General features: G+C 38.3%; 1 protein-coding gene across 1 annotated transcript; it reads right to left on the minus strand.

Annotated features, from left to right (window-relative positions):
* Positions 1 to 2,534: 2,534 nt before the first annotated feature.
* On the minus strand, positions 2,535 to 47,983 carry LOC135361658 (potassium voltage-gated channel subfamily H member 5-like). The gene is made up of 2 exons (XM_064571754.1): positions 47,762 to 47,983; positions 2,535 to 8,596 (listed from the first exon to the last, which is right to left on the minus strand). Exons 1-2 carry the CDS (start codon positions 47,981 to 47,983, stop codon positions 7,649 to 7,651), a joined length of 1,170 nt encoding a protein of 389 aa, XP_064427824.1. The 3' UTR covers positions 2,535 to 7,648.
* Positions 47,984 to 72,089: the final 24,106 nt, after the last annotated feature.

Consider the following 72,089-nt stretch of genomic DNA (forward strand, 5'->3'; position numbering starts at 1 on the left):
TCTGTTACTTCATAGGGTTTTTGCAAAAATTAAATTTGATAATCTGAATAAAGTGTTTAGCACAGCATAAACAGAGAATGAGCACTCAATAAATACAAGTCAAATTCACTTATTTAACTTCTAAGCCTGAAGGTCAAGAAGCAGATAGACTTCATTCAGTCTTTCTCATCCTTTGCCTTCATAATGTTCCTGATTCCCAGTCCAAATCTCAATGGTCTTGACCATCATAAAGCATGCAAACGCACTGGTCTCATCATGAAACTCAAAAGATAGGATATCTCAAGTTAGAAGACAGACCAAAACTCTTACAACATCTGGCACAGTAGGTATTAAAAAATTCTAGCTCATATGTCCCTTTCCTACATAACATGACTCAGAATTTTAATTAGAATATAGGACCAACTACAGATTTTAGTACTACCTAAACAAGTATGTCAGCATAGATGTTGACCTGTTTTCTCTTTACTGAAAAAAATCTCTCTCTCAAACTTCACCATGCAGTTTAATAAATTTAAATATTCAACAAAGAATGAAAGTGTTAACTGCCTTTCTCTATGTAGAAGATGATTTGTTTGGTTATGTGTGTTTGTGCATACCCCCAAGTGTTTTGAGAGGTAGAGAAGGACAGGAAAGACTGGTAGTAGAACTCCATTGTGTTTCCCTGGCCTCTGGACTTGGGTAAGAGATATTTTGTGCCCTCAATGGATGGTTGAGAACCAATTATTTTACATAAAATGCTTTGAAGATTAAATATTAGTAATAATTCACATGGACACTGCTTAACAACTGGATTTGTTTGATATAATTGGCATCATAATTCTATTTTGTTAATAAAGAATGTTCATTTTTTTAGTGCTTCTCATCCTCACATCCTTTATGGCCCCAAACTGATTTTCAGTATAACTTTTGGAAATATTACCACATACGAGAATTATAAATTAAATTATGAGAATTCTGACTTAAATTCCATTATCATGAAAACAAAATAAAGATCAAATTTATAATTATATAAATGTTTATCTTCATTGTTTCCAATGCGGAAAAAGGCCTAGGGTCAAGGAAAAAAATTTATCTTTAAGTCTTTTTTTTTTTAAGTTTTTTGGGAGAAAAAGTATCAAGGATGGAAAATAAAACCAGTAAAATACAGAGTAAGCATTTTATCCTAATATAAGAAAAATCTATTGATTTGTAAATGTTAAACATACAGAATAACTCACATTTCCAGGAAGAGACTTACTAACAAAGTCATTATTTGTAGCATCTAAATCTCTAGTTCTGGAAAATATTCTAAATGAGAAAAGTTAGGTAAAATCCAGGAGATAAAAAACTTGTAAATTTGTGAAAAATTAATAGACACTTTTGTGGAAGGAAAAAAAAAGTGAGTGGCAAGTGCCAAAATGAAGTATTGCAAATATTAATAGTAAGCTTGTGAGTGATGATTCTGTGAAAATAAAGTTTAGGGAAAATAATTTTATCAAAGATCTAAGTTTCATAGGAAAGAGGCATGAAAAACCCGAATACGTGTCTCTTTTAATGAGACCATTCTGTAGCTTCATTGTTAAAACTGCATTTTTCATAATTCATCTATGGGTACTAGAAACATCTCACATAAGCACTCTTTTACTTAAGGATGAGAAAAACCGATACTAAAGAAAAATGTATGTACCATAGATATGTTTGAATTTATTACTTGCTCAAGTCCTAGAATTGCATTAGGTTTTATTATTTAAGAGTCTTTTTGACACTTGGAAATGCATCCACGTTTGTCCTTTTGTTTTGTCTGGTGATGTGCCAGTGAGAAAAATAAGCTATAACTATAGAAATGTGGGTGTTATGGTTTTGTTTCTGTTCAAATAAACTTATTTTTGTTGCCCCTCCACATTTTTTTTTTTTTTTTGATGACTAATGGCAGATCCAGACTTAGTCAATCCTTCTCATGGAGAAGGCTGCACATACTTATACAGAGCAGTTAATAAAAGTAATGTTTATAAAGCAATGTACACCAGTAAAGCTAAGACTATAGAAAAAATCTTATATAAACTCACCAGACTCGATCTGATGCACCCATAAGCATTACCAATGACATGCTTAGATCTAAACTGTGACCACCATCATGCTCCTCTTTGTAGATTTGTTCCAAAGATGGAAATGGAAATTCTGTCTTGGACTTTTGTGAGCTCATGTAGCCTGGCACTACTAACCTATTTAAAACCTGACTCTTGTTTTTGTTCTGTGTAGCTCCACACACATCACCTCTTGGTTTATTTTCCTGGACCAAGATAAGAACATTTCCTATAGTGTCAATTTGATCTATATCAACCCTCTAAAAAAATTATATGTGTCATTCCGTAGTTGTAAGAGTTTTTGTTATCTGAGTGGTAACAACATGTAGGCTGTAAGTACAAAGTTTACACCGAGAGCAAGTTGATTGAAAATATTTATTTACATATGTGTGAAATACACATGTAATGCAACTGTGATTTGGAATGCCATGGGCCTATCACAGTGGATACAAATATAAATGTTATCAACTATTTAGCAAATAAATAAAAAATGTTAGAATGGTTAGTAAAAAGTCATGGTCAGTGATGAACGATCCCCTTAAATCTCCCTTAATATTTCTTAAATATATCAGGCATTTATAACTAATCCTTCTTTAACTTGAGAAATTTTGTCTGCTTTCAAAATGATGCCTAATTCCTAATTTGTAGTAATAGTTTTAAAATTCTGATACAACGGAAAGATTAGTAAGAGATCGAAATGTCTCTTATAGTATGTAAGATTTGCCCCCCTTGTTTCTAGGTGCTCTTGTTATTTTCTTTATACAAAGGGTCACCACATATGTACTGACTGCAGGTTTGAGTGTATTCTTTAGGATACAAGACTGTCTTTGCAGACTGAACAAATGTTAACAAAATGAATCTCATTTTCAAAAATAAAATGTTTACATGTTATCAGGGGCTTCCTAGAGTTATCAATGTTACTAATCACATATTATAACTTTTTAAATTAGAATATTCTAATTTAGGACACAATAACATCAGTGGTTTTTTAAGGTAATTCAAATGGTTTTCCTTTTTTACCTTTTTTTTCTAGTTCAAGATATACATTGAAAAATCGATTGGTTATTGGAAAAGCTTCTTTCACAATTAAGAATTTTGTTATAAGAACATCTGTCCATGTGGAGCCATGTATCTTGAGTAAGTCATGATTATTTTTATACAAAAACTTGAAAGATGAACTGCTCTGTATCATGAATACTCAATTTTTTTTTACTTTTTCTCACAAGATTGAGAATTTCTGCTGAGCAGTATGATTAAATAGAATAAGCAAAAATCATAATATTTACATGTCTTTTTCTCTTCTTTCTCTGTTCTCTCCAAAGACCTTCACTCTTTCCATGTTTATTTAATTAGTAGTTCTAAATTCCCAGACAACTTTCTTTTGCTCACATGCCAATGACTAGTAATTTTTTAGCCATCAATGCCTTTCCCCACCAACCTCTGGCCAGAGAAATTTCTAAACCCTATGAAAATATTTAAAGAGTATATCTCAGCTGATCTTCTATGAAAGAAAGAAAAAATTAATAATTTATCTTCATGTGATTTTCATTTGAGAGGAAGATGATTTCCCACTGACCTAATATCATCTTGATGTAAGAATGGAGCAGTTCTTATCTTCATTTTATTATTTATTGGTGGGGAATTGAAGCCCAGACACACCAAAGAACAGTTAATTTGCCCAAAGTTACACTGTAATTGTGACAAAGCTAGATTCAGACTCCAAGACAGAGCTCAGATACTAATCCTCGGATGTTTTCCAAAAAAATTGTTCTTCTCTCCCTTTCCATCAAGACCACAAGAGAAATATTCTTATATGTAACAAAATATTAAAACACAACATTCACATAATTACAAAATATTCATATTTTAAAGTTTTCCATGTATGATATGTACATTCTAGATAAATTTTCTCATTACCTACATAAAATTTTGGAAAAGAGACAAAATAGCTTAAAAGATAAAAATTATACAAGATAGTAGAATTCATTAAGAATATGACACATAATTTCACTAGTACCAGCCACTGCACACTTTAAAAACAGTCACTGCTCTGAAGATTAATTTTTTTAAAGTTTTCTAAAAGAATTTAGTAATTTAAAATAGAACAGCAAATGGGCCAGATCTCAGGAGAACAAAATCTCCTTAAATTTAAAGGAAGCTGTGATTTGCATTTGGGTTCCAATAGGATTAATTTTCAAAATGGCATTTTTGTTAGTGGTCATAATTAATATTCTTGTTAACATGCTGGGAACTCCAGGAGTGTATGCCTGTTCTTAAAAGCAGTTTAAAATCCCAAATTTTCTAATTCTCTTGCTCTGATCTACATACATTTTTTTTTAACTGAGTACTTAGGACAATTTTACTTCTGTACTTAATGTGAGATGAAACTGGTGTCAAAACAAAAATTTTCCATTTTAACAATGATGTATATGTCTCTATTCAACATCTATGCCCAAACCATTCTAAGTACTATTTATGTCATTGTGGGACACTGGTAGCTTTGGTATTGTCATCTGCCATTTGTGTGCCTGTGTTCTCTTTATCATAAGCTCTTGCATCTACTAGATCATATTTAGTGCAATAATATCCTAATACAGACTGGCAAAACTTGTCGTTACGATGCACAGCTCACATTTCCGTTTTTGTTTGACTTTTGCTATTACATTACAACCACCTGTCCAGGGTACAGCATCTGATCTTCTATATTATCATAGAAAAATATTGAAGGTATGTAAGTTGCTTTGGAAAATGTTTGGATTGTAAATACATATCTATTTACTCCTACTAGTACATTGTTCAGAAATATAATAATAAAAATTTTATTCTGGATGCACTGAAAGCATCTATACAGTGTAAGAATAAAACATGCAGTCGTCTGGTCCCCCATGTGCTGGCTGAGGCAACACAGAACAGGACTCTATCATTATTGCACGTATTAAAGCAAGTGTTCACCCTTCATTCAAATCTGAGTAAGTTCAACTGGTAAGAATTGCAGAATCTGGGAACCTAAAAGACTATATACAATGTTTGCTGAACACATGCATTTCTGCTGAAAAAGCAGAGTGCATTCAGCACCTCGTCGTGCATGCACATAGGAACACAGGTGACTGGAAAAGAATACTGTGAGAACTGCACCATAAACAAGCAATTGATACTTTTCCCCCCTTGGTGACAACCTGGAGGAGTTCAAAACCATGTTTCTTGCCCATGTATATGAACAATAATATCATAGGTCAGTTGAGTCGATGGCAGAACACAGCAAATATTTGCACCACTAATAAGCAAAGGCGTGGATTGCAACATCAAATTGCCCTGCTGTCTTAGTCATTCTGATATAGCTTTACACCAATGGTTATTTTTTTGAAGCATGTGGCTGAAGTTTGACCATTTCTATATGCAGATTATCTTTACCATTCACTCACCTTTAAAAGCTTAACCAAGCTTGTCTCGTACATGGTTAAATAGAAAAATACCCTGAAATTCAATAAATGTCAGAGGTCAAGAAAAAAGTACCATCTTCACCATGAAAGCAACTTAAATCTCCATTTCAAGGCTGACTCCTTATCCTGTGAGTACCTCATGTTCTTGTGCCTATGGTAGGTAGATGTTGTAGCATAGCATGGAGACATGCTCCCCTGGAAACTTCCATGCTGAGTAATGGAAGTTGTGGGCACAAAAAAGGGGAAATGGAACCCATGGCACATAACATCTGCTCTGAGACTCCTGGATTAAAGAGGCACATTTTGTGGACGTGTGAAGAAGCTCTAATAGAAATTCTAAAATATCAATTGTTTTTAAAAATTACTTTGTTCTGCACTTCTCCAGTCTGATTGCGATAACTTGTCTTTCAGTTCTGGTGGTTTTATTTGGGGATGCTGGGAGATAGTTAGAAAAGCTCATAAAAATGGCAACAATAGGTCAAAATAGCTCCTTTGATTTTGCTATCATCTTGTGCATGTTGTTAACATATATGTACAGATGCTCCGATAATGTACAAATTACTGGAATATATTTTCAACTTGATGCAAACAATAACTTCCCTGTTTCCACAGTTAAACGTCATGCATGCACCAGTTTAAAAGTATGCCTCTTTGATCGGTTTCACAAAATATACTTTGGTCAAAAGAAATAAATTTTTCTGGGTTCTTACAAATGAACATGTATTTTATTCTCAATACATACCATTTGAGGGACTAGCTATACACAACTCTTTGTGACTTTTTTTTTAGTTGATAATAGGCACTTTCTAAGAAGAGGATTTATGACTCAAAGACCCTGAAATTCAGTCTTTAGTACGCCCCTTTCCTACATGGACCTGCCTGAGCCACAGTAGTCTATTATATCAATTCAGCAGAAGTCCTGCAGTAGAACTGTGTGCAAAAAAGCTTTAGAAAATTGTAACCAGGATAAAATTATAGAAAAGCAGTTATCTGAACTGAGCAACTTGACAACTTCTTAGATTTTTTTCTAACCATGTTTCCTGTGTTATCCCTATAAACATTGTTAAGAAACATGTGTGAACAATTCTGTACCTGTGTTTCACCCTAAGTTACAGATATGCTACAAAAACTTGTCTATCTGTTTACATTCTTTTTTATTTAGATCATTATAGTTAAAATTTTGATGTGATTACTTAAATGTGTTTTGTTTGTTTCTTTGCCAAGAGCCTTTCAACCTCACCTTTGAACAAGTTTTAGAAACACAAATTGAGAACATTCATCACATTTGGAAAACCAGCATCACTAATGTGATTTGCTAAAAGGCCCTTTTACCCTGTGGTGCAGTTTTTCTATAATAATATATACTATATTAATAGTTTCATATTTATGGGGTTGATAAAATCAGCTTATAAGATGGCAGCTATTCTCCAAGACGGAGGGAGTAGGGATTTCCTTACATAAGAGTTAATGATTACTATCTAAGTACAGTGTTAAAAAAGGAGAGGTATAGTTGAGCGAAAATGCAATTCATGCACAAAACTCATAGCAATACGTTCTCAATATCCCACACTGCTATCTGATTTAGGCAACAAAACAGTCATTTAGATGGAGCAAACACTGCCTATTGGGGAAAATAACCTAACACTAAGTTACAGAAAAATATCCTATGAAAAGAGATTATAAAATGGTACCAACAGTCTAAAAGGTTGAAGTCTCCCTTGGCATTAATCTATAATTTTAACTTAACAGAACAGTGAGAAAATGACAGTTCAATATACTCAGCCTGAGATCAAATTTGTCATGGCAACATTGGCAGGTTGGACCCTGATTCTTCAAATATTACATTGCCTTGGTTAACAAAAATCATACTTTTTTTGTATTAGAATAGAGACTATAAATAAATGTAAAGTGTGCATGCAGTCAACTGCATAATATACAAGCACTATCTATGTTTTAAATAATCATCTTCTTTGGCAGGCCAGAATCCAGCTGGACATGCAATATTTACATATCAAAATCCATACTGTGTTCATCATATTGAAAGCAAGTGAAAATATATATATATATGTATATACTGTATATACACACATATGTATATAGATGTATATACTGTTTTTAATATATTAACAAATATATATATATATATTAAAAGTGCATTTCATCTTTGTCAGATTCAGGTGACTCAGGCCTTGAAACACTAAAAATATCCTGACATGGTATTTGGGGAGGTACTTGGAGAGGCATTTGGGATTTGGGAGAAGAGGTCTGGGGCACGCTTTTTTCGGAGAGTATTTTTAAAATTTCTGCCACCTGCTTTTCCAGGGCAGTCATTCTGCAGCTTAGCAGCTGAATGTCCTCTTTGAGTTCATGCTTGACTTCCTGCAGTGTGGTTTGTAAGGCCTGCTCTGGGATGGGATAAAAGGGGTGCTTGGCATCAGCCTGAATCGGGCTGTGCTCCAGCGGACTTCGGGCCTCTCCGGCCTTATCCAGACGAAGGTCACTTTTTGTAATCCCACTGTCACAAGAATCTGTTTTCCGTAATGGGTTTTTAGTAACACTGTTCTCGGAATCGCTGCCCTTGGGGTCCTCTGACAATAGCCCCATCGACTCGGCTTTCGTGACGTTATTCCAGTCTTCCTTTTTCTCCTCGTGCGCCCCCGTGTTATTCTTGAGTCGCAGCCATCCCCTCCCATTTCCGTTCTTCATCCTGATCGGGCTGTTGACCTTGAGACATTTGGGGTCAGCACCGCCATTGGGCTTGAGTTCCATGGCATCACGGTTGTTTTGCTTGAGGGACTCGCTGGTTTTCACGTAGGCCAGAGATGTCTGGATGGGCGTGATCTGTGACACAGTGACCACGCTGGTGCCCGTGATGGAGGCTCCATTCTGTAAGGAGCGGCTCTCTACCTGGAGCTGGTTCCGCTCGGGGTCGCTCTGGGTGGACCCCTGATTCCGCAGCTCCTTCTGCTGCTTGAACTTCTGGAAGAGCTTTCGGACGGGGTGGTCCACGGGGATGCTGAGGGTGACCTCGTTCTTCTGCCTGAGGCGCTCCTCTTCCTCTTTCTTCACGTCACTGATTTTTCGGAAAATGATCTGTGGAGGGGGAGAGACGTTCAGAACATGATTATAAACATAGATGGACTTACAATTGTGTGATAGGGTGCTGGATAAACTTTGTTTTACCGAGGAAACCCTCGCAGGGTAAGATCACTTCGGAAGGGGAGAAAATATCCCAATGCCATTTAACAGATGCAGTATACTGAAAACTCACCATAGGAGCACTGACTTAGCTCATGTTGTCCCACTCACTTGCATAGGGAAGGGGGAATGTAATGGAAAGACAACTGAAGAGAGGTACTTGCTTTCTAGTTTATGTTCTCGTTTAATAGGAAATATGTAAACATATATGTTAGTATATTATATGTGTGTATGCATATTATGTGTAAGGAAATACAGTAAATTTCCTTGAAATACATCATTATTTTTTGTATGTTTTCCTTTTATATACATATATATTCAATACCATTTTTAATAACATCCTCTGCTTAGGGGTCAAATTATGCGTTCCAGGCTATAAAAGTACCAAAACGTTAAGACAGTTTACTAACATAGCACCAGTGTTGGGTCGGGGAGGGATTACATTTATTTAGGTGGCTGCAGAGGGCAGAACTAGGATCTGTAAGTAAAAATTCCCAAGAGGCAAATACCAGCTGAATATATACTTCATTTCAAACTGCTATCTATTCATTGAATAAACAGGCTTGAAAATTGACGAACTTCACACCACTAAAGTATCCAAACAGAAGTAAGAATGTTGTCCATGTAATACTATCACAGGGTGGGAGATTGGACTCTTCAAATTTCAGTATTCTTTAAAATTGTTTTTTTTACTGTTAGTATTCGTTTTTCTCTTATCATTATTCCAACCTACATACGGGCTCTTCTTACCTTTTGAGATATTATAAACAATTTCAGTGTAAAGTAAGTGTTTCTCCCATTCAGACTTTAACTTGTTGCCTCAGAACTAAGTATTGTTAATAGTTTTCTGTGCATATTTCCAGAAGTTTTTTTATTAAGTTTTTTAATTCCAGTATTGTTAACATACAATGTTCTGTTAGTTTCAAGAGTACAACACAGTGATTCAACACTTCTGTACGTCACCCAGCACCCATCACAAGTGCACTCCTTAATCCCCGTCACCTGTTTCACCCACCCCCCACCCATCTCTCCTCTGGCAAACATCAGTTTGTTCTCTGTAGTTAAGAGGCTGTTTCCTGGTTTCTCTCTCTCTCTTTTTTTCCCCTTTGCTCATTTGTTTTGTTTCTTAAATTCCACATGTGAGTGAAATCATATGGTATTTGTCTTTCTCCAACCAACTTATTTCATTTAGCATTATACTCTCTAGCTCCATCCATGTTGTTGCAAATGGCAGGATATTCTTTGTTATGGCTGAATAATATTTCATTGTATATGTATACCACAATGTCTTTATCCATTCATCTATCAGTAGACACTGGGGTTGCTTCCATAATTTAGCTATTGAAAATAATACTGCATGCAATAAAGAGGGATGCATGTATCCTTTGAATTAGTTTTTTTTCAATTTGGGGGGTAAATTTTAACTATAGAATTAAATACATAATGCATGTGCTGTTAGATAGGTAACCACAAATAAGTACGCATAAATTTCATTTATAATGTCTTTTGAAAATAATACCAGGAAGAACCTGTAACTCCATCAAGAGAAGTAAAAGTGTTCACCATGTAAGAAATCACCACTCATATTAACAGAGTTAGACGTGAATTTAATGAGTGTGAGATTTTTTGCTCAGTCTCCTTCTGAAGAACAAAATAACTGCAGGTGAGGGCTATAAGGAAAATTCAGAAGGGAGTTATATTAGATACAGTGCTCTCAGAATCAGACAATTTTATGAGGCTGGCAAAATTACTTACCTCACCACCCTCTCTCATTAACTTACTGGTTAGATATATGTGAAGCCCACGGCATATAAAAGATACTCAAAATATGTTGGTTCTCTCCATTGAAGTCTCATAAAATACTTTCTATTTGAAACCAATTCCATCATCTCTTGAAGATTCAACAGCTTCCAGAGTAACATACAAACATCGATTTATACTAGAAACCAATACTAGTGATGGTCACTTAACAGAAAAGTTAGGGAGATAGCAATTCTCTAAGAGCACACTTTCTAAATTGAGATTGATGCACTAAATACAGCTTATCAAATGGTAATGATTTGTATTTTAAAATAAATATTCTCTAAATTCAATAACTGTCTATGAAGACCAGCATATTTTTCCCTCTCTAGTGGCACATGAAATTGGATCTTTTTTTTTTTAAGATTTTATGTATTTATTTGACAGAGAGAGAGAGAGCAAGCACAAGCACGGGGAGCAGCTGTGGCAGAGGGAGAAGCAGGCTCCCCACTAAGCAGGGAGCCCGGTGCGGGGTTTGATCCCAAGATCCTGGGATCATGACTTGAGCTGAAGGCAGATGCTTAACTGACTGAGCCACCCAGGCACCCCGAAATTGGATCTTTTTGAATGATGTAATACTAATCTGAAAGTCTGACATCAAAGCTCCAGCAGTTTAATTAGAAGTTTTTCAAAGGGTTAACATGTTTCTCATGCTTCCTAAGTAAACAGCATAACTGAGCCTTCAAGATATTAACACTCTTTGGGATGAGACAGATCCAAACATGGAAACACAGATACCATGTTCCTATTCCATCCCTTCTCATTGAAAAGGTACTCAATTTGGTTTTAGGAACTGACATGAGGGGACAAATGACTGGCCACATCCTCCTTCCCACTCAACTCTGACCTTTTTGTTTGTTTTTTTAAAGGTAGTTCCTTAGCCTTGGAATAGATATAACCTTGGTGCAATGTAGTAACTGAGAGTCGCCTTTACATTTACAATAAAAGGATCTATTTCAAACTCTCAGCAAAGGAAGGCGGGTGAGAGGCATGTAAGAATGTTAGATAAAATGCAGGACATCCATGCAATATTTGGGACATACTTATATGGAAAAATCAGACATTATTTATCTGAATGGGACATATTTATATTTTATTTTATTTTTTTAAAAGATTTTATTTATTTATTTGACAGAGAGAGAGAGAGTGAGAGCAGGAACACAAGCAGGGGGAGTAGGAGAGGGAGAAGCCTGCTTCCTGTAGAGCGGGGAGCCCGATGTGGGGCTCGGTCCCAGGACCCTGGGATCATGACCTGAGCCGAAGGCAGACACTTAACGACTGAGCCACTCAGGCTCCCCAAGGGACATATTTATATTTTAAAACATATTCGTTGTTTACCTGAAATTTAAATTTAACTGCATGTCCTGTATTTTTGTTTGCCAAATTTGGCAACGCTACTGGTATATAATAGACAAAAATATTACTATCTCTGTAGTGCCCATGTGTACTGCTGTGTGAAGCTCACAGTTTTCAGAAATTATAATAAAATATTTGGTGTCCCTGGAACTGAGAATTTGTTGGTATCTTAGGCTAGAGTTTTATGTTTTAAAATTTCAATATAATGGGTAATGATTGTTTACAGTTATTGTGTGCTTAGCAAGTTTAGAATGTTTAATGATTTAAGCCCATGTAAAACATCAATGAATAAGCCTTTTGCAGTTTCCCTGACCACCATCTGGCCCCTCCCCACAAACCAAGAGCAAACAAAGGTGCCTGGACTGCTACTGTTAAGCTGAGAACAGAGACTCCAAATGCCAAACTACCTAGTACAAAGGGAGTCCTGTCACAGAACCAGGCAGCCAGTCTGCATCAGGGGACAAATGAGATAGAACCTGGGTTGGCATATTTGGCCACCATGAAGATATAAAAGGAACTGAGAAAGAGAAAGAAGAGAGATTTGGGATATCAAAATCCTCAGTGCTGCACGTGATTCCTTTCCCCCCATCTCTGCACTCCAGAGGGATAGGAGGTGAGGTGGTACTAGATGTAACCCCTGGAGCTTGACAGGTACTTATGCACATTCAGACAGGCCCTGACTTCTCATCTGGAGTTCGCAGAGCAGCAGGACCCATGCATTTACTCTCCAGAGCCAACAAAGCATGCTAGAAAAAGCGTACACCCTCTTTAGAGGGGAAAGGTCCGCCTCTTTGTGTCTACCCACACTTCTTGTGTGCCTGGGGCGGGGGGCATGGCTAGGATCCCCATGGGCCCAGGAACTACAGAAGGTAGACAATTGTGATTTCAGCCCCATAGAAGCCGGATGAGGCAAAGGTACTCCATGGGGTGGGAGAAGTTACTGCATTCTGTGGGACACCTGCTGACAGGGCTCAGACCATTAAATATGCCACACAGTAAATAGTGCCCAGTAGCTGGTGCAGCCGGCTCAAAGGCCAACACTCTGAGGAGTTGTCACAAGCCCTCCAGGTCTCACAGACAAGCCCTGGGTGTGAAGTGGACCCCCTTCCCTTAGTGGCAGGCCCACAGGAAATCATGAGCCCAGTGAAAGTAAAAGCAGGTGCAGAGGGAAAGCTGGGAAGAGAGAGTCATGAGGAAATTTCTTACCCAAGCTACAGAATTTGACCTAGAGCCCAACTGAAAACAATAATACTTGGATTTGATCAACTACTTACCATAACCAGGCTATAGAATGGAAATTATGACTTACTGAAAAATAGATATTAAAAGTTTGCATATAGCAAAGGGTCACTTCCACACATGTATTATCTCATTTAACTATCATAACTACTCTTTGATGTAGGTCCTATTATTCTCATGTTACAGAAGAGCAAAGTGAGGCATGGAGAGTTGATTTGGTGGTTTGCTGCAGGTCACCCAAGGAGTAAGTGGCCAGGATAAATCCAAGAAGTCAGATTGCAAGCAGTCCTAACCATTACATTCTACTGCAGCTCTGTAAGGTAATTTTGACACTTCTTCCTGGGCCCCCCAAAGATGTGGATAGTTGAGTGGGTAAAGTAGGGAGTGATACAGCAGTTTCACATCCAACAGATAACCCTTCACAGAACATTTGCCATGGAGAACCATCCCTGAAAGCAGTGACCTGAAGAAAGGACCACAGCTCTGTGCTTGCTAGGGAGGGTATTAGGAGAGACAGCTTCTAAGCTCTCCTCATTCTCAAAGGCAAATCCAGTAGGCTGGCTTCACTCTATTTCCCTTTAAAATACATGCTGCCATTTTGTAGCTTCCTGTTCTCTTCCAGGCAGCTCTTGTGTTTTCTTCTAACTTGCTTCTACTTAAATATATTACCTTTACCAAAAGCAGGGGGCAGGGCAGGTCAAAAGGTGTAATTTTCCCCAGACTCTAATACCATTCTTGATCCCACTACTACGTAGATTCATTTATTTATGGGGGCAGAGATTTTGTCTCTTTTGTTATGTGTTGTATCTCTTACAACAGCGTTACATTGAAAGTCCTCCAATAAGTAATGTTATTCATTAATTCAGTAACCTCTCATACATTCAGCAAAGTATGTTTGTGATAGGTCTATGAATAGAAAATACTACCAACAGGAAGATTTTCTACTTTTTAGAAATTGTTTTTCACTAACTAAACAATGAATCAATGCTATCTATATTATTGTAATTGATCATTAATGTCTACTCTTATTTCCTCATTTGGAGGCAAACACTACATCATCTACCTCCTGGCATCCTAGCACCTAGCCCACGGCTGGGCACAAGTAGATAGTTAACAAATGCTGGCTGAATAAAATCACATTCAACCTTTGACCCACAAATCAATCATTAAAATACTTGAATGAGAACCTATCTCCGATTTCCATTGTAAGGATGCAATAACATCCATTAAGAACTTATTTTCCAGTTGGTGACACACTTTCTTAATGCAAGGCAATAGGCACTGAAATTAAAAACAAAGAAATGAAAAATGAAGAGATGATTTTATCATGTTTACAAGGTTTAAAGACTAATTACCTACTGAGATACCACCACCAGTTGAACCATGTCTTATATGTAAAGTATGATAGCTTTTTGTTCTGTCTTAAGTTATAAAAAATGCATTATAGACCAAGAAAATAAAACAGCAGGGGTGCCTAATGGAAGTAACTCACTACATTAAATGTAATAGGCCCTCTCTATAAGTTCTCATTGTTTTAAAGATAACTTTATGACCCTCGACTCCAAATTTAAATAACAATGTATCTTTATTACTAAGGAGACTAAATTTCATCATAAAAATAGCATGGTAATTATTCTACATTACCATTACAAGCATGAGCATTCTCAAACATATTCTGCTGAATCCTTCCTTTTAAGAAGTGCTTTTTACCTTTAACTTTTTAATTATGCATATAATAAAATGGTTCAACTTAATAACAGAATGGAAAGATGGATAAATTTTATTTAGGTAAGCCCTTTAAAAAGATGGTTTTATTTAGATTGTAAAAACTAGCCTTTGGCAATTGAAAGATCTGCAAACAATAAGCATTTTCGTAATTCAGCTGATTCCTATATGGGCAATGTGTCATACAGAAAAGAAAATATTTCCTGCTAAATAAACACATAAGTTATATAGATTAATTTTAACCAATTATTACACAGAAATCTCTCTCTGACAAATAAATAAATAAAATCTTTAAAAAATTAGTTGTATTTCTATATTTTTCTCTAGAAAAAAAAAATTTTAATTCCTCCAAAGAAATCATTTTAGAAAATGTGAAAGGATCTGAGTGTTCATAGAACACATGAATTAAACAATGTAAAAGAAAACACGTATATCCATGATTCTCAACATGGTATTAAATCAGCTTTTAAAAATCTAATATTTGGGGTTTTTTCTCAGTATTAATAACCTAAAACTCTTGCACTTGATGTACTCTGTGTCTTATCTTTTGCAAATCAAATTGCGGATGAACACCACAAAAATTAAGGACAAAATCAAAAAAAGAAAAATCATGAGTCAGGCTGTGACTGCAGCCACACGTTTATTGGTAGAATGGCCAATACCTGTACTGTTTCTATCAGCAAAGAGGTTTATTTCATTTAATCTTTTCTTCTCCGTGCTTCATTATGTTCTGTGGAGTCCATGCTGGAAGGTTTAATTTATTTAAATGATAAAAGCTTCTTAAGCCTAACAGGGAGCATGGCCAACTGAGCTTTCCATTTCGAAAGTAGGACATTTGATCATAAAAGTGATATCAAAATTGAATAATTTGAATGTGTACTGAACTTTGAAATCCAATAAAGGCAAGGAAAAAAAGGGCTAGAATCATTTGTTTAATGACATGGATTTAGTGTTATATAATTTGAAGGAAGACAGAGGAGTTTCCCCTCAAATGGCCCATCACTTTCCAGATCTGTGAATCTAGGGAATTGACTAGGAATTTATAGCCGTAAGTGATCAGGCAGAAGCTCCGGTTCATCTGACTCTTATGGGATCTAGTTGGTTTTGTTCTTTGGTTCTTTTTACTGTTTCTATAAACTTAGTCACTAATTCTACCTCTAGATCTTTCAATCCATTCCAAGCTAAAACTAACACAACAAAGCAGTATTTATTAAACACCATCAGGTACCTAACAGAGGCTATAAGCTCATCTTAATGAAGGCCACAGTGATGGGGCTGGGGCAGATGGTCATTCAGTAAATTTAGATGTGTGAAGGAAGGGTAACAATGACACATCACACTCTATTTTGAAATATGGCTGCCTTGCTTTACTTCAGCCACTCATAAGTCTGTAAGCTCTTCAAGGACAAGGAATGTGTTACAGATCCACTTCAGCCTCTTAGGTCCTAAATAAATCTTGAGGAATTAACTAATTAACTGATAAGTGTAAAAAGAAGGGAGAAGGAGGTGAGTTGAGAGAAAAAAGGGAAGAAGGGAGGGAGGAGGATGGGAGAAAAGGAGTATCTTTTGATTTTGTTAATGTGTCAGGTAATGCCTAGTATGGATAAGTGTGGTTAGTAAGATGCAAATGCAAAACATCTTAGAATTACTAAACTATTCCTGAATTTACTAATGAAATCTTCTAGGCCCCATTTTTCCTTACCATATAAAAGGGTGTTATATGCAACTAATGAATCATTGAACACTACATCGAAAACTAATGATGTAGTTTTTGATGTATGTTGGCTAACTGAACATAATAAATAAAAGCAAATTTTTAAAAAGATCATTAATCTCAATTTTCCATGCTATCATAAATATGAAAATGTATTTTTAATAAATAACAAAACATATATTATGAACCCCATTACTAGTGTTAGCATAACTCTGAAATAGTTGCTCAGTATTTGTTTCTATTACTAAAGGTTTTTTTGTTTAAGAAAAATAATGAAGGAAGGAAGATAAAGTCTTCAAACCACGTAAATGGCTATTCCAGGGTAAAGCTGGCAAGATTAGATTCATTGTTTCAGATATGTAATCCACAAATTGCCCTCCCTGCCTCAATTTCTAGTCTCCCTTCCCCTCTTTCCATTTTTTGCTATTGTGTATCAAATATCATAGTTTCCCAGGCAAAAAAAAAAAAAAAAAAAGTAAAGCCCTTTAATAAGACAGCTAGCCTACTGTGGCTCAGTTCAGCCTGCCTCTCCAACCTGGTTTCCTTCACTCCTCATTTGATCTCCACGTACCTGACACACTCAATCACTTTGAGATCCAGAATCTATCTGTGATATTGCAAATAGTGTTCTCTCGCTTTCCCTTCACGTGCTGGGGAACTCCTACTTAGCCTTTAATACTCAGCTCAGCTGTGCTCTCCTTTATGAGGCACGACCCAAAACAACATAAAAATTCAGAGCCTCTAACATTATCCTTAATGGTAAAATACTGAAAGCTCTCTCCCTAAAATAGGGAAAGAGGTAAGTATGCACCATCTTGCCACTTCTATTCAACATTGCAGTTGAAGGTTCCAGCCAGGAAAACTGTCAGGAAAATGAAATAAAAGACATCCAGAATGAAAAAGAATTAAAACTATCTCCATTCAGAGATGACACGGTCATGTATATAGAAATTCCTGAGAAATACACACACACACACACACACACAGAGCCATTATACCTAATAAAGGAGTTCAGAAGGATGCATGACACAAAATCAATACAAAATTAGTTGTATTTCGGGTGCCTGGGTGGCTCAGTCAGTTAAGCACCTGCCTTCAGCTCAGGTCATGATCCCAGGGTCCTGGGATGGAGCCCCGCATCGGGCTCCTTGCTCAGCAGGAACCTGCTTCTCCCTCTGCCTGCTGCTCCCCCTGCTTGTGCTCTCTCTCTCTCTCTGACAAATAAATAAATAAAATCTTTAAAAAATTAGTTGTATTTCTATACACTAGCTAGGACCCATTGAAAATGAAACTAAGAAAACAATTTCATTGACAATAGCATCAAAGAGAATAAAATACTTAGGAAAAAATTAACAAAAGTGCAGGATTTACATGCAAAAGTTAAAAAGCATTGTTGAAGTAAATTAAAGACTTAAATAAATAGAAAGACATTTCGTGTGTATGGGTTGGAAGACCTAATATTGTTAACATGACAATATTCCTGAAATTGACCTGCAGATTCAATTCAATTCCTATCAAAATTCCAAAATTCCAAAATAGCCAATGTTTCAGAAATCGACAAGCTGACCCTAAAATGTGGATGGAAATGCAAGGGACCCAGAATAGCCAAAACAATACCAAAAAAATAAGAATGTAATTGGAGGACTCATACTTCCCAGTTTTAAAACTCATTACGAAGCTAGCATAATCAGGACAGTGAGGTATGCCATAAGAACAGACTTATATATCAATGCAACAGAAGTAAGTGTCCAAAACTAAACCCATGCGTCTATGCTCAACTGTTTTTTGACAAGGATATCAAGGCATTCAATGAGGAAAGATTTATCTTTTCAATAAATGGTGCTGGATCAACTGCACATTCAAAAACATAAAATGCATATGGATACCAGCCTCACGCCATATACAAACTTTAATTCAAAATGAATCAAAGACCTAAATGTAAGAACTAAAGCTATAAAATTCTTAGGAGACAAAGGCATAAATTTGGGTGGCCTTGAATTAAGGAAGGGTTTCTTAGACACCTAAATCTTAAGCCACCAAAAATAATTAAATAAACAAACTGGACTTCATCAAAATTCAAAACTCTTTTGCCTCAAAGGACACTATCAAGAAAGTAAAATGACAACCCACAAAATGGGAGAAAGTATTTGCAAATCATATATTTGATACAGGTCTAATATCTAGAATACAGAAAGAACTATTATGACTCAACAATTAAGAGACAAAAGAAAAACAAATTAAAAAATAATCAAAGGATTTGAGTGGACATTTCTTCAAAGAAGATATACAAATGGCTAATAGGCACATGAAAAGATATTCAACATCATTAGTCATTAGGGAAATGCAAAATCAAATGAGATATACTTCATATCCTCTAGGATGGCTATAATCAAAAAATAATGTGTTATCAATAACAGAAAATAACAAGCGTTGGGAGGAGGTAGAGAAACTGGACCCCCCCATACATTGCTGGAAGGAATATAAAATGGTGCAGCCTCTGTGGCAAACAGCTTGGCAGTTTCTCAAAAAGTTAAACATAGAGTAACAATATGACCCAGCAATCCCAATCCTAGGTAGATATCCAAGAAAAAAGAAAACATAGAGTCACACAAACACAGTGTTCATAGCAGCATTATCCATGATAGCCAAAAAGTAGAAACAACCCAAATATCTAGTATTGGTGAATCAACAAACAAAATGTGGTCTATATGGATACAAAGGAATATTACTGAGCCAGAAAAAGGAACAGAGTACTGCTACATGCTACAGAATGGACGAACCTTGAAAACATACTAAGTGAAAGAAGCCTGACACAAAAAGTCACAGAGGTTTGATTTCACTTACATGAAATGTCCAGAAGAGGCAAATTTAGTCAGAGGATATTATCTATGGCCAGGGGGGAAAATGAGAAATGGGGAATGACTACTAATGGGTATGCAGTTTCTTTCTGGGGCGATGAGAAGGTCCTGAAATTAGATAGTGGGTGATGGTTGCACAACTTTGTGAACAGACTGAAAAGTACTAAATTGTACACTTTATGGTGAATTGTATGGTGTGTGAACTGTCACAATTAAAAGGATGCAGGGCTCCTTGTTCAAAATTATTAAGAATTTCCAGATAACAACAGCAGAGCATTAAACCAAGAACAGGGCCCTTCTAAGTGCAAAGCTCTGTATGGCGCAGGTTGAGCATCTGGGAAGCTTGCTCCACTAGGAGGCTTTCACTGACTGCCCCAGGAAGAACTTGGTCCATCCTACTCTACAACCTAACAGCACTTGCTTTGTCACACTTATTGATGATGGCACGCGGCAGCAAACAAGATCTTCATTCACATTATGTCAAACATCCACTATGCTCCAGGCTGTGTTTTGGAATTAGGTATACGTCAGTGAACAAAACAAAACTCCTTAAATATTCTAGAAAATGTCAGGTGGTGATGTGGGCTACAAAGAAAAATAAAGAGCTGTTGGGTCTCTTTGAGGAAGGGAATATGTGAGCCGAGGTAGTGATGAAATGAAGAAGCAGACCATGCAGATAGCCATGGGGAGAGGTGGAACCCTGAAGTGAGAGAGAGTACTTTGCAGGGCCAAGGAGCAGTAAGGAGGACAAAGGGGGGGCAGCACTTGCTAATGTGGGAGGCCAGGGACTTGGATCTGAGGGAAGTCATGGGAGAGGATGCACATGATCTCACTTCCACTTTGAAATGATCGCTCAGCTTGCTGTGGGGAAAATCAACTGGGAAGTGGGGAGGAGAGAAGGATGGTACCAATTAGAAGGCTCTTGGACTCATCCAGGTGAGATGTCAGGATGACTTAGAATCAGGAGGTAGAAATGGATGTAGTGAGATGGTCAGATTCTGGATTTATTTTGTCAGTAAAACTGATAGTTTTGCAGATAAGTGATGAACAATTTGAGAGAAAAAGAGAAATTCTTTTAAAAGCCTCTCTTTAGTCTAAGCCCAAGGATAAATGATAATGCCATCTTCTGAGATGGTGAAGCCTGGAAAGGAGTGGCCCATAAACTAGAAAGGCAAGTTATCCACCTGCCCCACCACCCCCCAGCCACACACACACACACACACACACAAATATGCTTGCACACATACACATGTGCACAATAGACAAGGGCAGAGCAGAAACAGGCTGACTAAACACTCCCATTAAAAGGGGGCAGGGAAAATGGCTCAAAGACTCCCCAGTCACTGGTCTACAGCAGCGATGGAGTGTGCCAGGCAGGACCTGGAAGGCCCGTCTGCCCCAGCAGTGCAGTAAATTCCTTTATTAGTCTCTCAGCCTGCTGTATAGGACAAGCTATGTGAGATAAGCTTTCCCATCCAGTGTTCTCTGTGGCTCCCAACTCCATCTTCTTGGAGGTGGTTCTTTGTCCCTATTCTATAGTCACACCTGAGATAGGGATTGGAGAGTTTGTCCTATTTCAGGATTGAAGAACTTCCTTAGCTATTTCCTTCCTGAAAATTTGGGGGCCTAAGGTGTGGTTTCAGGCTCACATAGTAAAAGGATTTTTTTAAGACCAAGCTTGTGGTTTCTTTGGCAATCTACCTCTTCCAAAAATTTAATAAGTTTCTGACCTGTTTATAGTCAATGCCATGTGCTGCAATCTCATAAAAAGTTCTTACTTATGTATAACTCTCAAGCCTGATTTAATGCTTTGCTTTCTTGGCCCTCTGTCTCTTTCTCTCTCTCTCTCCCCCGACTCTGACTCCCCCCCCACCACCATAATGGCTGCTACATTGAAAGCATCAGGCTTTGTGAGAGGTCACACCCATTATCTGATCTTTGCTACGAAATTGAGTCTTAATGGACTTTTTTGTATGACTTTTGAATCTTATTTCTACTTCTTCCCATTCTCGATTCCTTTCCTTTGCTTATAGGCCAGCCAACCTTTGTCTGGGATCATCTCTTTCTTCTCAAATCTTACTAAAAGTAACCAGTCATAGCCCCCACTCACTACTAATGTTGTTTTCCAACCTCTTCCAAAAGAGCTACAACATTGAAAGGCAATCACAAGCAGCAACTTTACCAAATGTTTTGTCACTGATAAATATTTGTCTTCATCTTTCAAAGTCTCAAATGTCAATTTCCTTACCTATTTCCACTCTTGCTGTGTCAATGCCACATAGTTTGAAATAAGCAGAGGCAGAACCCCACAACTGGTATCAATTTAAACTAATGTCCAAGTAGCATTGCAACTACCATCTATTTGTTAGCTTTTGAAAATTCAGAATACTCAGAAGAATAAAACTGTTTTATTTCTAAGTTCTCACCACAGAATTTTTAGCACACTCAAGTTCAAAGGAACAAAATTGATAAAGAAAAACCATCATCATTATGCTTTGCTGGGAATGTAAGAACGCAACCCTCAGTGTTGCCTGAGTCTATTTTTAAGACTTTATTTATCTATTTGAGCGAGCACAAGCAGCGAGGAGGGGCAGGAGGAGAGGTAGAAGCAGACTCCCTGCTGGATAGGAGCAGGACATGGGGCTTGATCCCAGGACCCTGAGATCGTGACCTGACGTGATAGGAGCAGGACATGAGGCTTGATCCCAGGACCCTGAGATCGTGACCCTGAGATCGTGACGTTTAACCAACCTTGCCACCCAGGCACCCCTGTATTGCCTGAGTCTTAAATGAACCATCAGACCACACTGTCTTTGAGAATATAGTTATTCTGGTCACAGAAGCAATTGTTTCCACATGTTTTCATTTTGGAATCTTTGCAATAAAAATACCAGGATTAGAAGAATTGTGCTAAGTATTTTTCATGGATTATATGCTTATTTAATTTTCACAATAATCCATTTTTTAAAAGATTTTATTTATTTATTTGACAAAGAGAGAGAGAGACAGCGAGAGAGGGAACACAAGCAGGGGGAGTGGGAGAGGGAGAAGCAGGCTTCCCGCTGAGCAGGGAGCCCCATGCGGGGCTCGATCCCAGGACCCTAGGATCATGACCTGAGCCGAAGGCAGACACTTAACGACTGAGCCACCCAGGTGCCCTACAATAATCCATTTTAAAGATGAAAAAACTGAGGCTTAGAGAGATTTAAAGACCTTCTCAAGTCTACATAGCTAATGAGTGACAAAGCAGGGTTTCCAACCCAGGTCTAGTGAACTCAAAGAGTAGGCTACACTGACTTGAGAATTCCTAATGTAAATTTAAGAGAGATGCAAAGGGTCTAAAGGATCAAGGCCTGGGGAGAAAGCAATCATATCATAAAGGAGGCTGAATCACTTTCATGATGGCGGACGACCAAAGGCACGATTCTGTGTTGGCAGTTGAACACACAGAGGGGGATGTATACATACGAATATGGAATGAGAGTCTTCAGTATGTAAGTAGAAAATAACATTATTTAACATTTGGCAAATGCAATACATTTTACAATGCACTTCAGCTTACGTTACCTAATTTCTTCCCAAAACTTTACTAATCAAGCAGGGCAATTATTATTATCCCTATTCAACAGATGAGGGTCAGAGAAGTTATGGGACTCGCCTAAGCTCACTTAGCTAGTAAATGTCCAACCTGGGACTGAAATCTATTTCCTAATGCCAACTCCAGTGTTCCCTCCATTATTACGTGCTGACCTTCCAATGCTGTGTATGATTTTGTTTATAGTTTATAATGCACTCTCAACTCTATTATCCTGCTAGATCTCACTTGATACTCTTCCTTCGTCCCCAGGAACACATCTAATATGTGCCTTTAGCTTTTGCCTTGTAAGATAATTGCTGTGCCTCTGAGGGAACAATTCCTGAGGTAGGGCAGTTAGTTGCAACACCTTCAAAGATATTTGTTCATAATGAAAGAAAATTTCTAGAGCTTTTGCTTAGGAAAACCAATTCTAGTACATTTATTTAAGTATGTGTTCATTTTTGCATTTGATTTCTAAAACAACAATGCAGCTTTTACTTAATATCACATACATAAATTCTTCACTGTTGGGAAATACAGACTAAGTAGGTAAATAGTTTTCTCTATTGGAGCATTATCTTCTAGAAATATTTAGAAATGTGTATCTAGTCTAGATGATATATTAGTTTCAATCTTCTACAGTTATAATCAAATTTACTTGAAATGTAATAATTCATCAGTATTTCTTAATTTGGGGTAATCTGAAAGCTGAAACTCAGAGGAGCCAAAAGGATTAGGCGCTTGGATGTATAGCCAGCCATTGACAGTTGGACCCAGAAATCACTTTTCCTGGTTTCTAAGCCATTCTCCATTTTCTCTATGGAGCATCTCTTGATCAGAATTGTGTGGCAAGAAAAAAATTTTAAAACATCTCTCAAGAGTCAGGAGGCAAGGTTTAGATACTGTCTCTGACAGTGACTACCTGTATAAACTTGGCCAAGCCACTTAGCCCTTCTAAACATCAGGCGTACTTAAAGATCTATTTAAGGTAAATGGTTCTCTATTTTACTAGAATGATACAGGCATTCCACGTAAAGTAAACACCAACTGCTTATGTTGAATCTAATGAATGGTGTACGTATAGCATGTGTTCACCTAGATGAACTAAGAATATAGTCTCTGAGTATTTGTTGATTGCAAAATAACCAAATTCTGGTGTAGAAATCTCTCCTCTTTATTCACCACTTAGATTTTTCAACTTTCCATACAAGCAAAATTAGACATGCAAGTGACTTTGTCCTGCATCTTTGGACCATCTCTATTTTTTCCAATTGTTACAAATCATTAAGAACAGACAACTCTGATAGAAAAATTAGCATTTTACAAAAAAATTTATATAAATGCCATTAAATGTATGTAATAGTGCTCATTTTAATTAGACATCAAGGGAGTGCAATTTAAAATTATAATGTATTACCCTACCCTTACATACTCACCAGAATGGCTAAAAAGAAAAAGAAAAGAACAAGTGTTAATGAGAATGTAGCAAAATTGAATCCTCATAAACTGCTGGTGGGTGTACAAATTCATACAAACATTTGGAAAACAGTTTGATGACTATCTACTAAAGCTAAAGATAAACATACTCTAGACTCGGAAATTTTACTCCCTCCAAAAATACTGTACAAATGTATATAAAAGACATGTATAAGGATGTTGGTAGCCACACCAATCATAATGGCCCCAACTGGAAACCCAAATGTATATCAAGAGCAGAACGGATAAGCTGAAATATTCACTGGAAGAGGAAAATCTGTATCCTAAGATGGCCCACTGAGCCAGCAGGGGAGTCCCAGTCCCTGCCCCAGGGCTCTCCTGGGTTCTTCTCCCTGCTCCGCGTGTGCCAAAAGTACCAAGTATGCGGAAGTAGGAGTGTATAAATTACCCCCTTTTGCTTGTGCTCATGGCTCAGACCTTCGGAGATCATTCTCCTCTGAGCCTGCTGGTGTTAAATAAACCTCCTATCCTCCAAGATCTCTGAGTGCCACTTGGTTCTTCCATCGGGCAATCCAGTCCAGGTTCCGTAACACACTAAGAAACTCTACAATGAATGTTAATGAACCCCAACTACAGACAACATGAATGACTCCTACAAAATAACAGTGAGTGAAAAGAAGCCAGATACAAATGAGTACATACTGTATCATTCCATTTATATAACTCTAAAAATAAAAAAATTAAAAAAAGAGGGATGCCTGGCTGACTCCATTAGGAGAGCATGCAACTCTTGATCTCGGGTTCATGAGTATGAGCCCCACATTGGGTATAGAGCTCACTATAAATAAATGAATGAATGAATGAATGAATGAATGAATGAATCCCCCCAAAGAGGTAAAACTAATCTAAAGTGTTGAAAGTCAGAACAGTAGTTAAATCTTGGGAGGGGGAGTGTCGTGAATGCAATGGAGCAGGGGATGGGCTTCTGACATGTTCCTCAGGCTAGGTGCTGGTTACATGGATGTGTTCACTTTGTAAAAATCCATCAAGCAGTAATCTAATGGTTTATACACATTTCTATAAATGAGTTATATTTCAATTAACATTTTATTTACATAATAAACAAGAGCCTGTCCCATCCCCAAGGATTCTCAGTGTGGTAGGAGTAGACCCTCTCATTAGCATGTTACACAATGCAGTGGGACAATTTGGTCTATTATAATTCATCAAAGATTTTTGGGAGCCCTTATTACGTACAGAACATGCTTGTAAGTGTAAAGGATATAATGATGAATAAAATAAGCTTATTGATTACAGTTCCATAAAGAACAAGGGTACATAAACAGGTAATTTCAACACAATATGTAAATGCAGAAGCAGAGGAATGCGCACAATGAGAAAAAGACTAAGACCTCTTTAATTAACCTCCACTTAATCAACATGACTAGTTTGACCATCACTTTCCATTCTGTAAAACACACTAATTGATGCCCACAGCACACCAGATGCTCTAGACTGGTCAACCTGTAAACTTCTACATCCATCAGTTGAACTGTATGTTCATTAATAGTCAGTTATATATATATATATGTTTATCAGAGAGTCTCTTGTTCCACTTAAAGAAACCAAAATTGAAAATCTCAGAGGCTCTCTTATGTTTGGTGTACATAACAAAGATTAATAATGCTTCAAAACACTGATAATTGAATGTATATTTTTAAGGTTTTTTTAATTAAGAAAAACTTTTTTTTAATTGTTATGTTAGTCACCATAGAGTACATCACTAGTTTTAGATGAAGTGTTCCATGATTCATTATTTGTGTATAACACCCAGTGCTCATTGCAATATGTGCCCTCCTTAATACCCATCACCAGGCTAACCCATCCCTCCGCCCCCTCCCCTCTGAAACCCTCAGTTTGTTTCCCAAGTCCACAGTCTCTCATGGTTCATCACCCCCTCTGATATCCTCCCCTTCACTTTTCCCTTCCTTCTCCTAGTGTCCTCCATGCTATTCCTTATGTTCCACATATAAGTGAAACCGTATGATAATTGTCTTTCTGTGCTTGACTTATTGCACTTAGCAAAATCCCCTCCAGTTCCATTCATGTCGTGCAAATGGTGGGTATTCATCCTTGCATATATTTTTCAAGGTTTTAAGTTAAAACACCTACCAAAAGTTTTTACTGAACTACTAATTACTAAGCTACATACAATGCTTTGGTAAGAGTATAAGCTCTAGTGCCTTATTCACTGGGTTCAAATTGTGGTCCTATCTATATTCATTAGCTATGTGATTCTAGACAAGTTATTGAACCCCTTTGTGCCTCATTTACTTCATTTGTAAAGGAGGATAGTAATAGTACTTTCCTTATATGGTCATTTTTGGGAATAAATACATTGCTGTACCTAAAGAACTCTGAAGAATGCTGAGCCTATCATATGGATTTTCTTGATCAGTGTTAGCTATTAATATCTTATCACATCAGATAAGAAAGCTGTAGTTCTAGAAGGTGTAGGACAAATAGGATGAATCTTGAGAGGAAGAAGTGACTAATGTTAGTCTGTTGCATGAAGCCACAAACATTGCCTAGTGTGGGGATTTGGGAAAACGTCACAGGACTGAGCAGGATCTTAAATCATGAGTAGGAATTCACCAAAGAAATAAAGCCTGGAAGGAACTGTGAGCAGAGACACACAGCTGGTAGAGAAGTGCAGAAGACTAAGATCATGGTGCATTTAAAGAACCTTGAATTGTTCTATATTCTTGGAGTCAAAGGTCCCTGGGACTAAGAGATAGAAAGTTAATCTAGAAAGGTAATTTTTAATTTACTTTTAAAATTTCTGTTCTTCCTCAAAAGACTGAGTTCCATGACAGTAGTCACCATTTCTACTTTTTCCCTAATAAGTATCATCTATTGAATTGAAGTCGAAGAGTAAGTTACAGTGATCTGCATTTTACATGCAAACCAGGTCTCTGTTTTATTCTTTTCAGACTCTGCAAGAATACCAGTTATTCTAAGCATTTACATTTATAGTTCGAAATGAAAATATACTTTTTGGACTTAATGGATTGTATGCAAGGACAAGAAATGTGCATAAAGTATTATTGTCTGATCCTTATTTTACTAAAGCCAAAATAAAATAGCTGCTAAAGTATAGTAATTTAATTTCAAGCACTGCCTTAGAATTAGTGATTCCTGTAGAAGCATCCTACCTCCTTTAACTGTTATAGGAAAAATGGTGCAAGAGAGGCAAAATCAATAACTTTACAGCAGCAACGTCCACCATGGATCAATTTGTGCAATCAGTGGCACAGTAATCAATTTACATGACACATCCCAGCTCCTTATTTTCCTTTTGTTATTCTTCACTATATGGAAAGAAATCTCTCCAAATTGTTATTTCTTGTTTAATATTAACAGAATCAAGAAACCTGTTTCCACACCTACTCAAGAACAGCAATATAGGAGTGTTTATTTGTTAAATGAATCTGAGAACCTAATAGACTCACAGAAATCTTCAGTTTTGTTGGGAGGACATTATGTACGATTAAAATTTGTCTTTACCGGTAAGTAGACTTCATCCCCCACACAAGGACACAAATGTCAAAATCTGGTAGAGTAAAGCTGCAAAGGCGCAATTCCAATTGGGTGATATTGAACTATGTTCCAAACAATCAGTATAGATTTGGGGGGGTGGGTAGTAGCTATAGCATGTGACACTCTTTTCTAACAATACCATTTTTCCATTGACTTTATTTGTAAAAAATAAAATGTTTAGAACTTTGAAAATATAATTGACCATTTAAAAAAACACTGATCAGAGCACCTGGGTGGTTCAGTCAGTTAAGCATCTGCCTTCAGCTCAGGTCATGATCCCAGGGTCCTGGCATCGAGCCCTGCATCGGGCTCCCTGCTCAGGGGGGAGTCTGCTTCTCCCTCTGCCCCTCCCCCTGCTTGTACTTGCGCTTTCTCTCTGAAATAAATAAATAAGATCTTAAAAAAAAAACACTAATCATATTGGTGGGGAAAAAAACAAAAGAAACGAAGCAATAATGTCATTGTAATAATTCAATTTGTTCTCTTCCTTTTGAGACATAATATTAATTTGTTAGTTATAAGCTATGAGGATTTAGCAAACAGGTGGTTTCTACATGGAATGTAAGTATATAAATGTGGTACAGTTTTTTACTAAAATTTAAACCTCGACTATTTATCTGCCTTATGTGACACTTGCTTTAACTTTCAGAAAAAATGTGTTGTACTGAGCATAAAAATGCTAATTGTACTTGTAGGAATTTTATCTAAATTTTATGAAATAATTCTAAGAGTGCCACCATTATTATGGGTTAAGTATGTTGCAAATATACTTTTTTTAAAAAAAAGAGCACCCAAAAGAAAGGGAGGAAAATAAAATGATCTCAGTTGTATAAGATGGATTTTGAGGGGTGAGCATCAATGGTCTCATTTCCAATGAGTATGACCTGCTACCGAGCTAATCTGATAAAGCCATGATCCTGAATCATCCCTTCAACTGGCCTTCTTGAGTTACACAGTCAGGCTGCTGTGCATCCATAACTGAATGAGAAAATCCATCAATCAGTACATGATAGCTCGGGATCTCCAACATCAACTGGGCTTTCAGTGGACATTTCTTGTTTTGGTCAATCCTGCCCGCCCTGCCCCTGTCCCAGGGACAGATTCAGAGAAATAGAACTCTCCTCACAATCCACCCACATCCCACCCTCCCACTCTCAGCAGATGATCATGCCTTCTTTATCAGGAAAATTAAGACAAAGTGATCAGCTCTGTCAATTTCTTGACTTTCCCTTTTGGTCCCCTCATCACCTACAGATTCAAAACAACTGTGCTTCTGCTTCTCCTTCTTTCCAGTCTGAGAAGATGAAATGTTCTTCCTTCTGTTTAAAGCCAACTCTTTCACCTTGACTCTATCTGTCACCTGAATCCTTCAGGACTTTTCTCCCTCAATTATCCTTATATTCTCCAATAGTTTTAACTTTTTTTCTACTGAGTTTTTACCTCGGCTTTTAGCTCATCTCTACCATACTGGTGCAGTATGGAAAAAACTTTGCAAAACTCAACCCCTTTCTTTTACTTTGCAGCCACTTTAACTAATATTGTATCTTCTTACTGCTCTACTCAAACTAATTTTGTACTGCACCTACCCTATTAACCCCTCTAGACCCACTCCCACCCTTCTCTACCTACCCTGGATGCTGGCCTATGACTACATCAATGGGCTTACTTGCTGCCTTGCTTCCAGTTGGGTTTGGCCAATGAGCAGCACTAGAAGGAGCTATAACCGAGGAAGGAAAGTGAGGAATCAGAGTCTTCTTATTCGAGCTCCTTGAGGTGTCGACATGGGCTGGTTCAATTCTGACTTAATTCCAGGTCACACAGCTCCTGTCAGGCAGCCTTCTTCATACCGTCTCTCTCTTTCTCTCTCTCTCCCCTTTGCCTCCTTACCCTCTTCTCTCTCCTTCATCTTATCTCTTTTGGCCAATGGATGGTAACAGTGTGCTATAACTAGCCCATGGGTAGCACTATTCCTTATATGAAGAAACCATAACAGTTGCCCACTTTATATATAAGCCTTTTATTTAGGCTCCTTGAATTATCCAGTAAGAGTCTGCCCTTTGTCTCCTGCTGGGTCCCAGGCTGGTACAATTTTCTTGAAAGAATAGTTTATATAGATACTACTTACACACTTCTTATTCAGTCGCCAACCCACACAACTTAGCTTTTGTCCCAACCATCCATATACTAAAATTATTTTCTTTTTCTCTGGCCACTATTATTGATCCCCAACATACACAAATCCTGTGGTCATTCTTCAGTCCATATTTTACTGAACATTTTTTCTATATTTTACACTGTTGGCCACTCCATTGTTCCAGTAAATCTACTTCCCTAGCATGCATGATACCCCCATTGTTCTCCCTTTATATTTCACTAAGGGGTTCTTCTTACTATTAACTCTTCAAATACTGGTGTTTCCCATAGTTCAGTCCTTGGCCCAATGTTCTTTTCATATCATATGCTTTTCCAAAGTGAAGTCCTCTACTCTCAAGACATTAAGCATACCCAACACTGTCCAAATCTAGCTATCTGCATGTTGACACAACTATCTGTATATTCGGATGACACTTGGGCTGGCCACTTGGGCTCCCAGAATACCTTCCGATCTCTCAGAGAATTTAAGACAGAATATTGAAATTATCTGTTCGCATCTCTCTCTACTTCATTAAACCTAAAGTGCTCTGAGGCAGGGAAGAAGACTTGGCCATCTTCTAACAATTGCAGAGCACAGTTGAATCAAAGCAAATATTTAACAGCAATTTTTGTAAATTAAAAAATAATTATTAATAATAACAAGCCTCTTGTTACTCCTTAATCTCAGTGTCATTACTTAGAAAATAAGCATTGCAGTGTTTTGAATATCCATGGAAAAATTAGCATTCTGATGTATTAAAGGATAGTCTGCCAACCCATAAACTGATATATTGTATGCTGCAGCCATATGCCACTGTATACCATGTGTTCACTTGAAATCAAGGCAAGTGCATATAAGTCCTTGGAGCAGGCTGGATTTATATGCTTCAAGACTGGGGAAGATATCTTGCCAACATGTGTTAGAGCTGATACCCAGCTCCTATAGCTGAGACCCTATTAAAGGTCTTGCAGGTAACAAAGATTAATGATGTTCAATTTTGAAAGTGGGGAGAAGGATTTTGTAGTACAAGGACTGTGGGATCAAAAAGAAGAGTCGGTATTTTGATATGTGCAAATGACATTACAGATAAAGGGCTGGTATCCAAGATCTATAAAGAACTTCTCAAACTCAACACCCAAAAAACAAATAATCCGGCAACAAATGGGCAGAAGACACTTCTCCAAAGAAGACACTTCTCCAAAGAAGACATACAAATGGATAAAAGACACATGAGAAAATGTTCAACATCACTAGCCATTAGGGAAATACAAATCAAAACCACAATGAGATACCACCTCCCACCAGTTAGAATAGCAAAAATTAACAAGACAGGAAACAACAAATGTTGGTGAGGATGTGGAGAAAGCATGGAAACCAAATAGTATGGAAGTTCCTCAAGACATTAAAAATAGGGGCACCTGGGTGGCTCAGTCGTTAAGCGTCTGCCTTCAGCTCAGGTCATGATCCCAGGGTCCTGGGATCGAGCCCCGCATCGGGCTCCCTGCTCAGCGGGAAGCCTGCTTCTCCCTCTCCCACTCCCCCTGCTTGTGTTCCCTCTCTCGCTCTCTCTCTGTCAAATAAATAAATAAAATCTTTAAAAAAAAAAGACATTAAAAATAGAGCTACCCTATGACCCAGCAATTGCACTACTAGGTATCTACCTCAAGGTAAGCTAAGCAAAATAAGTCAATCAGAGAAAGACAATTATCATATGATCTCACTGATATGTGGAATTTGAGAAACAAAGCAAAGGATCATAGGGGAAGGGAGGGAAAAATGAAACAAGACGAAACCAGAGAGGGAGACAAACCATAAGAGACAATCTCAGGAAACAAACTGAGGGTTGCTGGAGTGGAGGGGGGTGGGAGGGATGGCGTGGCTGGGTGATGGACACTGGGGAGGGCATGTGCTATGATGAGTGCTGTGAATTGTGTAAGACTGATGAATCACAGACCTGTACCCTTGAAACAAATAATACATTATATGTTAATAAAAAAAAATACAGATGTAGTGAAAAGAAGGGGCACATGCATCCCAGTGTTCATAGCAGCAATATCCACAATAGCCAAACTATGGAAGGAGCTGAGATGCCCTTCAACAGATGAATGGATAAAGAAGATGCTGTTTATATATACAATGGAATATCATGCAGCCATCAGAAAGGATGGATACCCACCATTTGCATTGACATGGATGGAACTGGAGGGTATTATGCTAAGTGAAATAAGTCAAGCAGAGAAAGATAATTATCATATGATTTCACTCATATGTGGAACATAAGGAATAGCATGGAGGACCACAGGGCAAGGGAGGGAAAACTGAATGGGAAGAAATCAGAGAGGGAGACAAACCATGAGAAACTCTGGACTCTGGGAACCAAAATGAGGGTTACAGAAGGGAGGACATGGGGGGATGGAGTAACCAGGTAATGGGTATTAAGGAGAGCACGTGTGGTGATGAGCACTGGGTGTCATACCCAACTAATGAATCGTTGAACACTACATCAAAAACTGATGGTGTACTATATGCTGGCTAACTGAACATATTAATAAAAAAAGGGAAGAGAAATAAAAAAATAATTTAAAAAATAATTTAAAAAAACAAACAAAAAGAAGAGTCAGTATAATCAAATCAATGTTGGTGACATAAAGAGCTGACAGGAATGATGGAGCTGCAGCTGTAATCAGGAAGTGATCTGGGTGGGCACGGGAGTGAGAGTCACCCCCAGTTATAGGCAGAGCAGACAGTGGAGAACAGTGAGGCAGGACTACTCAGGACCATATGGGTTACCCTAGAGACCCTTGAACTGAGGAGAAGGATTTGATGCCTGAGGTTTCTCAATTTCACTGATACCATTTTCTTCATGCATTACCTAAGTAAACATGGGCTTGTTATCATTCAGACAAGTATTGTTGGTATTGTGATCATTTGACCATGTTAATAATTTTAACAACAAAAGAATCATAGCTACTAATAAGCACTTGTAATAGTCACTGTGCTATACTATATATTATAAACACATACACACAAATATATCATCAGTAAATACTATTGTTTGTTATTTCTACTCATACCACTCTAGTCTAAGCTAGACTAGACAGGTTGAATTGTGTCTATCAAAAAAATTTGCTGAAATACTAAGCCCCAGTTACCTCAGAATGTGACTTCCTTTGTAAACAGAGTCTTGACAGAGGTACTCAAGTTACAGTGAGGTCTTTAGGATGGGCCCTAATCCAGGATGACTGGTGTCCTCATCCATGAGGGAGATTTAGACAGAGACAGACATGCACAGTGGAAAGATGTGAAGACGTGCAGGGAGGTGATGGCTACGTGACCAGAGCTCAGCATCTGCAAGCCAGGGAGCACCCGTGACTGCTGGCCAGCCCCAGAAGCTAGAAGAGGTAAGGAAGGATTCTCATCGGAGCTGACAGACACAGGACAGCCCTATTGACAGCAGGATTTCAGACTTTGGGCCTCCATAACTGTGCCCTAGCCAAGCAAGACAGCTGCCAGTGCTTAGGTCGTTGCAATAGCCTCCTCACCGGTCTCTTCTGCACTTCTCCCTCTCCACCCTGCCCCCAACCCCAGGAATCTATTCTCAATATATAAGATGGAAGCAAGGGTGAAGCTTTTAAAATGCACATCATGTCATATTTCTTTTCTAGTCAAAATCCTTCAATGTTTTCCCATCTTATTCAGCATGGAAACCAAAGTCTTTACAGTGGACTCTTTACCTTTTGACCTTATCTCCCATTATTCTCTCCTTTGCTTACCACAGTCCAGCCCCACCGGCCTCCTTTCTTCCCTCAAACACGCTAATAAAACCCTTATTTTGGGGCCTTTGCCCTTGCTGTTTCCTCTGCATGTATCTCCTAGAAATCCGTAGCCTGGCTCCTTCACCTCTTTCAGGTCTGTGCTCAAGCATCTCTTTTTGGAGGAGGCCTGACTATCCTATATACCATTGCATTACAGCCCCCAGCAAATGCTCCACTCCCTTCCTCTGCTTGATTTTCCTCCACAATAATCATCACCATCTAATAATATATCATGGATAGTATTTATTTTTGTTGTCATTTTCCCAACATGAATTTAATCTTAACAAAGACGTGATATCTGTTTGTTCACTGAGGTATGCTGAGTGCCCAGAACATACAGAATCTGGCACATAAAAAATGCATAAGGCATATCTGTTGAGTGAATAAATAAATTATCTCATGTACCTTAGAGATAACACAAAGTGGTAGAATGAATACCGACTGCCACTGAAGAAAGAATCCTGGGTCCTCTACCCCCACTGAATCACTTACCAGGGATAAATGGCCTGGGGTAAGGAGCTTCTGAGTCTATTTATTCATCTGTGAAAATGAGGAGGATAAAATCCCCTTTACCTCATTGTTCTGAGGGTCAACTTGGATGATGCATATAAAATTACATCTGTAATTTTTACAGTGTTATATAAATATTAGCTATTATTAAAATAAATCTATTCAGGGTTTTATAGAATGGAAGTGACTCTGTGTGTTAAAAGGTAATTAATAAAAGATGATGTTCTTAATTGTTGAGAAGTCAGACTTACTGAAAATAGGTTCTAAAAAAGAAAAAGTAAAAGGAATCCCTGTCAAGCACTGCTTGAAGATTTGTAAAAAGTGGGATCTGCAAAATGCAACATTCATTACTAATAGCTACTACTTGCTAAGAGTTACTGAACATACTTAAGTATATAGCAAAATACCCAGGACATTTAAGCTTTCTTGGTGCCACGAGGGCTCATTATAAGTGAATGAGACTCAGTCAGCATTATTGACTGAGAGTGTATCACTTCATTTAAAAAAGGGAAGAGAAAATATTTTAAAACATCATACTGTCGTTTCTGTAATCTACCTTGCCCACTATGATTTACACATGCTAGTAATGTTCCCGCCAAGTAAGTTTTCCATGAATAATGCACAGTTTGTGTCCATCTCCCTATCAGATCCTCCAATCATACTTAGGACATCCGGTATCAACTTAACATTCATCAAATATTTAATTAGGAAGCATTTCTTAGGTATCTATTGAGGGCCAAGCACTGTGCCTGATGGACTGAGGAATGATAAATAAAACCTGGTCTCTCTCTTTCACAGGAATTTGCAATCTAGTTAGGAACATACAGCCATAGAGAACCTCAATACAAATCAAACTCTAAGAGGCTCTTCAATAAAAGAAATGCACAAACCAAATGTACATCGTGAGAGAAGGAAACTGACTGAGGGCCTCTGAAAAAGTTTTTAGAAATTGTGCTATTTTAATGAGGTCATAAAGGTCTTCAATAGGAAGAGAAGTCTCAAGAGGATGTTGGGGGATGTCAGGAAGGGGGAATAACTTGACCAGGAGCAGCAAAAATTTCAAAAAGTATTTAGACAGATTTGTGGCAACTTTATCTGTAAGTAGGTTTCAAGGGCAATGAGGTTTTTCAGGAGTCATCTTTAATCTGTGAAAATTAATAATGTCTCTGGTCAACATTCCCTCTGGTACAAATTATACTCTGGTATATAGTCAAAGACAGCGTGGTACATGGGATTTCTTAACTAGATCTGAAGAAGTGTTCAATCTTTTGAGTGCGACATATTTGGGGGGAATCTGATAAAACTTTAAAAACCTCCCTCAATAGTACACACTGTCTAAGACATGAAAAATTTTAAATCTTATTTCAAAAGTTTAGTAGAATTCTTCAAAGCCTGCATTTGGACCTTGGACTCAGAATGTCTAGTCAAAATGATGACTATTTGTGTAGGGAACTTTTTCCCTTTCTGTGCCAGGGCATTTAGGAGTTCTTAGAGGAAAAGTTTTGAGGGCAGTGTTAAAGTAAAACAGTGTTTGAAAAACAAGAAATTTTACGTTGGTGTGTCGGGGAATGTCTAAGATACTGTCTACTGAACATCAACATTTGCCAACTTAATGGAGAAAACTTTTGATAGGGAGTTCTGTGACCCATTGAAACTGTAAATCCCAAAGTCTTGCCAGTTGCAATCACAACACTGTTGTTCGGACTGAAATGCTTATATGAGAAAGTTCTGCACAGACATTACAACCGGACAAAGATTTATGTTCCTGTGGACCCTGGGCATGGGATTTGAGTGTTACTTTTTGTCATATAAACCTGCAGGTAGCTTGAAGAACTGAAGGAAAAGTTTGCTGCGTATCTCAAGGATTGCCAATAGAACATTATCTTTGATTTACAACAATAGTTTAATGGTATTTTATAATAGCCTCTAAACACAGAACATAATTAAATGTAAACCTTTTAGCAAAGTAAGATGATGGTTTTTTTGTTTTGTTTTTTTTTTTTTGAGGAGGAGGGGATGGGAATGTTTTAACATCTGAATCAGCAGTGTCCAGAATCCTTTCTCTTGACAGATGAACAGACCATATAGTTAACAGACCAATAGTTAAGCTGTTCTCCATTCCTAGACATCACACATTTAAACAAGTCAGATCTGGTTAAACCAACAGGAGAATAAAGAGCAAGCTGGGGACACTCTGTGACGGAATGGAGTAAGATATCAACATATGTTTGTTAAACAACCATGTGGCCACAGTATACAGAGGGTGTGCATATGGACTGTGAGAGTATATTTGACTATAGAAACATACAGTTCTTATCAGTATCTTCCATCTGTCCATTGTCCATCCTTGGGTCTGTGTGTGTTTATTTGTCTTACCTAATCTCAGAAACTCAATAATAATAATACAGTTCTATCTTTTGCCTCACTGGTCGGACACTATTTTGTCCATTGCACTCTTGCTCACCAGCCCTCATCCCATTTTGCTCCCCGGCCGGCTTTCTAGCAGGGCACTTAGGCTTGCCCCTTGTTTCTGCCCCACTCTGAAAAAGACTTCCTGCTCTGTGAAGCTAGTTCAGAGAAGAACATGACAGGTAAGAGATGTAATCCTAAAAGGATAACATCCCTATGTTTGCACTTCATTCTGATTTTCTTCCTTTGTTTATTTTTATTAAGCTTATCTTGTTATTCATCTATTTTGGCAGGCTATGCATAAAATAAAAAATATTTAATAGGGAGGTGGAAATGAAGTTTAGTCAACTCTCCATCACACAGCTGATTGCTTAGTGTCAAGGAATCACTTTTGGATAATACTTGCTAAGAATGGAATTAATACCCACTGACATGTAAAGCCTTCCCCTTGTCTCTTTACAGCAACACAGACTGATGAGCTCTCTGTGCAGCAATTTAAAACAAAGAACTCATGGGAAGCTGTTAACAGTCTCGTTTCTGGCTTCCATTACTTACTTAACTAAACGTAATCTGCTAATTTCCAGATACATCTTATTTTTAAGTAGAAGTAATTTAAACATATACCTTGATTTCTTTGAGTATGAAAAAAAAGGAAAATGCTTATACGTGTAAAAGGCATCCCTGTTACATTTTTAAGGGCATTATAATCTTATGCTTCTAAATCGACTGTTAGGTGAATAAGACTCATGATGGAGCTTTCCCTGCAAAACAAATGTCCTGATAGATGAAGTGGTTTGCATCTATTCCTTAAGAACTTTTCTAGGGTACTTAATGCTTCAGCTGTAGGAGGAAAAGAAAAGACAGTATTATATTTTCAGATGAGAGGATGATTGACAATACAAGGACCTGCTCTACTAATAGGCTAGATTGGGAGGGGAGAAAAGCTTTCAGGGAAAGCTCATGATAGTGCAGATGGAGTGACCTTCTATTGTAATGCAGGCTCGGTAGATAGGGGGGTACAGGCTGCAGGGAGATAGTGAACTGCTAGCACCCCGTGATTCAATTCTTTTAATAAACTAAACATACCAAGCCAACTTTCAGTTAAAATGAAGATTGAGTTATCCAGATTTTAGATTGTAAAAGCTCTGGCATCTCTTCTGGTATCTTGTAGGACCTGTTTTAGTCCCTTCCTCTGGCCTGGTGATAATGGAGGGCCCGGGGAGGATGCACCCACATGAGTGGTATTTGCGGCTTACTTATTATGATTTCTTCTTTAAATGTCTTGTCAGAGAGATGGAAAGAGAAAGTGAGAAAGAAACTTTGGGCTCAAAATTTTAGGCAGTAAGATAGTTTGGGTTTTGGCTTTTATTTTACAACACCCTCTACAATTGTGTTTTAATAAATATCTATGCAAAGACAGAATCACCTTCATGGTTTAAATGAAAAGTTGTTAATTCTGCAAAAATTTTCTGTAGGTGAAGACAGTTAAGTATAAGAAAAGACCACTGGCCTCAAGGTGAGACCCTGTGGTGTAAATTCCATTTCTGCTGCTTATCAAAGGGTTACAACCTTGGGGATCAACTTAATCTTAGCCTCTATGGATCTCAGTTTTCTGGATTATAAAATGGAATAGTAATATCATCCTCAAAGGCCTGGTAGGATTCAATGAAATAACATCTTGAAACTGGTGGCATGACGAGTATACAACATATTTTATAAGCTTTAGAATAGCTGATGTCATAAGTAGCAAAAGAGTACAAGGTACCTTATAGTATGTGATTCAGCTTATTTGAGATTCATGAAAGATCTTCATTTCTTTTAGGTTTTGTTGTCAGGCTTTAATAGAAATAAGTCAACATAAAAATGAGTTAAGCAAAAATCCTAAATAAAGTGAATAAAAATAATTCATTTTTTATGAAAACTGAAACTCTTAAAGATTTCATAGACTGAGTCTGTGTTGAAAAGGTGAGAAGTTCTTGCACAGCAAATATCTAATTTTATAGATGATGGAGACGGACAAGACATTTTTTAAAAATAATAAGGAATAAATTGCTACATTCGTTTCTTGTAGGTATCTGAGAAAGATGAGTTTAGATACTCATCTTCAGTGAATTGAAATCTCTAGTCTGGTTCCCACAAGACAGCAGATGAGATTACAAATACTTAAAGCTCACAAGGGGTGTTTCTCAAAGTGTTTTCCAAGAAGCATCCAAATTATAATCATTTAGGGTAGATTCCGGGGTCCCACTTCAGACCAACCAAATCAGAATCTTTGAAGGCCAGTCCCAGGAATCTAAATTTTAACCAATCTCCCCCAACCCCCCCCCACCCCTGCCACCCCAGGTGATTCTTGCACACAGTTTTAGAATCACTAATCTACTACAATAGTTTTCAACCTTGGCTGTGCATTAAAATCCCTCAGAGAACATTAAAAAAAAAAAAAGATACCTATGCCTTGTCCCAAACCAATTTAAATTAGAATCTCTAGGGTAAGGCTCAGCATCAGACATTTTTTCCAAAGCTCCGGGAGTGATTCTAACAGACAGCCTGGGTGGAAAAACACTGTTTGCAGCACTCCAAGAGTCCCTGCTTCAACTGTCAAGGTGAAAGTTAGAAATCAGTCTCAAAACACAAACGCCTTTACCTGCAGATGCCCAGCTGGAGGCTGGGATGGCTCCTTACCACCTGTATTTGCTAAGTTGCCTGTATCCACAGAGGTTCAAGTTCTCTGGATGTGTTCCATCCGATTCCATCCTGTACCTTGGCAATTTAATTCCCAGAATGAAACTGATGCTAAAAAGAGGGTTTTCACTTCATTATTATTATTTGTTTATTCCATCGCCACTTTTTGTCACACAGTAGTCACTCAACACATACTTGGTTGGATGTGGATCTCTTAGTCTGTTTGAACTGTTATAACAAACGTATCATGAACTGAGTGGCTTATCAATAGCAGAATTTATTTCTCTCCATTCTGGAGGCTGAGGAGACCAAGACCACACACAGCAGATTCCATGTCTGGTAAAGGGCTGTTTTCTGGTTCATAGAGGGCGCCTTCTCTCTGTGCCCTCACAGAGCACAGGGCAAAGGGATCTTTCCCAGGCCTCTTTTATAAAGGCACTAATCCTATTCATTAGGGCTGTGCTCTTATGACCTAATTACCTCCCCAAAGCCTTACCTCCTCATACCTTCACCTTAGGGTTAGGATTTCAACATATGAATTTGGGGGGCCAGGGGACACATTCAATCTATAGCAGCCTCTTTGTTTTTAGAAAGCTCTGTCGTCCATCGTGAAAACATGCTGGTATAGCTGAAACACCACACCACCCAAGCTGAACTTACAACTTACAACTTACAAGCTTGCTGTTTTATGTTTCTAAATTTATATAAATCAAATTATCTGTTTCAATCTACCACCACATCATGCAAAAATAGACTAACCTCCACCAGATTTGGAGGGTGTATTTCATGCATATGTGATAGACACATGAAATTCACACATTAGGGAGCATCATGAAGAGCTGAGCAGCCATTCTCCACAGTAGAAAAGATGCAGTGAAGAGCCGGAGTGATTGCCACTCTGGAAGAATAGGGTTTATGCATCAGGACACCACAGTCAAAGAAAATCGAGTGGTTCAAATATGAGGCCATCATCAAAAATCACGAGGACAGAAGCTATGAATGGCAGGGATCAATTTGCAAAGAAATTATTTCTTCACATGGACAATTCTTGGTGGCTTCATGGTGAGCAGTAACAGATATTTTTTTAACAGTGGCTAATGTTTCTCCTGAGTACCAGCTGTGGAAGTCACTAGAAATTTGCTGAATGGTGTAGGCTTTGAAAGAAAGCTCTCTTATCCAGGACGAGAAAGCTGGTTGCAGAGCACCACGTGTACTTGGGAGATGTCAGTGTGCTCTTTATCCCATAGAAGAGCCAAGAAACAGCCTCGGCCTGGTTCGGAATGGTGACTCAGCAAAGCAATAAGGAATTAAGTTCTTGAACTGCCATCCAAAGGTATGTTCTCTATATTAATTTCTTTATCCCATATCAGCTTTAAACTCTTCTAACCTCAAGGAACTAAAGAGAAAAGTAAGAATGTTGAAGGATTTCTTTGGTAAAGACAATTCCACTTTATTAAATATTAATTTACATTTGTGTAACTATTGATTTAAAAAAAAAAAAGCTTCTGCTGTTACCTCACTTATTGCTCACAATAATTCCTTGAGCTCTGTAAGACACATTCATAAAAGCAACATTAGTCAACTTTCTGAAGATTTGGGTTTGGGTTCCAGGACTGTTACTTTGCCATTTAACACTGAGGGATCTTAGCAAGTTACTTTGCTTCTGTAGGACTTGGTTTTCTCATTTATAAAATGGAGACAATGATCTGTTTCCTGAAGTAACATAAAAAAACACTGCATTTTCAATAGATTTCTAAACTTTAAGAGTTACGGAAGTGTCAGATGTTATAATTATTCCAGTTTTAAAGATAATCAAATTGAGGCACAAGAGGTTAAGGTGGTCAGTCACCCAAGGAATGAAGAAAGTACGAAATATTACCATGATTAAAATACAGATTTTCTAACTCCTAGTCAGTAATTTTTTTCCATACTATCACAGATAGTCTCAGAATACCACCAAATGGACTTCCTGACATCAAATCAAGTAAAAAAAATATATATATATGTATTTTATATATATGGAGAAAGAGAGAGGAGAGAGGCAGGGAGAGAGAGAGGGAACTTATTATGGTCTGGGATATTAAAGAAAGACAAAAAGAGCTTTTCATATCTTGCCCATATCTTTGGGAAAGGAAGTATAACCACATGAGTTTATATACTCTGAAGTAACAAGTACAACAACTAAATGAAAACTCACTCTCCTTGACAACTAGCCCCAACCTTCACACTATGGTCTTTGGTCTTTGGTCTTTGCCTCTACAGTTTTGTTTCGACTGGAGTCTAGCAGAGGGATTCTTTACCACTTTGCTTCCCTGTAAGATGCTGACATTACACAAGTTGCCCGCCAAGAGTGAAGGTCAAATCTCCAGGCTTTTAACGCACAAAATTTATCCTGTGTGGGAAATCAAGTCAGTGGCGGGTTACTCAGGTTGTCTCTGTAGACCACAAGCTCATGAGCTGGGAAGTCTCAAAATGTCATCTTTCCCCCCATCTTCAGGCCTATGTTGTCCCAGACAGGGCAGCAGCCACACTACTTCTAAAGAATAACATGCTGTCTTCACACTGTAAGAGGCTGTCATCCTAGAAAAGACAACTTTAACCTAAGATCAGTGTGAAGTTGAGTCTGGCTTTCCAACAAAAGCAGTCATTCCTTAGAACATCTAACACTGTATGGGGTGTTCAAAAGTCCCAAGTTCATCAGCTCTGTGAACAAGTATGAATTTAATACCTATGTGATATGTGGTTTAAAACGTTCAGAGAACGTTTATGTTTTCTTTATTTTTACTTAAGCAGTCCTTGGAAGAGGGACTTTGCTTAGAAGCAAGGGGCCAGAGAGAGCCTCGGAATAAAGGCTGAATGGGGGCTAAACGTTGGTGAGGGGCTAGGATATTCATCACGGAGGTCCATGAGAAGACAGACTGGATAATATTACTCCTGCTTCCCATATGGATCCTATGTCCCAGCACAGATGTGAGTGACAGGAATCTCTAGGTAAAAAATGCTGCACGCTTGGGACTATTCACAGTTTCCATACAGAGCAGCCATTTGCCCGGTCACCCTTATTGTCAGCACAGCTTCATTCATAATCTAAATAATTCACCATATAGCTGAGCCATTTTCTCTCTCTCCTTTGGGGGCGGGGGAGGTGATCACAATCCCCCGTACATGTTAAAGTCATGCAGTGGCTTTCCAGTCCTACCATCCATGTGAATCACCTGTGAATCCTTGCCCCCCATAATTGCTAACTGTGGTTCAGTATCTGAAGTGGGACCCAAGAATCTGCAACTTGACAAAAGCATCCAAGTGATTCTGCTGTCCTTAGTCCACAATCCTCACTTTTTCCTATGGTCTGATCTAAATCATCCCCCAAAATGTTCGTGGCCACAAGGCAACTCCTCCATGTTACCTGCAATCCTTCAGGTCATAATCTCTTTGTCTGGAATTCCACTGGTAGAGATTGAATAGTCTTTTAAAGTGTAAATATACATACGTAATATGTAATACGTGCACTATATTATGAAATATATGTTATATACATACATATGTATTTTTATATATTCATATGTATTTGTTATCAGTTTTATACGTGTTATAAATGTATATAAGTGTTGTATGTGTTATAAATGTTATATATTTTATGCATATGGATGTCATGCCTGTATGTTATAAATGATTCGTAAGCACTATGATTCCACTTGTACTCATGAGGGGAGAATACAAATGAAGTGACTTCTACTAGGCTAATATTCCTAACATTTTCCTCCATCTTTCACTTCCTCTTCCCCAGAAAAGGAGCCATCTCTCTGGTTAGTGAGGTTGGAAAAAGAAACTGAGCCTATCCATTGCCTCTCCCCTTTCTGAGGAGTCCTTTCTACAGAGATGGAGCATTTGGCCCATCTACTGAGGCACGGGTGTGTCAGAGCAGGTTCTGCCATATTAGGGAAGAGCTTTGGTTTCCCAGCCAGACCAGTACCTAGATGGTAAATACGCCTAACTCAGGGCTAACATGTAGAAAGTCCACTTGATAAAGCCCTAAAGCCACATCAGCTTTCTTAGGAATAAGTCGTATTTTGATCTCTCAGTTGGTTCCAAATATGAGCTGAACGTAGGAATACTCTATCTTGGATCCCTCGTACCTCCACAATGCCCCAAAAGATAGATGTCAGACTTGGCAGAAGAGTGGCTATTTCTAAGCTCTAAAAAGCTGTGTGGAGAATAAGGTTTATAGGGAGTGGGGATGGAGGAAAGAGTAGAAGTTCCAGGAGGTGAGAGGAAAGTATGACTCACCAGAGGGAAAATATATGTTACAATTTTCTCGTGACTGTTATCTTTTGCAGATTTTTTTTTATAGCATTAACTTCTCTTCAACAAATTGAACAATTCTAGCCCTTTTAACCTTTTCCTAGAGATATTATTTATGTTAGGGGAACATAAATTCACGTAATAATAACTATATTCAGTCCTCTTGTAAATAGGAGACACTCAAATATTGATTCAATCACCTGCCAAACATTTTTTGAACATTACAGTAGAAAATACTATACTCTAGGTGCTATGATTACATTATTCATAATCTTTGGCCTCAAGTAGTTTATAATCTGGTGAGAACAATGGACCAAAAATAAGATGTATAATCAAAGATTCAAGCAATAAGCTCAAGGAGCTACTATTCTAAGTTAACCAAAGCTTTGATGCAAAACTTGTTGCCCAGCCAGCCAGCAATCCTGAGAGGATTTCACTGAGCTGTAGTTTTTCCTGAAACTTTCTCTTATTCATGAGTTGCTCTTTTTTTAAATGATGGATTTTTCTTCCTGCATTTCTTTTAATTAATAACCCTGTGGAATATTTTTCATTAAAAATGAATTTTACCTTTTTTATGAAATGTCAAACATGAATAAAATGAGCAACTTTTTCTTGCAGGGAATATTACAAAAAGGAAAGATATGAGCTCACCTTTTCTTTAACAGATCTGACTAGTGATATGAGCTTGTTCAAGCAATATTTCTCTTTCTCTACATACCAGTGGCCTTTCTTTATTATGTTCTTTCACAAGCAGATGAATGGATGCAAATAGTATGTATATATTTTTTAAATAAGTCCTTCAGAGATGTCCTAATGTTAAAGGCAGGTGAAATTAAAAATTTTATGAAAGAAAACATAGTTGCCTTTCACTTCTAAAAGTACAATGCAAATTTAGTTTCGGGTTCTAAATAAAAGAATGAACTTAGCTCTTGGTTTACTTGGTTAGCTACTGGGTTAATACTAGACACAGATAGAAAAGCTTTTTTCCATTTGTCCCAGTGCTTTCCCTGAGTGTCACCCTTAAGGGAAACACATTTACATAGTTCACTGTTACTATAGCCACAGGGGCTTGGTTGGGAGTAGTTCAATGGTGAGCAGAATGCTCAGACAGTCAAACTCTGATAGATATAATTCAGCATAAGTTTAGAACCTATAGTTAAAGTGCAAGTTTTTAGATCAAAGTACATTGGCTAATGCTAATCTTAGCACACACAACAAAACAGAGCATGGATGTTGCTCATTAACCTAGGTTACAGAAATACAATCCCTGAGCAAAAAGTGCCAAGAACTGGCCTTGACATCCGCAACTCCTGTCTGTTCCCTTAATATGTATCATCAACCAAATCATTTCATCCAATGTTAGAGACCACATTTGGGAGTTTACCCATAATAGAAGTTATGCTAAATGTGTGGAATTTAGAAAGAGGTAGAGATAGATATTGCTTTGTGTTAACAGAAGAAAGTAGGCATTTCCTCTGGGAAAACTCAACATTATTTGGGGCAAGCATAGAAATGTTTATTTCTGCAATTTTCAGCATATTTTACTGCTGTGTATGGAAGTCCTTGACATTACTGATTACATTTTGTTTACAAGAGGGGGATTCTATCTTCTACAGAGATTAGACTGAGGTGCTTTGTTAACTTTTCTCTTATCACCGGTGACTGACAGCTGATACTGAGACTACAACCTGACCTTCTCTTCCCATTAGAATTTTGGGAGAGAATCATGGGCACCAGTCTGGCACTGCCATTTCTGAAATGCGTCCTTATCACTATCTTCATCTCCATCATCACTGGCACCATCACTGCTAACATTCATTAAAACCTCATGTGGGATAGTCTGTATGCACTTAATACAACAAGTCTGTGAGGTAGGTCTAGATCCTAAACCCCACGAAGATAGGGAAATATCTGCTTTATTCACTCCTAGATATTCTGCATTTAGAAAAGTGCCTGGCACTTCAGAAGCACTCCATGGATATTTATTGGCTACTGTTAATTTCATTTTATAGATGTATGAACAGAGGCATCATGATAAACTCATGTGCACGAGATCATACACTTGAACCCGAAGCTGGCTTTCTAGTCTTTACAAAGAGAGATGTTAGAACATCCCCTGGGAAAGAGTATAGATGCCCCTTGGCTATGAGTGTAAATAGGATCACTTTTATTTTTTGAATTAGGTAGAAGCTATGGCCCACTTCTGCCTACAGTTGTTTAAGAGTGATGGAGCCAGGTGTTTAGGACATGCTTTCTCCCTTTTCCTTCACCAAAACAACTAAAGATTTATTCTAAATTGAATGTCTAATTCTAGTGAAGAAATAATTCAAGTGCCTCCTGGAGAATCCCAAATATTGCCATTTCCCTTTACTATTTTTGGACAAGTTTTAACCAGTTAAGATGTATTTGCTCACAGTAATCCAATGGCAAGTCTAAATTTTTCATGTTTAATTTCACAAAGAATTTTTTAATTTCTCAAAAGTGTAATCTTTGCGAATTCTTATTAGGTCTACATTCAAAACTATCCTAATAATTATCAGAATTTTTAAAAAAATAAATCAGATACGCCTTTTCCTGCTACTTTCCCCTCACTGCTTACTCTTCCATGGGTATCGGGCTCTACGACCAGAAAGGGAAGCAGCACACATTGCTTTAAATCCATAAACTCTGCAATATTATTACTCATTCAATCAAGAAATATCATTGGAGTGCTAGAGCACAAAGAACAGCTGGAGGTATGGGATAATAGACATTTCTCTATCTTTAATAGCTTAATAGCCAATGCATGAAGACAGGCCACCTACTGAATACACATAACCCTGCAAAGCAACATACAGTAAATATTGAAGAAAATGCTACAGTGGTGCGTGGTACAGGAGTACCGAGAAAGGAGAGGTCACGTGGAGCTGGAGGACAGGAGGAAAATGGAGAAAGTGGGGACAGAGCTGGTCCTTGAGGAAGGAGCCAAAATCACAGGATAAGGTGATTAGTTTCTTTTATAAAATAGCAATTCAAGTTTCATAATGTATTTTTTTCCCAACTTGTCTTCCATTTGTCTAAATTTTGATGATTTCACTGTCCCATATTTTAAAGATGTGATCTCAAATTTTTAGTTTAGAGAACAGAGGTCTTTTTATATCTCAATATAGGAAAACCTTTGGCCTTGCTCTCCATTTAAAATAACCACTTTTGTTGCTGTATGAATGGCTATAGTTTGTCTTTATCATAGCCCTGGTCACTCACATTAGTTTGATTTTATTTTGGTGAGGTATTAAAATGCATCTCTGATCTTTAATCAAAATTAATCAGCTGCATCTTTGACAGACTGGAATGCACCTGACTATTGAATCCTGCCACTCACTGAAATCTAAAATAGCAGTTTTCTAAATTGGTCATATTTTTCTGAAAGGGATTTGGACAAAATGAAAAAATACCTGGATAACTTGAACTTCTATGGCATCAATGGCAAATTTATTTCTGGGATATGAATATATGACCATGGAAAATACTGAGGTGCCTGTGCTTCCAGAAAGAGATTGATACATTTGTTTTATAAAATTTACTCAAAAACTGGAAATTCAAGTGTCTTATATGCTGTTTGGCATAGTAAAGCCAGCTTACCCTCAAGCACCAGATACATTTTCATATAATTACATCTGTTGCATATCTTTTCTGCTGACAGACTTGTCTTGGGGGTTCTTTGAATTTTTAAAGTTCTCTCTCCCTCTCTCAGCATCACTTGAGCTTCGTTTATATTGTCAACCTCCACAGAATTGCTGGTTCACAATTAAAAACACCCTTCTAAAAGGAATGTGCCAAGTAGAATGGCCCAGGAACCCCAAAACAGAGATTTTTTGAGCTTGGCAAAGCAACCAAATCCAAATCTCTCATAGTTTTCTCACCAGGGCAAACAGCCATATTGCGACCTTCTCTACAAACCCTTGGGAGAAGTCAGCTGCATCAGTATAAAGGCCCCGCCAGGCACTTTCTTTACTCCACACGACCATTGCCACTCCCAACAGCTTATGGAGAAAGTCTTCCTGGTGTATGATTACAGTAACGAGCCACTCGGTGACTGTCATCTGTGGCAATGTTGCTATTAACAAGCTGGCAGTTGGCCTCATTTTATGGAGTCATAAATCCGGAAGGTTGGATCTGATCTCTTGTGCTTGCAGGCCCTTCCCCATGTAATAGTGCACTCTCCAATGGCTAAGTGGGTCATTCGACATCCCACCTTCTGAATTTCCAAACACTAGGAAACACGCTTTTCTCACTCAAGAGAGGGTTATGTATCTTCCTGTCATGGGAAACTAATTTGCAAAGGATCTGTGTTACATATTACCCATCTAACCTGCTGGGATTATGCTGCCATTCACAACCACATTTAAAGCTGTTGCTAAAGCACCTGTAAAAGAGGAAAGCAAATTCCTGGACAGGGTCCAGTGCCCAGCATTACTTCTGTGTGCTGATGTTGGGGAACCCAGCTGCTTCCGACGTGCAAAATGAGCAGTTACCGTCTTTCCTCTGCAGTTTGCCTTCCAGATTGCGAGTTTCCTAAGGGACGGCGCGGCGCCTCTGCTGAACTTTTACAACAGATGACATCACTCTCAAAAGGATCAAACTGTGGACACAGGGCAAACCCCAGTGAAACCAAATGCCAACTTCTGAAAGTGTTGGGTAAATCAAGTATAACCTGATTCAGAAAGAAGAGGTAGAAAATAAATGATTGTCTATGGGAGAAATTACTGTAGCCTCACTGGGTCATCTGAGTGTCTCTGATTATTTGGTAGGATGACTTGATTTGATTCCTTTGGGGAAGATCACTTGATTGGAATGTCAAAATCTATGAAATGCACCTCTCAGATGGGGGAAAAAAATGGACATTCCAGGAAGACAGATGCTATTTTGGTCGTAATACTTAACTATTAAGAATTCAGTCTAACCACAGAGCAGATCTCTATTTTTTTATTTGCAAAATGTATATAATGCTCTAAAATGCTTTCTAGTCTACATATATTGATATATTTTAATGCAATGTTTATTTTACTTTTTTGGCAATAGTCTGAATTCACTGAATTCACTGTAAACATCTTGAAACCCCTCCTCTGAATAACCTTTCGACATCTGTTGTAAAGTGTTATAAAAGCTACTTCTCAGAATCAGCATGGAAACCTTTTGAATACATGTCTATTGAGCTCAATATTTTTTCAGGTTCCTCAGAGGACAGAAAAAGCTGAGTCAGTGGATTAAGCTCAAAAAGTGAAGGGAAGAAATCCCTATAAGGACAAATTATGTAATCAAATTTAGATGTTATCTTGGGGACTGGGAAAGGAGGAACCCCCCCAAAAGAGCTCTGCCTGAAAATATACTGAAATACAGATCCATGAACAGATCCAAACTTAACATTTTATATATATATACATATATATATGTAAAATATATATAGGTAATATGTATATATATGTAAAATACACACCTATTATTATATATTATATATATACTACATATACATCCACAGAGGTGATCCATCGACTTCTTTTTCCATAACAGAGAAGGAAAAAGATACATAAGAAATTAGTATAGGGAAAACTGCATGTATTCGAAATTCAGATCAATACCAAAAGGAATTAGGGAAGCAACTATTACATACATTTCAGTCGTGATATTAATAGAAATCCTTGCTTGGTTCATTCAAAAGGAGGGTTTTCCTTTAAATGACATAGCACTGTACCTCCAGAGGCCCCTCATCAAACATTAATGGTTGAGAATTAAGAAGTGGTAGACACATGGAAATGAACAGTCTGGGATCCAGCTATGATGACCCTAAAAAGGCACTATTGTCAGGCAGGATTCAGCCCTAAAACAAATGTTTCAAGTGGACGGTTGACTACTTTGAAGATTCCCAAGAAAAATGATTTATAAAATGTCTACCTTCTTATGTTAGTTAAATACTCTTCTGACTATACTAAAGGCTTATCTATTTCCCTCGTTTACTACTAGAATACATATTTTCTTGCAATAAAAATAAACTCTAGTTTTGAAAAGAGGAGCTATCAAACAGACAGTATAATCGACTGTTAAGTATGTTGGTAAATGACTGAATCCTGCCCCCACTGTGAAACTTGGGAAACTCTGTCCTTAAATAGCGCTTTGGAGGCATCACTGAAGAGTGAGGGATCTGTGAACCTACGTCCTGGTAACTAAATGTGGAAAAGGTTTTATTCTGGAAGCAGATCTGGAAGCGGATCAAGAGAGCCCTAAATAGAAGCAGCTTAAGGAATCAAAAGACTGCATAATTAGGTCTCTGCTTCCTCTAAATGCACATGATAAACTTCTGGAATTGCTGAAAGTCGGCCTATTTAACCCCCATCAGTGGAATGAGAGCCAGTTTGGAGAGGAGACATGGAGGCTGGAACCTCAGATCAGCCGTGTGGCCATGAGCAAGTCACCTCACCTCTCTTAGCTCCCTTCCCTACAGTGTCGATTGGAAGCTCAAACGAGACAGAGTCTGTATTGTGTAAACTGCAAGGCAGCGAGCTCCCTTGGTTTGGAGGGGAAACTTCTACAAGCCGCTGCATGGAACCAGAGCTAGTGGTGCCCGGGCGTTCACAGCAAATTTGCAATCCTGATGATCAGCTAAGAGAATGAAAATTGTAACTGCCCCCTGCTCACATCCAAGGGTGTAGGCAGATTCTTCTAAAGAAACTGAGAAAAAAAGTTTGTTCTTCAAAGTCCTTTTGAATGAGAGGAAGGTACTGTTCTGAGGATCACAGCCCCTGGCATCAGGTGATCTTAATGCACACGATGATGTCAAGATTGCTGTACTCGGAACGTGCTGGAGAGACCGCTGCCTTGTGCGGAATCTGCCGGCATACAGGGCTCAACTCTAATTGTGATTTAACACTAATTAGTAATGGTCCTTTTCATAATCCTATTTCATAAGGCTCTTTGCCAAAATTGTCAAGGGTATCATTTGTTTTTCTGGATGACAGTGATTATTCCAGTCAGTGAGGATAAAAACTGTGCTGGCTGGTTATGTTTGCTTCCCTTTTCATTCATTCACCAAATCACTCATTCAACGACACAGCGGGCACTATTCTGCTCATTGGCAGTGAAGAGAACACAGAAAATACCTACTTTAAGGAGCTCATTGTTGAGTTGAAAAAACAAAAATGTATATAGGAAACCAAAGTACCACAGTCCAGGGTATGAGAGAAGCACAGAGTCTACAGAATACTTTGGAGTTTTAGGGAGACCATATTAGCTTTTATTCCAAGTGTGGACAGTGTTTGAGTGATGTCTTTTTAATGGGATGACAAAAGTTGAAGGCTTGTGGAATGAATGTACTCCCATATTTTGTTTCAGCTGCTATGTCAGGGTGGGAGAAAGGGGGAAGAAAAGAAAGTAGTGAAGTTGGAACTGCCCTTACGACAATCCTAGAGTCCTTCTTCAAAGATACCAGGACTGACCCCTGAGAAACACGTAGTCTGCAGCATGTGTCCACCACGCAAGTCCTCAAAGCCTGTTCGCTAGCCGATTCCAGTCTGTTTTCCATCCATAGAAGGTAATTTGTTAGAGATGCTTCACTGCTTACAGAAAAAAAAGACATTCTGTGCCACTGGATTCACTAGGATAAGAATGCTTTCTGGAAAGAACAACAGTTACTGAGCTCTGAGCCTGTGTGAACTGCAAGAGTTAGCCTAACCCACTGTTTCTTAGTACTGAACATTAAAATACAGGATCGGTGCTATCCCTACCCATAACATGACCAGCTGGCTTCTGCTACTCTCTACTTAAGAGCAGGGCCATTTGTGGAAAAGGACGCTGGCTTTATGGGGTGAAGGGAATAAGTACCTCTATGTTCAGTTTTTCCAATTTACAACGTGTATTCATCATTCTTGGGGGAAATTTGTCTACGTTTAAATGGGATTCCTTTCTTAAATCATGGTAGGAGCCCAAGAATGTTTTGCTAGTATTGATAATCATGCATTGCCTCAATGTTACAAAAATCAGTCCTGAACGCTGGTGCTGCTGCGTATCCCCGGTAATGCAGACCTAGTTCAGCTGTGATTTTAGAATACTTCTCAAAGTTACTCCTTCATATTTAATTTTTTAAAAAATGGGGTTATTGTGTCCTTCTCCCAAATTCATATGTTCAGGCTCTAACCCTCAGTGCAGTTCTATCTGGAGATGGGGCCTCTAATCGAACAGTTATGGTTAAATGAAGTCATAAGGTTGGGATTAATGTTCTTATAAGAAGGGACAGGAGAGAGCTCCTTCTTTCCTTCCTCACATGCATGCAGAGGAAAGGCCATATGAGCGCACAGCAAGAACGCAGTCATCTGCAACCCAAGGACAGAACTCTCACCAGACACCAACCCTACTGGCACTGTGGTCTTGAACTTCTGGCCCCCAGACTGTCAGATGATCCCTTTCTGTTTAACCACCCAGTCTGTGTTATTTTGTTATGGCACTCTGAGCAGATTAATACAAGGGATACATTAATACCGTTAGCAGGTCCTGGATTGGCTTGTGTCTGAACTACAGAGATGTTCAGTAAAAAGGAGTATAAACTAGGAGCAGGATGGGTCTCCGCGGCAACGTCTCTTTGAGACCACGACTAAGAGCAAGTGTCAGCTTGGCATCACTTTTGATCAATGTCCAAGGGGATCCACTCCATCACAATAGTAGATGTATAAGGAACATTTTCTCTGCAGCCATTTGGCTTAGAAATTTTCACAACACCAGCAACAAATTCAGCAGAGCCACGGAATGAAAAGACACATAGTTCTCTGGCCTCAACCTGGAACTACAGAGGGGTTCACACTCATTAATATAATAGATATGGCCTTTAAGAGGGAAGCCCAGTTTATTACCCAGTTTTCGGCCCATATTGACATTGTTCAATCGTAACTATTTTTTTTTTCTTTCCAAATTTCAGTTAGCAATCTCTTCATTTGAGTTTTTGGAATTGACGACATGGCATTCTTCATTCTCATTCCTAACAGAGTCATTCTCGGTAGCAGCTCATTCCCTCCCTGCTTCCTGCTGTCGGGTCTCAAATTTTCCCAATTCTATATGGAAATACTTGTTTTTCTTTTATTTCTTCCTTCCAGTCATTCGTCCTCCCTCTCCCTCTTCCCCTTTTTTTAATCAACTAACAGATTTAGCACTAATGTCACTCTGGGCAGTAAACTCATCAATATTTTTTTTATCATAACTTCTAATGTGAAAATACTAGACTCTTAAGAAAATAACTCAAAATACAAAGATGGAAAAAATAGGAGTTTTGTTTAATGTGGGAAGTTTTCTTTTTATACATGTTTATACTAACTGCTGCAGAAGCCCGTATATTTCTTAAAAGTACTGGCCTGATAGCAGAGAGTACATCAGAACCACAGGATTATCAGCAAGGCAGTATTTCACCATATTCAGTAACACCTCTCGAACAATACTGACATGCAAGTTACAAGTTATACTAAAAATGAGACCCTTCACAATGCAAGCGACGTGCCTGCTGTGCCCCCACCATACACATTGGCTCATACAGATATTGGGAGTCCTGTTCACAGCTCTGAACACTGCCTATGGGTTGGTTTGGGGGCTCCACTGTTGGTTTTATCCCGAAACATGGTGTGAAAAACACTAAAATCAATCTATGAATCACATGCAAGCTCAGGCCATCCACCTTCCTTTTTCCCTGTTAAAAATGAACACAATCAAGTGTTGCATTTTACTCACAATCTACTTTCTACACAGGGCTTGTAAACGAGGCTAACCTGTAAAAATACCAGCAGCATGGAATTCAAAGCATTTCGATTGCCATCCCAGCTCTGATGCTAATTTGCTAAGCAAACTTGAGCAAGTCATTTAATTCTCTGGGTCTCGGTTTTCTCATCTGCAAAGAAAATAAGTTGGACCACGTGATCTACAAGATCCTTCCTTCCTCTAGAACATTATTCTGTTTAAAATGAAATCCTGGGGTGCCTGGGTGGCTCAGTAGGTTAAGTGTGTGCCTTCGGCTCAGGTCATGATCCCAGGGTCCTGGGATCGAGCCCGGCATCGGGCTGCCTGCTCAGCAGGAGGCCTGCTTCTCCCTCTCCCACTCCCTCTGCTTGTGTTCCCTCTCTCGCTGTCTCTCTCTGTCAAATAAATAAATAAAATCTTTAAAAAAAAATGAAATCCTAATGCCAATGTCATCATCACCTCCTAAAATTTCTCCTTGTGTCCTCCTTGGGATGAGTTGGATTCATCTCATCTCCCCAACCCCCCGTGTACCCTAAATGAAACCCTCACATAGCACTTATTGGACTCTGTTAGGATTTATCTGACTCTTTGCTAGACTGCAGGCCCCTAGAGAGCAGGCACTGGGTCTTTTATCTCCGTGACCCCCTAGGTATGTAGTAGGGTCGTGATGGATATATATTGATATACACTGAGCCCGTCAATACTTTCTGGGCCACACTTTGTCAAAGGGTCTTGTCAGAAGAAGTACCAAAAATAGAAATAAAACTCCTTATTCCTCTTATCTAAATAGTCCATCTGGAGGAAAACATGTTCATGCTAGCTTGAAAGTGGAGGAAATGTTTAGAAATAACTCAAAACCCCAACCACACTTAATGCAGCTATAAGTAAATGTTTAGCACAGACCACACTGTTTGAATAAATAGTGTGGGCACCATGAGCCACTCTCACCTGTTAGCCTGGAGGGAACCCTCCTGAAACCCAAGTTCCCAGAAGCCAGCCAGCCAAGGGCTCGCTTCATATGCAGCTCTTTCAAAGCACAGCAGTCAGATCTGCTCTGTTAACTCTTTTTACACAGAAGGTAAACTTCATTGCATCACAACTCGGCAGAATGAGTAGAAGTGCACTAATTACTTTAAAAGTCTGATTAAAATCCTTTAAAATTTAGGTATCACCTGTGCTGGGTGTGCTGCTTGCCTTTGCAGACCTGCACCTGAGGCTTGGTCCTCAGCTTGAGAAACATCATTTTGTCATTCCAGCAAACTGTATTTTCCATTAACTAAGTAAATAAATACATACAGTCAGCAAGTGAGTCAACCTTCCTCTGTTGCTCTCCTGCACCTTTTCTGAATATGTTTAAACTTAGTGAAAACTATGGAATTGTGTTCTTATTGGAAAAAATACACCAACCAGTCCTTTTGTTCAACTGAGTCCAGTTTCTGACTGTAGTACAGGGAGTATTAATCTCTAGCAGTCCAGTAAAGCCTGTAGAACAGGCCTCAATTCAGAAAAGTTGTTTTAAGTGCACAAAATAAAATACATAGTATTGCAAATGAAAAACATTATATTGAAATTCAGTTACCAAAATATTAAAAAATGATTCACAAAATAGTGGGGTGCCTGGTTAAGTCGGTTAAGGGTCTGCCTTCGGCTCAGGTCATGATCCCAGGGTCCTGGGATGGAGTCCCGCATCAGGCTCCCTGCTCAGCAGGGAGTCTCCTTCTCCCTGCTCTCATACTCTCATGTGCTCTCTTTCTCAAATTTAAAAAAAAATCTTAAAAAAAAAATTCACAAAATAGTAATCTATGTACTTTTTTTTTTTTAAAACAATAACCTTATCTTAGGAGCATGTCTATAATAACTACGATAATTATTAAGTAGTGATAAGCCTAAACACTTCAACAAATACAATATAATATGAAAATTTCTATGATTTCTTTTGGTACTTCTACTAATACTGTAGTTTGTTACCAACCTTCATAATTGAAGGAAAAGCTACATTTCACTTAGAAATTAAAGAAAATAAAGATGTAGTGATTTTTCTTAACCAAATTCACGGGCTTCAGGTAAAAATTTCAGGCTTCTACTATCATGAGATCAAGAGTTCATGAACTCATTCCATTTAGTTCACAAACATTTGGACCAAGAGCAAGCTGACTTGTTTTGTTTGACCATATTCTTAAAAAAAAAAAAAAAAAAAAAAAAGGAAAAACAAACAAAAAAAACCACAAAGCAAATTAGTTACCAAACTAACGTGATTTTGCATAAAAATTCATACTTCTGTCTTCTCTGGGGAAAAAAAATAGGCAGACCAAGCAACACTGGGCTGGCATTCCACCAAGGCAGGGTGCAACCAGACCGAGTAGCAGCCACCCCTTCTACAGATGGTGTGAACTCTAGTTTTCAATGGCCACGTGAGCCTGGCCTCCCTCATGGGTGTTACTGACCTGGTTTCTGCAGCCACCTCTGCTGTATGGCATTTTCCATTTCATGATAACCTCTGAGTGGCAAGTGGTAGAGTCGCTTTCTAACACAAGGCGAGAGGATTCTGTGTGCATACTCATTGTCCTCCCTAGCTAACCTGCAGTCTTCTCCTTTCAGCAATGGACACCCTAAGGCCCGTGAGAGCCACCAGTTTATGTAAAGTTTTAGTAAAGCACAACTATGCTCAATTATTTACATACTATCTTTGGCTGCTGTGATGAACTGAATTTTATTCCCCCCAAATTTGTATCTTGAACCCCTAATCTCCCAATGTGATGATATTTGAAGAAAAGGTTTTGGGGAGCCAATTAGGTTTAGATGAGGCGGTGAGGGTGAGGTCCTCATGATGAGATTACTGCCCTAATAAGAAGAGGTACTCGAGAGATCTCCTTCTCCCTCTCTCCCTCTTTCCCCTTCTTCTCTCTGTCCCTTTCTGTCTCCTAACCCTAACCCCAACCCTAACTCTCCGTCTCTTCCCTTTCTCTCTCCCTCACTCACAGCCATGTGAGGACACAGTGAGAAGGCAGAGGTCTGCAAGCCAGAATGAAAAGAGCTCTCGCTGGTACCCAATTGGGCCCAGCACCTTGATCTTGAACTTCTCAGCCTCCAGAACCGTGGGGAATAAATTCCTGTTGTTTAAGTCTAGTATTTTGTGAGGGCTCCCTGGGCTAAGACAGCAGCTTTCACACAATGGCAAGCTTGAGACAGAGGCTCTGTGGCCCTCAAGTCCTAAAATATCTACTGAATGGTCCTTGACAAAGTTTGCCAACCCCTGCTCTAGTTATTGGATGAAATTATGGTTCTAGTTCTAGAATTTTTATAGAGAGGAACTTAAGGATGGTTAGTGGGAACTATGTTGGCATAGCAAATCTCTTACTCTTCTCTAATGGAGATGGGGGGCAGGGGAGACAGGCAGCTAAAGTGCTGCCACATCCCCCACTATTGTGACCACCAACAGTCCCACACCATGCAAAGCTCTCCACCCAGCCACCACACCCGCTCATGTGGCCAGAGCTGTAATCTGTGACAGCTGAAAATCCGGGTTCCAAATCGACTCCCCCAGCTTACTAGAAACACGCCCCTAATTAGTGGTTCTGATAGCTATGAGATATCACGAGCATACTAAGGACATGGTTTTGATTATACAACTCACAACACATATCCAATTCACAAAAAATACTCAATGCAAGAATGCTTGCAGTAATAGCCATAAGAACAAAATACCCTTTTATTAATAGCTCCATGGGGAACGAAGTGAAAGTGACTGAGCACATGAGAAACTATAAATGGTTGACAGTGTGTCTGTGGAATACTGTTGTGGAAAAAAAAATACCAAGTATTTTGGCAAGCCAAAGCAACACGGTACCATCAAAGATCTGTGTTTTCGAATCAGACAGAGAAGGATTCAAATCCACACCCTGAGCCATAATTTCTTTGGCAGCTAGCTGTCCCATTCTCAGAACCTCAGCCTCCTCCTCAACGAAATGGAAGTGAGGTGCCTCATGTGCGGGTTACTGAAATTTCATAAGGTCAATTATTATATATAAAATATGTTGAAGTGCATGGCTATGAAACAGGCCCTCAAAATGGTAGTTATTCTCACGAGTCATTGGAGGATATTTTCTCAGTGTTGTTGTTTTTTTGTTTGTTTGTTTTATGAGAATACTTTTTTCCTCCTGAGAATGAAGTGACACTGACTGACACTACACCTCTCCCCACATTTCGCCAAGTTATTGAGACCATCCATCCATTGAAGAAGGGCTGGAATTATTAAAAAATAAAAACGTGGGGCGCCTGGGTGGCTCAGTTGGTTAAGCGACTGCCTTCAGCTCAGGTCATGATCCTGGAGTCCCGGGATCGAGTCCCGCATCGGGCTCCCTGCTCGGTAGAGAGTCTGCTTCTCCCTGTGACCCTCCTTCCTCTCATGTTCTCTGTCTCTCATTGTCTCTCTCGCAAATAAATAAAATCTAAAGAAAAAAAAAAATTAAAAAAAAAAATAAATAAATAAAAAAATAAAATAAAAAAATAAAAACGTGACACAGGTTGTGACAGGGAGCACGTCATAAAGGGAAGAAGCCATTCGATGTAACCTGTGCACCAGCATCCCCAAGTCCTATTAAAAAAAAATGCACAGGGGCACCAGGCTGGTGCAGTCGGTTGAACGTCCAACTCTTGGTTTCAGCTGAGGTCATGGTCTCAGGGTTGTGGGATCGAGCCCTGCGTCAGGCTCCACGCTCAGCAGAGAGTCTGCTGGAGATGGTCTCTCACTTTCCCTCTGCCCCCTGCCCACTCTCTTTCTCTCTCTAAACAAATAAATAAAATCTTTAAAACACACACACAGTTTTCTGTCTCTAGCTTCTCTTCCTATCAGAGGTATGTGCACTCCGCATACATTACAATGTGTGTGTGTGGTGTGCATGTGCTCAGATGTGCAAAAGAGAAAATAAAGAGGCGAGAGAGCTTTGTGATGAACTCATTCTGAAGAACCAATATGTATTTTCTACTGGTGAATTGTCTTAATTATCCCTCTTTGAGACCTTGCACTGCAAATATATCAGTTGGTTATTTGATATTAATCCCCTGGGCCTGAGTTTCCTCATGTGTTTTGAAGGGAAAATAACTGTCCTTTTTTTCCACAGGAATATTATAAACATCAGATGAGATACTGTGTAAACAACATGCTTCGAGGAGGACAGTGACAAATAAGATCTGTCCTGAGGACCATAACAATGATGGATAGGGGTTTCGGTAATCTTGTGGTATGTGGGAAGACTCCAAAGCTGGCAAAATTTATACTGGAGAAGACTTAATAAGATATAAGAGTTTCAAATATCTAACGGGCTGCCTTGTAGAAGAGGATGTCATTGGGGAAGGTAGAGTACAGACCAAAGGAGACATATTTCTACTTAAACGAGACTCCACACTCCCTAACGAATAAGCAAGAAAGTTCCACAGTTAGTTCCTATCGGCAGCCCTCTTCCACGTCCACCACTACCTTAACTTTCAATTACTAGTACAAATATGTGTTTCACTTATTTGTGTTTCATAGAATATTCACACTTGGCTTAAGCATAGGGACTCACACCTTAAGCACAGGGACTCTATTTCGTCTCTGTGCTTGCAACAACTCTACATATTGTCTAGCAGGTTGTGGATGCTCAATACCCAATTATAACAAAAATAGAAACTGAAAATGCTATTCAAATATAGACCCAACATCGTGACACAGCTAGTACGAATATGACTCCAGCAGTCCTATCCTCTCCTAGAACCGCCCCCCGTAGAGAATTATAATGATTTGCTTATGTTCATTTCTATGTTGCTACAGTAGAGATGCTGATTTGTCTCTTGGCTTGATTTTTCTCCTCCATGTTAACTAAAGGGAAGGTCCTATTTAAGGGGGCAGTGGGAGGGAAGGCTTGTTATTTCAAAATACTTCACTACAGACGGGCAATCATTTTAGATGAAATTCCTTAAGTGCAGTTGTCCAAGTGTGTATTTCATTCTTGGCAATAAAAGAGCCCTAGCCTATGTGCAATGACCTATTAATCATAGCTAGATTTCTTTATGCAAATTATATTTGTGTCACACTCATCAATAAAAAAGAAAATGGCCATGAATATTACATTTGCAGCAGCAGCGCAAAGTTAAGAGCTGCTGTACCTATTTGTAGGATATGTCAGTGTGGCTAATTATTTTCTTAAGATAGTGTGCTTTGAAAGAATTCACAGGGAATAAGCTTTATGAACTGATCACTAAATGAGAAAGGGTGTTTATAATAGAGTCAGGAATATAAAATAAGCAACCAGCTTGATTAAACTTACCAACCTAAAAAAAAAAAAAAAACCCATATAATAAACTAAGAGACACTCATGTTATTTTTATGGCAGTTATTATAAACCTTAAGAACTAATTAGGTTACAGTACAGTTTGTTTGTTTCTCTTCAACTCTGGTTTTCATTTTACACTTAACTTATAAAGATTCAAGTCTTTAACCATGTACTCAGGAATCCCCTCCCCCTTAAAAAGTAAACAAAATATAAAGAAAGGGAAAGAAAATTATGTCACTTTACATCGATGAGAATGTATGAGTGCAACATGAAATACCTCTTGCACTTCTCAGCTAATAGAGTATGACATATTAACCCTACCGATTCTAATAAGGGCAAGTGGATCCACACGACATACCCGTTTCCTCAGATTGCAAGTAAGAGTGAGATTCCTTGAGAATGAGTTTGCAAAAGCTGTGTAAAAGTCCAGAACTTTGAGCAAGGCTTCTCGCTTGATGATGTGGAGGTCACAGTATGTCAGTGCTCGGACATTGGCACACGCGTGAGCAAGGGTGGTTTCCTTCCAGAAGATGTCTCCAAATACATCACCTTTCCCTGGAAAATAGTATAAGATATGGATTCAACTATCTACACTAGTTCTTATCCTAATCACTATTTTTATTCAGTTTCATGTATGGTATTGATCTACTAGCATAGTTTAGAGCCTGAGTGGATAACCCCATCCAAATACGTATAACAATGCATAACACTTTCATATAATATGTAAAGTAACATCACCCTGAATTCAGTTCTCGGTGGAAATCCAGAGTAGTATGAATAAATGAAATCCAACAGAGAAGCCAAAAATCTCATTTTAACAAATAGTTTCATTATCTCCTGCCATCATAACTTTTCCCCTTCTGACTAGAAGGAGCAAAGGTGACTCTTTAGTTTCATTCTTTCTTCTGCTCCTTCTGTAGAGATGACAGTAGACTGCAATAGATAAGGATCTACTGTTACAGCCTTTATAAATCTGGAACTGATTCGACATATATTAAACATGCATTATTCAGCAACTAAGTCTTGTGCTCCAGGCAGACGAATACTGGCCATGACTTATTCCCCAAGGATGCCTTTCCCTCTCCCCTGAGCCAAACTCTATGCAGGGCCTCAGGGCCCAGCCCAGGGAGGCGGGGGGGGGGGGGGTGCTCCCCATCACAACTACAAAGCTTCAGTTGCTGAGTACGGGAACACATGGAGACTCAGGTTTGTTATGCTGTCAACAGTTCCATAAAGAGTGCTATACTTTAGTAAAATGTGGATATCTTTTTTAAATTCTGCAAATCACCCAGAAATCAACTCTTCACTTTGGAGCACCATCCCCTGGTGACCTGAACTCCGCAGTTCACCACCCCAAATCAAGAGTACTTAGTTGCCCAAACAAGGTGGGGAATAAGGAACACCCAGGGGTAAAGTGCCAAAAGGACTTCCTGCAGAGGCAGTTCCATGAGAGCCCCTGGCTTCTGAAGTCTCCTCAACTGCATTCTCTGTTCCTCTGCAGGAAAGGGAAAGTTTGGGAATGGAAAAAACAAGGAATCTATCGAGGCAGGAAAGATCTTCCGGAAGGCACTGTGCCAAAGACTTATGCTTTCAACATGCTAACCACAGAGGTGAGTAAGTATCTACTCTCATCATGAAGACCAAAGTGAGAACTAACAAGAAAACAGGAAGAAGAAAGGCATCTTATAACACTTCAGGCCAGCTAGATGAGCAGAGAGAAAAGATAACATGTAACCAGAGAAATGAGAGAGAGAGAGGCAGAGAGACTGAGGTTGAGGGAGTGACATTACAGACTCTTGCCCACATAGGCAGTTTGGAAATCCTTAGAGAACCACGAGCCATTCTGGGATGGAAAGAGAAAACATGCATATTATTGAGAAAGTGGTTAAAACTACCATGTAATCATCTGATCAGCATAAAATAACCATAATGGATATTTAATTCATCTTGAGCAATCTTACTTGTTTCTGGACACTCCAAAATTTTCTTTTAGTTAGTGACACTGACCAAAATTCAACTAACTGTCTGATAGCCATGCATTCATCCAAGGAAGGTTAATTAGAGACCTCCACTGACTACAGGGATTTCAGAAATATGTAAGTGGCATTCTCTAAATTTTAAACAAGTAATTCCAATTGTAAGTATTCATTCTAACTGCATTATCAGAAGTACCAAATTTAATGATAAGCATATTCATTGAATGAGCACTGAGTAACATATAGAAATATGGACTCATTATATTGGACACTTGAAACTAATATAACATTATATGTTAATTATATTTCATTTAAAAATAAACTGAGGAATACTTGTAAAAATTATTATATTATAAAAAATATGTATATAGAGCTATAGAATAATAGATAAATATTCATTGATGAATACATCATCAATAGATGAAAGATACTCCACATATAAATGAATTTCCCCTTGCCAATATAGACCATTTTTAAATATGGAGGCATTCAAATGTCTGTTATGTATTTTATTTTACCTAACCGCTGAAATTAAAATTCTTACCATACTTCTCTCCAAAAATTTAAATTTAAATTACTTATCTTTTTAGTATCCTTCATAAATAAAAAGCATGTGATGTGAAAAGAATAGCATTAAGCTAGACTATAAACTCATGAGGGCAGGGAATTTTCTCTGGTTCATCCACTCAGGTCAACACCCAATGCCCAGAACAGTTCAAGAGCTCATCGGGCACCTAGGTGGTGCAGTCAGTTAAGCATCCAACTCTTGGTTTTGGCTCAGGTTGTGATCTCAGGGTCATGAGATAGAGCCTCCTCGATGGGCCCCATGCTCAGTGGGGAGTCTGCTTAAGATCCTCTCTCTCCCTCCCCCTTTGCTCCTACCCACTGCGTACTCTCTCTCTCTCTAAAATAAATAAATCTTAAGAGTTCAACAAATATTTATTGAAAAAAAACGTGAATGAGAAAATGGGAGAAGAAGAGAAAGACACAGAAGAACAAACTGAGAATTGTGAGATCCAAGTTAGATGTGGGGCTCCATCTGTAAGGGTGTGGCTTAGATCAAGTGATTAACTCCCTGAATCAACATCTGTTCCTTTGACCCTAAAGAAAACAAGATGAACAAAAACTAATGCTTAAGGTTTCTGTCCATCTATAACTCTGTAGTAAGTCAACTAAAAGTCATCAAATTATATTTTCAGGGTAATATTTTTTCTATGTCACATTTAAAAGAAAAAGACTTTAAAATCTAGGGCTTCAACTCCAAATACCACTGAAAGACTAAAAAGTACAGAAAAGTTAACTGATTCAACCAAAGTAAAACTTATCCCCTGCTTCTCCCCTTAAAAAAGTTTAGAGAAGCATAGCAAAATTGACAAATGTGGATAATTCTCCTCCCAGCATCGAAACTCGCATTACATAATAAGCAATACTAATTGTCTTATGACATAGAATTTCCATTAGGATACACAATTTATCGATTGGATATTAATCTAATCAATCATTTTAAAGTGTGTTTGCTTTATCCAGTTGTCTATATCATCTTATAGTCGCTCAATTCACAATAAACTTTTATGGCTCTTTTGGAAGATGTGTCTTGTAAATCAGTTAATTTACAAGCCACAGTAGAGCTGGCTAATGTTCTTCTTCAAGGAATACTATGCACATTTACACCAAGGTTGTGGAGGCATGGGTTTATGTGCGGAATATCCAATAACTGCACAATTTCAGAATTTCAGGGCTGGGAACTCGTGTTCATCTTCATGGCTATAGAATATTTGATGCTAGTTTTTAGGTCAGCTCTCACTGGATGCAAGTAGTCTCAGCTACAAACATTTCAGAGCTTGAGAAAACTAACCTTCCCCCAAAGCCCTAAAATTAGTAGAAAAGTTCACACTCAACATGAAAGTTGTTGTTTGGTCTATTTATATTTTCTCAGTTCTTTGCATCAAGTCTTATGCAGTATTTCACTTCGAAACCACAGGAAACAGGATTGGAAAACAGGAGCAAATGTTTCAGATTCATCGACTAGGAAACTGGAAAATGTCAAGACAAAACAGAGACGACGAGTTACAACATAACTAAAGGAGCAATGCGGACCATGGTATATTTAGGGATGATGAATCCCCTGAGGTGCTGGCTTTACAGCCAAAGCTTTTTAAAAAATTTGAAACACATTATTTGGTGAGTTAATGAAATGGATTAAACAAATGCATAATAATTATCTCAGTTATTCATTGGTCAATACAGCCAATGAATCCCTAAAAATACAGCATTCGAAACTTAGGTCGTTTCCTGTGGGGTGCAGTGATGGATCTATCTGATAATTTTTCTACAGAGTGGACCTAATCCCTGTATTCACTTTTATTTATTAGTCAGCCCTTCACTATGATTGATTTTTGCAGTAGGTTCATAAACTTTATTATGAATACATAGGCATAAAAATATTCATTTATAAATGAACAACACTATGAGTTTTAGAATTATATGATTTTTAATGGACTTTGACTATTACCAACAAGAAGTATCATTCGGTAATGTTTTAAAGGAAAAGAACAGAAAGAACAAGGTGATAAGTGTTAAAATTAAGAAATTATATAGTTGTATTAGAATAGAATCTCTTAAAATGTTTAGAATTGGGGACACCTGGATGGCTCAGTAGGTTACGTGTCTGCCTTCGGCTCAGGTCATGATCCCAGGGTTCTGGGATCGAGTCCCACATCGGGCTCTCTGCTCAGTGAGGAGCCTGCTTCTCCCTCTCCCTCTGCCTGCTGCTCCCCCTGCTTGTGCTCATGCTCTCTCTTTCTGACAAATAAATAAATAAAATCTTTAAAAAAAAAACATTTAGAATTAATGCCTGCCAATCTTCAGTGATGTCCAAAGTCATTCTGTTCAAAAATTATAATGGATACAAACTGGAAGACACTTTTAGAGAAGCAAATAATTCTTACCTACTAAAAAAAATCACTGATTTAGCTTATAAATTTTTATTTACACAAAGAGTGAGCCAAATAGCTCTAAGTAGTTGTAAAAATAGAGTCTCCTAACATCAATAAGGGATGAAGGTAGGGAAGGAGAGTGGGAACAAGACACTGATGTATGGTAGGTATAAGACAGTTGGGAAAATGCAGATGAAGCTTTCAGTAAGTGGAGGTGGTGACCTCAGGAAAACAGAAGAGCAGTAAGACAGCCGGCCAAGCAGCCCCACCCTGTTGAGAGAAGTCAGCACTTAAGGGAAGGGTGGAGCATTCAGCGTAAAAACTGAGACAAGTCACAAGGTCAGAACAGACTGAAGGAGTGGAGAAATAAGCCCACCTGTTCAAGGAAGAAACTGCAAAGATTTGTGGCCATTCTTGCAATCCCGAAGCATCCTTGAAAGTTTCATTTCCACTTTAATACCTACTAATTAGGTAGACACGGAACTCTTCCAGGACCCAGAGGAAAGACCTGTGAGCAGAATTTAAGATCCCCATCTTGTGTTCTTAAGGTTCCCAAGATTCACACTCTGAGCCAGTTCTCCCTAGTCCTAACCACCTGACTGGTGGTAAACTCATCACTATGAGGGTCGGATTTTTAGATCCCAAATGGCTGATTAACCATCTTATACTCAGGTTATATTTGGTGAAGCGTTTTTGTAATATATACTGGTATGGCACTTAACAGTGTGGTTAGAAAAAAAATTTTTTTTTAATAAAAGGAAACACATTGGGAACATTAATATAGGCCCTACATTTTCTATCAAGATTAAACCAAATAATTGTATAGTTTCAAATTCTATTTAAAAATAGTTATGACCTGGGGTGAATCACCTGATACTGCAGAACCTCGACTTCTTCATCTGTAAGATGACCACAGTAAATGCTCTCTTCACAGAGTTAAACGATTTGACGTAATGGTGCATATAAAATAATGAGTCCTCAATAACTATTAGTACTTAAATCAGACTCTCAAAGGGGCTGAAGTACATTTTTTTAAAATACACTTTTGATAAATATTAAAATCAAAATGTATGCATGGATTTTAAATTTTACTTAAGCATGGGGAGGGGGGTTCACTCACTAACTACAAAACATTTTTTAAGCCCCTTTTAACTCTTAAATGTTTATTTTCTAATAAAATTAATTCTGATTTGCAGAACTATTTATTCCAGTTGATGAGGAAAGTGATGCTGCTTTCAGGAATCAAAGTGAAGTCCCCTTCCACAGATATAATTTCAAGTTTTCCTACTGTGGCCAATGACCATGGTATAAATTAGATTCTTTCTTGATACTGGGAGTTCCTCGAACAAGGAAGGAGTGTTTTATTAAAGAGTGTTAAGTGACTTGAGATATTTAACATTTGGACCACCATATTCTCCTTTTACAAAGTACCTAATTAATAGTAGGAAAATGTTTTCTCAACCCATAATAGATCTATGCTAAAGCTAGAATCTTACGGAAATGCATTTTACTATAAGCATTTAGAGGAAAGAGAAACAGAGGGTAGTCAGTATTTCAAGATAAAACATAAAGAAAACAGCAACAGAACACAACATAGTTTTCATGGGTACCCTGAACAAACTCAGTGATGAAAGGAGCTTAATGGCAAAATAAAGTGCTAGCTAATCTGGATAATTGAACCTTGTTGAGAACCTATTTAAGGGGTCCTATCACGGATGACAGAGAGACAAAAATGAGCAAGATGTTTCAAGTGCTTACAGTGCAGACAGAGAGTGAAACAGGTAAAAGATAAAAATGTGTAGGCATGCGGTGAGAGCCCAGATTAGAGGCACCTAATCCAGACCAGGGCAATAAGGGAAAGAACGAAAGAACATGAGGAAGCAAGAGACAGGACAAGTAAAAAGAGGAGAAAAATGTGTTATAAACAAGGAAGCTTGCTAGTAGGAGAGAACCTGGTGGTATCAGGAATCTTCCTGCAACTCAGCATGCTGTGAAAACACTGTAGGGCGAGGGAATGGCACCAGTCAGGCTGGAAAGGAAATGAGACCAAAATGGCCTCAAAGCTACATTTTATCCCCAAGTTGCTAAAAAGTCAATCTTAGTGAGAAGACTAACCTGATAAATTATATTTTAGAAAGATTATTTTGGCGGCCATGTAACAAAGAATTGGAGGTTGAATCAGATGACGGACTATGAGCTAAAAGGTCTTTAGGATGGCAGCCACAGCCCAGGACCAGAATTTTATGAGCAGTTGTTATGGGAAGGGATATTATGCATAAGCTAAAGAAATAACGAGGTGGGAGAGTAAACAAGACTTAGTTTTGAAAGAGGAGGAGGAGACAACTTGAAGTTGAGTCCCAACTACGAGATTGTAAAGATTCATATTTTATCCAAAAATCTACAGACTGAAAAACTCTTAAGTATATAATTTGAACCATGTACAAATGATATCATAATCACTACTTCAAAACTTTAAAATAAGACAAGGATGCAATTTTTAAAAAGCAAATAACTAGTTTGACCTTTATGGAAATGTCTGAATTAACTGTGTTCATCATCATAATATGTACAGCAAACCTACCTGGTTCATAGTTCAACATCTCAAAACGCAGAAATGTGGATACAAAAGAAAATAATTGTCTGGGGCTTGGGAAAAGCCCTTTTAAGGATTTAAAGTGTGAAACACTTGACTTCTAATAGCAAGTATGCAGGAAGAAATCTTAACTGTAGCATAGAAGTCACATTTTCACAGATTCTCAAAATAGCAAAATATTATTCATTCACATCTCGGATTTTTTTTCTTTTTGGAATAAAAATAAGCAGATTTTGAATTTTGAGCACCATAATTTATAAGTTTTCTTTGATAATGCAAAAATGTTTATAAATAACTGATTCTAATTAAAATGAAATCTTAACTCAGGTACTAGAAATTATTTTTTTAGAATATTGTTATTTGACTCTGTCTGTCCCTGCCTCACTTATGCTCCCATCCCCAGCCCCGTAACAATATCTAACCCTTCCATCCAAGCTCTACATAAATGAGCCTGGGAATTTGAATTTACAATTAAAAGACTTAGATACAGATTGTTTTACATTAATAACTCCAACTCTATGATCCTAATAATGAGTAGACACAGAAAAGACAAAATGTGAATGCAGCAAAACAAGTATCTTAGGGGCCAGGTCTATGGTTCACGGGGAAATGTCACTTTTATAGCCCTTAAATGTGTAAGATCCCTCATGGAGACACTTAAAAGTAACCTAGCTATTTTAGCCACACCAAGAAATCTGTTCACATTAAGTAATGATAGGGTAGGAACTTAAACGCAAGAAGATATGAAAGAGTATAAAATATTATGTATGCATTCTGAACTTAATTTGGAATTCTTTGTGTTTCATAAAAAGTGAGGTCAAAAAGAAAAAGGTGGAGGTGTAGGAGTTGAAAGAACTTCAACTTGGAAAAAGACATGAACTGCAATTATGTTCACCTGCCCTATTTAGAAAAACATCTTGACGCCATCCTTCAGTGTTAAAAACAGAAGGTATTTGTTGACTACATTTTTTTTTATCTTTCCATTAATTAGTTACGGTTCAGAACTTATTCATTAAACACTTTTAACATACTAAAGAATTATGTACCTACCCAGAGACTGTTTAGAGGCAAAGATCCAAAAGAATGAAACTGCAGCTGTTCTTTGGATTCAGCAATTTTAATTAATTTTAAAATGACCTCCCTTCACTACCTTTCAACTAGCCAATGAATCAGTGTAAAAATCTCCTATCAGACCACCTGAGAGAAATTCTCATTTTTCTGAGGTATGCTTAGATGTGAGAGACGTTCTTTCTTTCCGACTCTTACAAGGCAAAAAATCATTAGACATGACGAAAAAAGGACACATTACAATGCTAAAAGCCACAATTCACAATGAGGATATACAGTTAGGAATAGCTGTGCACCAAATAACCCAGCAGCAGCCACTGACTAGCACAAACGACAGGAGATGCAAGGAGACACAGAAAACACATTAGTAATAAGACACGTGAACACCCGTATAGCGTGGTTTCTCACAAGTTGAAGATTTGTGGCAATACTGCATCGAGCAAATCTATCAGCATCATTTTTCCAACAGCATTTGCTCACTCTGTATCTCTGTATCACACTTTGGGAACTCTCACGATACTTCAAACTTTTCACTATTAGTATATGTTATAGTGACTTGCGATCAGTGATTATGATCCACTGAAAGCATAGATGATGGTTAGCAATTTTTTAGCGATAAAATATTTTTTAATGCAGGTATATACTTTTTTTCTTAGACATAATGCTATTGCACACTTAATGAACTGCGGTACAGTGTAAACATAACTTTCATATGCACTGGGAAACCAGGAAATTCATTTGACTCACTTTATTGTGGTACTTGCTTTTTTGTGGTGGTCTGAAATCAAACCTGTAATACCTCCCAAAGTTTATGCGGGCAGAAGATCCCTTAATAAGGCAGAAAACCTGAAGATACATACCAAACTTCACACCCTGATAACTTTTGCAACTTTTCATTTTTTCTGTAATTATTTCAAAACTCAACTACCAAAAAATGAGAAGAGGAAGAAGAAAAACAGGAGGAGCGGAAAAGGAATGGTCAGTCACCAAAATGTTAGCAGTGACACTACTGAATTCCCCTTTTCCTCTCCCTTTCTTAAAACATTGTTAAGGCATCTTGAGTGTTAAACAACCCTGCCACCCGTCTCTTAATCATCAAAGAAAGTAATTTAGAAAAGTCTGGAAACATGCACCCTCAATGGAAAACCACAAGACTAAGAAGTCATAAAATGGGGCTGGAGTGAGGGTCTACAAGTCAAGAGGCTGGCTGTTTGGGAAAGGCCTTTCTGGCAGGTTCCAGGCGGGGCTTCGGCTGCCTCCAGGGTGGACCTGCCCACGGTGTGAACACAGGGCAGCCCGTCCACGGCCCCACGCTCCCTCTCCTGCAGAAGGTCAGCACGAGTCCACACGTCCAGTCCACGGTGTCCTCAGGCTGCCTCTCCAATAAACCCAGGTCGGCACAAGGCTGTACACCAGGACAGAGTTCTCAAAGCTCGTCTCCGCATCTGTCATGTCATCCCTGAATCAAACCACAGACTCCTGTAAGACAGTGTCTGCCCGGCCCCACGGCGCCCAAGCAGCCCGCCAGCCTCCGCCACAGAGGCACCCCTCCGCCTCACGCACGCACTTCTCGCCCTCAGAGATCACCTCCGGGTCAAAACTTTTTTTTTTTTTCTTAACAAAAATCGTCTAACTGCCGTTTAGCTGAATTAATCTATGTTAGAGGCCCATGGGAAAAAAGGGAAGAAAAGTTGCCAGGGAAGGGAGAGGGGTACATATCATTTGACTCATTAAAGGAAGAGATGAAAAGTCTCTGAATCCCGAGATTTTTTGATGAAGATAAACAAAAAGCACACAAGGAAATAAAATGTGACAGCTGTATGATGAGGCTGGTCCAATGCCCAGGGGCCCTGTGTTCATTTTTACCACGTCACTGTGCAAAACCAGCTACCATTTTATTTTAAAGGGAAAAGAAAATGCATTTTGTCCATCTCACTGAGCAAATGATTTCAGCTTAACAGACCCAACCCGGAGGCACTGCACCCGGGGCTTTCTCTAGCCTTCTTTGTAGAAAATAAGTTACCAAGGTGAGGCTGTGGTGAAGAAAATGGGGCAAAGCAAATGACAATGAGTACACAGCCGAGGTCATCACAAGACAGAGCTACTTTACTGTGTTTCCAATGCCTTCCACCCACCACTGACACCAACGTGCAGGAAAAGAAAATACACCTGTTTCAGGTTTGTGTTCTGTGCTCTTCTTTAAGCAAACAAGAATGGTTGTAGTGTGTATATGCTTCGTTTTACCCCAAAGGATTGTTCTGGCAAAATGTACACTTTTTATGAAGGATTATATATAACTCCTTTATACGCCAGGAAACAAAGCGGAACAAACACCAAGTAGCATTCCACACACCCACAGTGCTGACTCTCAAGTGCGGTATGAATTTCTCTTGGAAAAATCACAAATAAAAATAGTTCCTAAAAGAGATTTCACCTTAACTATAATATTATTTCTAAGCAGTTAAGGAGAGGTTTATAAAACAATAGAGCTCGGCCACTTGCAATCCTGAACTGCTTTCTATAATTCCTACAAATTTTACTAAACGTATTTTCCCACGAAAGGCCACTGCTTCTCAATTCTCAATTCTGTCTTTTTTCAGGCAACTGTGCTTTTTGAAATCAGTTTTTCATTTTTGCCCTGGATTCTGCTTTTCCAGTTTCTCAGATACGTAAGTCAATCTTTGCCTCACAAGAGTAAGTGGCATTCAAGCTATGGTAGGTGGACCTCAGTAGCTAAAAAATCCAATAGTTTAAAAACCGAGCTCATTTTTCATGAGGCATAAGCCATGAAAAATATGATGAAAATGGAGTTGACATCCTGCAATTCTAAATTCTTTTACTTGAGAGAAAACAAGGGATGATTCTCTTCTGACCTCATTATTGCTTCCTTTTATATCTATGTGGACTTCATGAACCTGTTACAGAGATTTGAGCAGAAATGATCTAAAGTACCATTTAGGGGTGCCCGGGGGGCTCAGTCATTAAGCGTCTGCCTTCAGCTCAGGCCATGATCCCAGGGTCCTGGGATTGAGCCCCACATCGGGCTCCCTGCTCGGCGGGAAGCCTGCTTCTCCCTCTCCCACTCCCCCGTTTGTGTTCCTTCTCTCGCTGTGTCTTTCTCTGTCAAATAAATAAATAAAATCTTTAAAAAAATAAATAAGTAAAGTACCATTTAGTAGAGTTTTATCCATATATGTTGCATTGCCCCAAACATGTAATTTCTTCAAAATGTTGTTATTTACATACACTATCACCGCCTTTTTTTGTTAGTATAACCATCTACAGGGTCTCCAAATTTTCGAATGAATTTTATTATTAGTCAAATAATTTTGTTGGTTCATGAATGGATTGACCCAGCTTTATAAAACTAAATTTACTTGTATTGTGATTACTCCAACATAATGGGTCAAATTCACTTACCTCCTCATTACTTTTAGCTCATTACTTAGGTCCACTGTGATGAATGAGGCAGAAATATTTAGAATACGATGATCTGTACTCAAGTCCTAACTCATTTACTAACTAGCTGGGCAAGCCACTAAACTTTTCTGGTCCTCATTTTGCTCATCTCTAAAGGAAAGTGTTGAGTTAGACAGGTT

Source organism: Mirounga angustirostris, unplaced genomic scaffold (assembly GCF_029215605.1).
Source record: "Mirounga angustirostris isolate CCGP_5_RB_7025 unplaced genomic scaffold, mMirAng1.0.hap1 SCAF_9, whole genome shotgun sequence".
Taxonomy (NCBI): Eukaryota; Metazoa; Chordata; class Mammalia; order Carnivora; family Phocidae; genus Mirounga; species Mirounga angustirostris.

What these genes read in the sequence shown, in the direction of transcription:
- LOC135361658 (XM_064571754.1), bottom strand. Translation starts at nt 47,983, where the DNA reads ATGAGGCCAACTGCCAGCTTGTTAATAGCAACATTGCCACAGATGACA. An exon ending in CAATATGGCTGTTTGCCCTG is followed by an intron (nt 8,597 to 47,761) that starts GTGAGAAAACTA and finishes CCCCCTCCACAG; the next exon opens with ATCATTTTCCGAAAAATCAG.